A 66,564-nucleotide genomic window follows, 5' to 3' on the forward strand; every position below is an offset into this window, starting at 1 on the left:
GCAAACTATTGTTGAACTAGTTCTTCATTGATCCAATTTAAAATGATGTGAATAATTATTATGAAATAAAAGGGGCAACTTGTCGGACACTTCTCGTTTCAAGTCAATTATCCCTATGGCAACTTTTCGGGCACTTCACGTTTCAAGTCAGTTATCCCTTTGGTAACTTTGCGGATATATAATAAATTATTACTGAAATTTTGTTTAAAAATTTATGTAAACATATGATCTTTCTATCTTTTGACATGACCGACTTTATTTACATTCTATTCCATAGCAAATATTACTAAAACGTCCTTCTGAGAACTGATCCATAGTGTTATGCCATCTTTCGGTGCAATATTATAGAGCAACATGTGGTAACACCAAAATATTGGTAACACTGTGGTGCCCCATTGGCAACACTGTTTCCACCATAGAGGAGCAAGGAGCAGTTCATGAGGCTCAATTTAACCATTATAGCAAACACTTCCATTTTATTGAAAATTCTGTCTGATTGTTTATAAATATAATTTATGAAAATGTGTACGCAAGTCTTTTATTTATTCTGAATTTATCATTTTCTGCAAAATAGCACAACACAAATGGTGGCAGCGATGGGATTCGAACCCACGCCTCCGAGGAGACTGGTGTCTCAAATGAAACACAAACTGATTGTTCAAAACAAACGACCAATCAGCTAGAATTGAAAATGTGTAGGCTAACATTCATTATTTTACAATAAATAAATACTTATTTGACCAGTAATCAGTGATATCCTTAGTGTAGAATAAGCTGTTGGATCAATATTTTTTTCAATACAATGCGAGTATCATTTATGCCATTTTCAACCTAATATTAAAATCGCAAGAGTGCTGGATAATAAAGCATTAAATTTAGCTTGTTTTTTCTCTTTTATATCATTGTCAAGTATATATTATCAAAATATGCAATAATCCCATATTCTCTTTTAGGTTTAGTAATAAGAAGTTATGTCTTTTGTGATTCATGTCCAATAGTTTCCTATTTGTGAAGACTACTTTCGATTTACACTTGTTTGAAATCCAAAATTAATAGTCTCTTCTGTTTGATCAGACTGTCCAACTTTGACACTGTCCTCATATTCGATACAGAATAATATTTTCTTCCGTAAGGCAAAGCTCATCGGTACAATTTCTGTATAATAGAACCATCCAGCTTTGATACTATCCTCATATTCGATTCAAAATAATATTTTCTTACTTAAGACCAAGCTTGCGAGAGTACAATTCATGTATAATAGAACTGTTCAACTTGGACACTGTTCTCATATTGGTTTCAAATTATTTTTTTCTTCCTTAAGACCAAGCTCATCGGTACAATTTCCGTTTGATAGACCTGTCCATCTTAGACACTGCCCTCATACTTGCTTCAGATTATTTTTTTCTTCTCTAAGACGAAGCTCAACGGTACAATTTCTGTTTAATAGACCTGTCCATCTTTAACACTATCCTCATTGCCGCTTCAAATTATTTTTTTCTTACCTAAGACGAAACTCATTGATACAATTCCTGTTTGATAGAACTGTCCAACTTTGATACTGTGCTCATATTCCTTCGCATAAAATATTCATCGATGGTTTGAATCCCCCCAAAGTATGTAGGGTGGTTTATATATTCTTATTTTTGAGGTCGAACAAACACTGTTAATAGTATACCACGATTCAATACAGTTCTCATATTGGATTTGACATTATATAACGTTTCCATTATTTATAGACTTAATATTTCAACGACTATCTTTTTCATGTTGTGTATTAAAGTCTGCATTCAGAATAATAATAACATTATGATAATACATATTATAAAAATGATTAATATTTGACCAATTTATTCTTATGTCTCGTTATTTATTGTTTATTATGTCTTCCAATTTTCCTAGACATACCTTCGTCCTTGTCTCTTAAGTCAATTTTCTATATTTGCTTTTCTCATCCTCCATCATCAGAATAAAAATTTGTGTTAATATATGAATTCATTGTAAATGAATATTATCTATTGAACTTGTAGAAGATCATATTAATCATTGGTTACTTCAGTGACCTAATCAAAGGATAACCATCATTAATAGCAATCGTCATTGAAAGTAACTAAATATCTGAAGCAATAAACGAACAAAATAATTACGTCACATACGAAGATATGAATTGAACTGATTTGATTGTTTTATAGCAGACTAATTTTTAAATCTATGGTTCTGTACAGTATTAAGATATTTCCACAATCTCATCCATCAACGTCAATAAATGTCATCGTAAAACCTCCACGAGGTGATTGCATACGTTAGAATTTATCAACAAAAATGTAATCAGGAAAATAATCAAGGAATTAGACACGTTTAAAAAAATCTTACAACAGGTGTTTGTGAGATATTCATTCACTAAATTTATCAAGATCAAGATTGAGCCGCTTTGTGTTCCAGTGTTGATGAGTACGTAAATAATCTGTATTACAAATTTTGCAAATAGATTCAAGTGGCTATAAGTGGCCTTATCTTGCTTGTGATAGCCAATTGAAGTCATGTTAGACGAGATTGTTTTATATGATGTGTGTATCTGTAATCTGGGCACGCGCTCTCATTGTTTCTAAGGCCAGATATAAAAAGAATTTATAATATTTTTCAATGTTATAGGCACTTTTTGAATAGGATCAGTAGTATAGTATAAATGATACAAAAATTGTATTGGAGAAATATTATTGATTCAATGTCAAACCCAAGATATTATCCCTTGCTGTGCCAAAAATATTACTTCCATTACCCTCTTTAAATCTCTTGGCGCGTAAAATCTTTCAACCATAATATATATATGTATATATATATATATATATATATATATATATATATATATCTAGCAGACCCAGCAAACATTGTTCTATCGCATAAACTATATCTAAGCAATATATTGAAACAAAGAAAAGCTAACTTATTGTAAGTGTTTTATATAAGTGAAAATGACATGGAGTATTGTGATCGATGATGAAATATAAAAATAACAAAATACTAATATTTTACTTTATTGTTAGCTTTATATGTTAAAGTATTTGTAGTATTCATAATAATATTAGAAAATAATTTTTAGTTTTGGCATCTTAACTTTGGCTCAGTAACATGTTAATCAAAATATTCTTTTATAAAAAAACACAATAATTGATAAGTTAAATTACTCAAATTACTATTCATAAATGAGGTTTAGTAATAGAATAAATTTTCCATATTATAAAAAAATCAAATATATACCAAAGAGGAAGAGTCAATATACTGTGTGTAAAAAATCGACATAATATGAGATCAATATATTTAATAAATTGATATATAAGAATACTGAGTTGCTGTTGGATCTTATAATTTTAGAAACCACTTCAATTTATACAATTTTGTTCAAATCTGCTAACTCCCCTCGTTATTGAAAAATAGTTAAAAAACCATATATTATTGAATGAAAAACAAACGCTTAATACTGCACAATAAATGTTCTAAGATTTTAATTATGTTACGTACATATAAAATTTATTAAAACTTTCCTTTGATATTTCAGGTTATTGGTTTATAATTTAACCCTTGTAGCTGTGAGCTGTATTAAACACTGATTTGTTTGTATATTATGTATTTGTTGCAGTTCTAATTACAATCACTGATTTGTTACTAAGTTACAATGAAAGAAGATATAATTAATTTTATTATTTATTATACATGTTGTTTCGCGGACTTTACTTTTAGGAGGGGACAATTAGTTCTATTAAAACACTACCCTACCTCCTCAACCATTTCGTGTAAATCTTAATGCCATGAAGGTTGTCATCTTCATGGCCAATATAATAAAACGAAAATACGTCCGAACAAAGATCGTGGTCCATTATTCCGAACTTTATTGCAATTTATAATTTAACCACTTTTTCACAACTACTTCATATTTAAGATACAAATTATGTTTAGTATCTACGATTAGAAAATGAACCCTATTCATTGTACAAAGTTTTATTCAAATCGTAAATTATTTATTTGACAATTAATAATCTACAATAAACAAATCGCCACAATTCTCAATTAACTCATATTGACAAGTTTTGGAATCTTTATAAATGGTTTAACAAAATCATCGATAGGAAATTTTGTACTTATCTGCTAATTTCAAAAAAAAATCAGCGCTTATTCGAAATTTTGATTCACACTCAAAACTACCGTTTCCAATTTTTTTGTCAAACTATTCAAAATCGCTTTGCAAGACCGTGAAGTAAAATAAAATAAAATTAGCAAATCGGATTATCTAGCAAAAACATAAAATTCTATTTCGGGAAGTAAAAGAATTGTCCAAAGAATAAAAAAACATGGTAGCGCTGGACAAACTCTATAACTTAGGGGTATGAATAATAGATGTTAGTCGATTCTGTCTTACTGATATTTTTGGAGGAGAGTATCGACTAACATAGTGAAAAGAAAATTATATATATATATATATATATATATATATATATATATACATATTTTCTCAAGGCCACAGAATAGGGCATTGATCCAAGTCTTGAACACAAGATGATATTCTATTATAACTTATACACCATAATACCAGAATTGAGAAGAGATGCATGTAAAAAACAAGCTGTATGATCCAACAAAAAGGAAGAAATCATAAGACTCGTTTGAGTGAAGATGATTGATGTAGTGTTGTCAAAGTTATACGAAAATCGTACCAAAACTTATAAAAGGTAAAGGATAGATAATTATTTGTTAAATTCAATTTTATACAGAACTTTCATGAATAATGTCAAAACTTATTGGTAATAGTCTTGAAACTTTTTCATATGATCAATATATATATATATATATATATATATATATATATAATCTTTGCTCCGTATCTCCGAAACAGCTGGACTTGCCTTTGCCAAAACTAATCAGCACATCTCCCTATCAATAGAAATCGAATGTTTTTTGAACCATTCAAATCGGTTGATCCGTGCGCCCGAAAACGTGGACAAAAATGATATCCATACATACATGCATATACACACACATCCATTTTTTTGAGGTATGCCAAAATGTTCAGAAACCTTCAAAACGTGAAGAAATGTAAAAATTTTCAATTTCGATTTTTGGACGATTACAATAACTTACCACGGGAAGTTAATAAATGTTAAATAAATGCAAAAATAAATTTTCGATTATAAATATACATTTAGGTGTTAATAAGCTTAAATTTCAAACCAATTGGAAAACTTTGTATCTTAAATTTAAACCATTTATTTTAGATTTGCAATTTATTCATCTCACTCATGTTTTTGTGCAAATATTCTATTATATAAGTTTTGCACTTGTCATATTTAACCAGATATTCCGAGTATTTATAATGTTTAATATAGCCATTATAATAAATCTATTTCTCTATTTTGCAGTTCAAAACTCATCAAACTGAAAGTTTAAAGTCATTTGATTTCAATAGAAAGCTTTGACGCCATAAAAGGTATATTTCTGTGAATGCAATATGTACAAAAGTGTAATTATATTTCTATCAAAATAGAATCGAACCGTTTCATATCTGGCCTTGTAACTTTTGTTCTGCTGGAAATGTGATATTATTGAATGAACTTAATTTAGCATGAACTATATTTAAATTGTGTCATATTTCTAGGAAAATATAGTTGTTGTAGTTTTATATAGGAGTATTGTTGAATATTAGCTTCGTTTGAGAGATATAATACTCGTTTTGTTAGCTTTGTGAAGTAATAATAATACTCCGATTGAATAAATTTAGATTGTTACTAAGTAATACTAATTTGGAAGACGCAAATATATTATTCACTGTTAATCCAATTTTAAAACCATTGACTCTGAAATGGTATCAATGTTATATATTTATTTAATATTTTCATGATTATTGATCCATAGGGTTTTGAGCTTTTCGCTTTTAAAGTTTAAAAATTAGCCAAGGTTACTATTTTTGTGTAGGGAGTATAGAGGGTTAAAAATTTATTCATTGTGCTTTTTGTAATAATGAATAATACTGTCAATGTTCTTAACTTTAACCTTTTTAAAATACTGAAAAGTTACCTACTGCAGTCAAGAATAATTTATCCACCAAATGCAATTGCAATAATTTCATCATCTATTCCGCAGTGAATGAATAATTTTCAATTATTAACTAAAGAGAGAACAATACGCAATTAAAAGTTACATAACAAAAACAATTCAGTCATGATTTAGCGTTTGTTTACTAACGCTAAATTGATTTTGGAATAATTAACTTACCGCGTTGTTCGGAGCATTTATAACATTTTATTGCTGTTATTTACACATAAAGTTATATAATATCTCGTGTTGGAACTGGATTTAAAGACATTCGTCAACGATCTATAGTAAATCATACATTCAAATTACACTGAAACGTGTTGTTAATTACTCGTGCGTAATAACTAAACATGTTTTAAGATAAAAAACTACTGCGTTTTCATAATAATTTTACAACTTGCACATTTTTTAAGAATATGAATTTCAATTAAGTAAATTGTATTTTTATACACAGGCACAGATAAACCATCATTTAAGACTAATCAACATGTACAAAGAAGCAACAATGTAAGATTTTTAGCAGACTGATAATTCATTTCACAGATTTACATAATTATCGATCGAACCAATATTATCTTTGCGATAATCGAAATATAAGCTTAAAGTATGAGATAAATTTAAATTCTATAAAAGATTTTATAAAGTAAAATTCCTAAACTGTTTTCGAGGTATCTAATGTCTTACCCCCATACAAACTGGTACCTAATAGAATTGATAAATAATTTTACTTGAAAATATGGATCTAAATATGCTTTCAAGTGAAAATTGCTCTCGGATTGCTGCATTATATCATATCACAATTAGAAGTAAAAATTTCATCACACTGAGAAAGCACAACAATTCATTAGTCTTTTACGAAAGCTCGTGAAAAATATATTGCAAAAGCTCACAGAACACAGTTCAGTTCCGATTGCTGTGAAAATATTAAAAAAATAATTTAAAAAGCCGTAAAATACTCAATAATTATATGGTACTAATAAGATTTATCTTATGTAAAATTTAATTTTTTTTTCTTTTATTAAAAATGTTTCATTACCTTAAATCATGAGATGTTGATGGTTAATAAATATTCATAAATTATGGTCTATATATACTGATTTGTTAAGACATACATTTGGTGTGATTTTTTAATATTACGAACCTAGATTTTTTATCTTTACTTAATTCATTCATCATGGAAATATTTTCATATTGTTAAACTACGAAAATCTTATTGTAGTTCTTCTTAGACATCGCTCTCAAATATTGTCAATTTAGCTCATAGGAGTCATGTATTTCTGATTATGTATTATTACAATTAAACGTGGTGGTAAACTTTTTTCTTAGCAACGGCGCATTTTTAGAAGACAAACCAACGGTTGGTCTAATTATATTCAATATAGTTGTGTTATCACATTTTCTATTACACTTATAATACATTTTTAATTCTATGTAGCAGTGCAGAAAACGGGCTATTTTCATTTGGAAATTTCACTGTTTGGTCTCAGGCTGGCCGAGTGGTTGCAATCAACCTGGATCAATGTGGTTGCAAGGCCAAATATTTTGGCATGGATAGACAATTCATAATATAATTATTAAATGATTAGTCTAGCCAGTCATTTTCATTACCATCAAATCAAACAATACAGTCGACGTATTTAAATGATAGTACATAATTCAATCGCATTGGGTAAATAAAATATCATGACAAAATAGATGAACTAGTTTAGTCATACAATTGAATTGCCTACATCTCTCAAAGCCTTTGTCCGATTGATCATTATAGCGAATGTGAATTGTAAACATGAGTCAACAAACATTGCATCGATTAGTCGCATTGTTATAGAGAAATACGTGCTATTTCACACACTAGCGAATCTGAATATTTTGTTTTGTAATTTAAAAGGTATTAAGATGTTAATGAATTGAAAAATGTAATAAGCATCACAAATATTGTATGACTTTCAGTTCTCAACTATTCAAATATTGGACGAGTTTCAGCTTGAAATCTACAAACAATGTGAGAATTACAAAAACTTGAAGATTTTCAATGTTTCGAAAGTAATATAAAAGTTATAAAAAATCCCATTTAGTTATAGATTTCAAAAACGGTTGGATACAGTAAATCTTCGAAAAGCTAAATAAAAACATAGTTTTTTAGCCACACTTAAAGATGCATTTTGCTTCTCTATATTATCACTACTTAAAGCATTTCTATATCACATACGTCATTTTTATCATTTTATCATTTATAGTAAAATATGGAAATTGACTAGAGTTCCAAATCATAATACAAAACCAAATTATGATCAAAAGGCTTTTTTGATCTAATAATGATTCCTCCTCTAAAGAAGCCTCGGGCAAAATAATGCAGCAATTGTAGAGCAGTCTGTCTAACTTCGTATACTAGACATGTTTTAGTTCAAAACCTAACTCCATGACTTGAATGCAAAATTGCATGATACATGAGAGAAGATCGATTCGAGTTTAATACTAAAGAAGGATAAAGATGTTTTGCGAATACAGTATGTGCATTTAGTATTTGTTTTAAAATTTTGTTTTGAAATCTCTGGATTATGGGGATATTGGACTTGCATGCCGTGCCCTAAAGTTGAAGTCTTTATGTTCATATGAATTTTAACATCGCTTTTATATCAGCAGTTTATTCCGAGTACTCAAGCGTGATCTTCCATTCAGCATCCAATGCAATTTCCTTCTAATTGTTTCTAACTGTTGACTTTTTTGCATACTATCAAGGTGCAGCTCTCGTGCAGGTTTTGACGGACAAGAATTTTTCCTGATGGTAATTGTGATATGTATTGTAATTGAACTGTTTACTTCAAATCTCTAGAGTTTATGCCAATGTATTTTATCTTATAATACGCCACAATTAAATATATTAACAATGAAAATAACGCAATTTTCCATCAATAAAGATTGTAATACTCCATTTATTTATAACTTGTCTCTTCAATTATTAAATTTAAGCTGAGTACACATATAATCAACACATACTTACTTACGACCAAGCACTACATATTTTAATTATTGCTAATTCGAAAAAAAACATTTATAAATGTATAATCTAAAACATTCAATTTCAAACTTGCGACCATGAGTAGAACTACTAGAATTTATTGGAGTAGTCTAGGTATCTTACAAAAATTTGAGATTTTATAATATATATATATATATATATATATATATATATATATATTAGCAAAATCCCTTGTTTTTCCAGCTATATGGTCGTTTTAATTGCTTTTCTACTCGCTTCTATTTCTAGCATAGAGTAATTGCGAAATAAAGTTTTATGAATTTTACGATCAATTTGAATTTTTAATATGTATAGTGTCACTGACGTATATAACCAATTGGCGAACTAATTGCCGTCCAATTTGGCAACCAGTTTGGCGACCTATTGGCGAGCTAGATCCACCAGTAATTGCTTGTGTAAATATAAATATTGTAATGTATTTTTAGAACAATAACATTATAATAATAATAATAATAGCACCTGACTGCATAGCAAATGCAGAGTATTTTATCAGTTTTTACTAAAAGTTTATATGAAGAAAGGACAGTAACATACCGTTGCTATAACAACGCTATGTTACGATCTGTTTTATCGCAGAATTGGCCCCATAATCTGCTTCATATTGTAAGTCTGCCATCTTCATATTCGGTACTATAATTCAGAATTATAAAGATAGTATGTACATTAGGGTGGTCCTTAAAATGGTCATTTTCGAATTTCCTTGCTCTCAGGGGCTCAAATGGTTCCAAATTGATAAAAAACAATTCTCTGAAAGTTTTAGCTCTTAATATTAACGTTTAGATAGAGCGCAATTCAATCAAACTTCGTTTGCAAAGAGCATGGAAAAAATTTTGAAAATTAAAAAAAAGGTTTCAGGTATAACTTAGCGACAAATGAATAAGTTTTATTCATTCATTTGTTCGTTAAATTACACCTAAAAACATTTTTAAAATTTTTGAAACTTTTTCCATGCTATTTCCATACAAAACTTTGATTGAATTGCGCTCTATTTAAACGTTAATATTAAGAGCTAAAACTTTCAGAGAATTGTTTTTTATCTATTTGGAACCATTTGAGCCCCTGGGAGCAAGGAAATTCGAAAGTGACCATTTTAAGGACCATCCTATTGTACATACATGACTCGAACCGAAAACCTCTAGCATACGAGTCGGGCCTATTACCACTCTAGCTATGCCTGTCACGAGTGTTTTCTTATATTACTGCTTCTCCAAATTGCATAATATATGATGTGTTTACCGATCGCGTTCTACTAGAAAAACAAATTTCCTAGAGTGCAGAAAACGCATGATGCACTCATCATCTGACATTATGTCCAATGAACCTTGGACCGTGCATCGTAGTGAACTATCGTATGCGTCATATTCCAGGTTCTTTCAGTACGCACGAGGCACGACCTGTTTCCCTGTGTACTACGCATTCGACTTTATACCAGTTTCAACACAGAGCAGCAGAGAAACCATACAATAATAATAACTTCAGTGTTTCTTAACACATGTGCGTTAAGAAGCCTGTCAATAACCTCTGCCATGGGATTTAAAATGTGGTGTACACGTAAGTCAATTCTTGGCAATGTTTTATGAAAATTATGGTAATTGTATCTTATTAGTTTGAATACGTGGGTATGAATTTATCGCACGGGTCTTTGTTCTTTGTAAAGAAGAAACTGCCATTTTTGTGTGTTCTATATTACTAACAAGTATTCACCAACAAATTGATTACATCAATTTGTTGTAGAAAAGATAAAAGATTCAACAAATAGTATAAATCTTACTTACTGTTTAAAACTGCGTATAAAGCCTGCAACATCTTACACCTATCTTTCAGCAACCTATATATCCACTTATCCACATCCCGTATATCGATTCTCCTTGTTTCCAGTCTTATTATCATCATAGTATTATTATTCATGTTATACTTCTAGTAGTCCTCTCAAAGAATAATATTTCAGGCGAGATTTTATGTCCTATTTGGGCAGATCTGCGAGCAATAAGATGCATTAGGCAGTTGCTAACAAAGAGATTGTCGCAGGTCCCAGAATCTGAAAAGAAAATGATAAAAGAATATTAAAAGCCTTTAAAGTAATTTCTCATTATTTTTAATCATTTTATTTAAAAATTCAAGTCATCTAAAAGAAAAATTTTAGTATTATATCCAAATGAGTTTAACAATACCAGCAAGAACATACATGTTACTTTTATATTTGGGGCGCGAGTTGACACCATATGATGATAATCTTTGACGTGAATTTTACAAGTATTTTGGGTATGATCATATGCTTGTACGGAACCAAAATGCTTGGCATACAAAATGGCTATTTAAATTACTACTTAAATTTTGGTCGGGCTATTTTTCAGTACTTTCCAGTCCAAGGTTGCTTTCTGTTTTTCAATGATTTCCAGTGCTTTTGATAATACACATGCACTACAACTGTACATTTTAAAAACAAAATGCTTGGCAAACAAAATGGTTGTTTAAAGTTGAAAAATGGCAGCACTGACTTTGAACAACAGTTGAACTAATAAATCGTCTTCGTCTAGTAATGTTTTGATAAGAGATACTCGCGGAAAGGTGACAAAATAAGAGATCTTATGAAAATGAATACATAAATTTTGGCCAGGCTATTTTTCAGTGCAAGGTTGCTTTCTGTTTTCCAATAATTTCCAGTGCATTTGATAGTGCACATGCACTACAACTGTACATTTTAAAAGGTAAAATAGTAATTGTCCGTGGTATTCGATAAATATTGTTCACATTTTATTGCCAGTTATGAGTATTCACCATTGTTAACTTTTTATTGCCGTCGAGTTGTCACAGGGTATGTTGGTATTGGACAAAGTCGTGTCTAATTCAAATTTGTGCATTTTATCCAAATAATCTATATTCATAATAGACGAACAGTTCCAAAGATTCTTATATAATCTTTGGCTTTAAAAGATATCTGTAAGGATACGCGATTAGCACAAAATATAAAGAAAAACTTCCGGAGCAGCTGTGTAGCTTGGTACACACATTTTCTGTCATATTAGGTATATACATATAATTTTAAGTATAGCGTAGACATATACAAAAACAAACAATAATATCAACTAGTTATTATTATATATAATAATTATATGTGACATGATCCTTGTTGAAGTTTTAATCATTAATGACTTATTTGATTGCTTATTACAGTGATCTTTCTACTGTAAAACATAGTTTTTAAAAATATTTCGTAACATATAAAATATCTAATATAATATTTGAATAAACCGAAAATTATTTGTCGGTTTATTCGCTAAATAATAGTTTGCCTCACTTATTTTTCTTTTATATTAATTAATGAGATGATACAAAGAAGTTTTATCTATAAATTCGTATCGAAGAATCTACCAACGCTCCAAAAAATAACTATTTTCTATAAACCAGTTTTTTATTTCAGTTGCATTATTTAAATTACAAATATTTATTGTAAACTAAAATACACAAAAGCGAGAATTGTTAAACGCAATACTACTCATAACGCAAATACACCGTTCGTTGAATTAAATAAATATACATTTTGCAGTTAATGTTAAACTTGAAATAATATTTGGCTTTATTCTATAAAAACAAATTTGTACTATTAAACAAATCAGGTCATTATCATCCTAGGTAATTCAATTATGACGCTGAATTTATATTGATATAACCTTTACATTTTTTAAATTCATCACAGAATTTTTCTAAAATTGTGGAATTTATAGTATGTACTTAGTACATAAGTATCCACTTCAACGTGACCTACTTAGAAATTATCACAAGTGGTTCAATTACTATTAATATGGGCCTACTATATTATTTATATTTACTGTAATATATTACGTAAATATAAATTCATATAATATTTTATTTTCAAATAGTTTGTAGTATTATTATAGCTGATAAATATTTTCAAAATAAGGTATACAAATAACTTCATTTATGTATATGGCTTAAAGTTTATCAGAGGTCAATAAAATTATAAAAAAGAGAGAAAAATGAGTAATCAATAATTGCATATAAATTATTAAAAAAATCTAGGATTATTAAAGAACAAAATAAAAGTAAAAAACAAAAATAATTCCAAGTTCAGAAATTTTGTGACGAGTTTGCATTCTTTCTATATCTGATCACACATTCCTTCTAATTATAACTTTTTCAAGGTTTTGATAAATTGTTTTGGAAGTTGTCTTATGTGAAAATGTACATATTTATGCCCTAAATACTTTAGTAAGGTTTTCTTATCAAAGTTTAAGTATGATATTGACGTTTCAAATATTTGGTATACATATACTCACACACACAAAAGTTAACGCAATATCGCAATTTATATCTGTTATGTACTATGAAGTACATCTGCACTCTAAATCTATATATTTAAAATAAATAAATGGTAGTTTGCACGAAGGCAGGTCCACAAATCAATGATTTCTCGTCCCTTATTTATTATTCCCAGCACTATTTTATTACCATTAATCACGTTTTTTTACTTCTATACATATTTTTCTCTCCAAAAGTCTGCTTCCATGCTTCCTGATCCTGTACTTTGATTTTCAGTTTCCTGTCGTCAATCATCTGCATTCTTCTTCTCACCAATCCTTTAAGTCCAATTATACCTTCGACGGCAATGAGTAGGAGGTACTCTATTTGCATAATGGTTTCGATCCTTTTCCTCCCTTTTTCAAGATCATGATCAGTAGAGTTTTTATTTTGCCCACTCTTTTCAACACTTCTTTATGAGTGATCTAGTCTGTCCACTTTATCTTCTCCATTCGCCTTCAGCACCATATTTGAAAACCAGATAGTTTTTGTCAACATTTCTTAGAGTCCATGTTTTTGATCCCTCATTATACCAAATATTTTTTTATGTATTAATACATAATTGTTTCGGTTTATGGTATTTTTAGAGTCCATAGTTCTGATCCCTTATTATATTGTTATTATATTAAATATTTTTATGTTATAATTTTCATTACCTAATTGTTTCTATTCACGGTAATTAGAATTTCAATATAAAAATTGATTTTCTGAATGATGACACATGTCAAGTGTCGAAACGTTTAGATAAACAAGTATAAATATTATTCATTTTTTTTTTAATTTGATTACTAACAGTTGTAAACATTGAACAAAAAACACTACAAAGATAAATTATCCACCATGAGTCAACTACAAAAATAATAGTATCAATTACAATAACAAATAAATGCTATCGCAAAAACTAGTTGAGAAACACAGCAAGAGTACGCTCCTAGTGCACGAGCACCGGAATCAAACCAGCTGTTCGCTGAGTGCACGCGCACTCGCGTATGAACCGGTCGAACCTTGATCACTGATGTTCAACATCACGATGTGTTAGGTCAATATATAGTGACGTTGATTTTTTTGTCTTATGCTAATTCATTTGTTATCGATTGACTCTTTAAGACTTGGGCGATAAGTTCAAGTTCTTTGTATATGGTATCAGTTTTTATGATGATTCGACACGTACGCGAAAAGCTCGCTTTGGTAATTCAAAGGTGAAGTGAACAATGATGTCGATTGGCGTGTTTTGTTATGTAGATTTTGGTTTTATGTAAATATTGTTAAGTGATAACAATGGGTCATGAGTAAGTTACGAAAGGAATTTTGGTAACTAATGCATAGAATTATTCAAGGACCATTTCAAATTTTATTAATACATCCTTAGAAGTATTCTCTTCACTTTTTGTAGTTCAATGTTTTGAATTTCTTGTAAGTTAATCCTGAAAACTGAGGGTGTAAATATGCAGTATGTGAAGTTTTGTATAATTTTACAGATATTATGAATCATAAATTAAAAATTATATATATTTTACTTGCATTTTATATTTTGACGCTATGAATTTAATTTGCTGTATCGATTTGCCAAATTGAAACTAAATTAACCCTTTACACTTGCTAATTCCGAGATTTATATGAATTTTGATGCCGGAGCAGCGACATTCGAGTGAAAAGGGTTAAATTAAATCAGATATAGTTAAATAGGCTCCTATAAATAGATGAACATAAAATACTTTAATGTATTTAAAGACTAATTTAAATGAATTTGAATGTAGATAGCATTCAATTAAGAAATATAGAAAAAGAAATATAAATTAATGAAATTGAAAATCTTCAATATCTTGATAAAGTATATTATGCAGTAAAATATACAGGCAGAATACTGCCTGATTAAAAAAAAATCAGTAGGAATCATACTAATAAATTGAAATTTCCTGGAATTTTATCATAAATGTAAAGAAATACAATTATCGTCCCAAATACAATGATGACTTTGTATCATTGGTCTACATTACACTTCCTTATTTAAGTAAGTTAAACATTACTTTTTAGCAGACAAATATTTATAATCCGATAGTAATGAATTCTGTAATCGATTTCAACTGCGTCATAGGTCATAACTATAAAATATTTTTGTGTTTTCGGTTCCTTGGCGGAAACCTAACACATTGGTGCAAATTTTATAAATATTACGCTAACAATTTTATTATACTTCGATCAAAAATAAGATAACAAAATAATAAAAGATGCTAATTTATTTAATAATAAATAATTTATTACACTCATGCATCAAAATGATGTAAGTTCATAAAAACTTGATAGTGATGAATTGCTATATTATCATGACATTGCATGATGTTAAATGCAAAATCGATCATATATTAATAACTGGTTTGTACATTTTTTACTAAATTTAGAATAGTTTCTAGCATATAATGAAAATATTTGTTGATTAGTCATCAGTAATAATTAATCCAATAGAAGCTTACATAGTGTCTTGATTTTTTCGGAAAATATTCGATAATAATATTCTTGTGCTTTTGGTCTATATGGACGATGATTTTGAGTTCAATATTCTTAACATCAAATAAATTTTAATGAATCATCTCAACTTCTTGCTCGGCTCATTATTAAACATGCCTCTTACTGCATTATTTCCACGAAGGTTCAATTTTTGCCAATTAATTTTTTGAGTAATTCGTGCATAGAAGTTTGTTCTACAACAAAATTGACATTGTAATAATTTCGCATTACAAACTCAAATTTATCATATTAACGAGTGGATCTCAATTTCAGTCTCAGTACTATATAAGCCACCACTCTCAGAAACAGGAAAAATCCAAATAAAGCAACAGCGTCAATCCAGAAAACTGCATCTTCCATAGCCATTTCTTCCAGAAAGTCTTCAGGATTTGTAAAATGGCAATTATTATCTTCTGAGCACTTCAATTCTTCTCTATCAAATCCATATACCGATAACATAGCACCTTCGAAACCATATCTAACATAACTAATATAAGTCAGCCAACTCAAATATCCAGGTATAGCATTAAAATTTACAAAAAATCCGGAGAACAACACAATTGGTATTGTGGTAATTGGCCCTAAATATACACCTGTTTCTATACTCATAGCTGCTCCAATGAGCAAACCCAAACTTTGGGAAACTAGAGATGTCAGAATGCAAATTGAGACAAACATGAGCACTCTATCTAATTCTAGAGGTTGTGAAGTCATATAATACACTACTAAAACGTAACCACTTGTGAATACAACCTATAAGTAAAATTTTCTAATTAGAAATCGTCCGAATATTTCACACAAATTGTGAATTATTAATGATTTTTATGTTTAGGCTTACTAGACAATTTATAGATTTTTTAAATTACGCTCGATTAAGAATTAGTTGTTTTGGATTACATAATTATTGTATTAAATTTTTAATTGAGATGTGTTGGTTTTACGATTTACTTATCCTAAACACTTATAATTAGAAAATAGGAAGATAAAATTAGAAACAGAGATTTGAAGTACTTAATAATACGGTAATAAGGACTTCATTGATTTTTGAAAAAAAATTGATTAATTTTAGTTAAATTTTTTTTTCTAACTTACCTGGAATGGCAGATCTGCTACTGTTTTTGCAAAATAAAATGATTTCAGTGAATACCAATAGTTCAAATGTTCACGTTTGAAGGCAGCCATTTCTGTTGGGACTGTAATGATATAAATTAATTTAATGCAATAAATCAAAAAACAATATGGTATCAAATATTATTATCTTACATGTTAAAATAGTAGGCATCATCGCTGTGAACATAGTAAACATAATTGTAAAAAACAAGCATCCTGCATTGCTCATCACTTTTGATCCCTCATCTCCTATATCGTAGTATATCAATCCAATTAAAACTCCAACTATCACATGAGAAAGTAGACGTAAATGTGTCAAAGTTTGATCTCTAAATATTGTAAGGAAAGTTCGTTTCAGAAGAATCCAAAATTGTTGAAATCCAGAAGTTGGAAATCCAGTTGCATTTGGCACCGTTGTAATACTTTCGTTGGAAGATTGAAGTATCATTATAGAACTGTCGGTTAGCGATTTTTGACTAGCGGAATTAAATAAATTATTGGCAATCATCACATTGTGTATTTTTGAATCATCGTTTGCTATCAACGGTGGTGTGCAGTTATTTTTTAAATTATTTAGAGTTAAGGTCGACGGGATTAAAGTTTTGTCATCAGCTATCTTGGATTTTGTTTCTTTAACTTTTATTACTAAATTTTGTATACATTCACCATACTCGCCAGATGCTACTTCCATTACTGAAACAGATATAAATATATCTTATTGTTAATACTTGAAGTATTTGAAGAGTCAATTTTACTAAGAAAGTATTTTTTTTATTGGGAAAAGGATTTATTTACGTTGTTTTAACCCACTTCATATTTAAGCCGATTAATTATAATACGCTTCAATTGATTTCTCTAAATAAATGCCTCTAAATTAGCAATATATCCAAAATAAATTACAAGTGTTGATGTTGCATACATGTACATGCAAATTATATCAAAATTGTACTTTGTTCCAAAAGGTCATTTGAACTAAACAAATTCATTAATTAATGACTTGCGATGACAACATACAAAATGAACAAGGCGATAAGTTTATAAACTGTTTATGATCTGATTATTTTGACATTCTTATATCCAATTATCTTAAAAAAATCAAATTTTAACAATTTCAATAATTTTTATCTTTATCAATATCACTCACCAAAATCCGCAGGATTATGATAACTCGGGCACTCGAATCCAAAGGACAACAAAAATGGCAATAGATCTCCAACTGCACCATTATATATATTCTGCCCATCGGCTAATAAATAAAGATGATCAAACATTTCAAATAGTCTCGCAGAAGGTTGATGTATAGTGCAAATTATTGTCCTGCCACCCCGAGCTAAAGATTTCAATAAACAAATCAATTGGAAACAAGTCGATGAATCTAATCCTGAGGTAGGCTCATCAAAGAACATGACAGGTGGATTGTTCACTAACTCTAGTGCAATAGATAGTCTTTTTCTTTGTCCGCCTGATAGATGTAAGGTTTTTGTATTTTTACATTCTACTAATCCTAACGTCTCGATGATTTCGTCAACAATTAAGCGTTTTGCAGAATAAGATATATCTTTGTCTAGTTTTAAATTTGCTGATATCAGCATAGCTTCACGTACAGTTATATATGGTAGTAGATCATCATCTTGCATTATGTAACAAGATAGTTTTCGGAAACTTCTTAGATTTCTTTCCTTGCCATTGATAAGAACAGAGCCAATCATATGTGATGTCCTGAAATTTAAAGTCAGAGTATTGTAAAAAATTACTGAACATTTCAGCGATATATTGCATATTTAAAAACTTACTTATAACCAGCCAAGACATTCATAAGTGTACTTTTTCCTGCTCCTGAAGGGCCCATAATGGCAGTCAATTTTCCAGAGTGGAAGGTTCCACTCACATTTTGTAATATTGTTTTATGTGCACAATGTCTTCCATGTGGTACTGAATATGAAATATCTATAAATTCCACATCTACTGGCGGTCGTCTCGGTAAATTCGATAAAGTTGCTGATTTTGGGCTATGAGTAGGACTATTGTTATGGACATTTACAGGTTCAGAGGTAAAACTATCAATAAGAAAATTAAATGAGATATAATATTTTTATTGTTTCAATCTACCACTTAACTCACCTCAAGTGATTCGGTCTTTGCTTATGGTCAGGGCTCATTTTTTCTGTACTATTCATTTTAATTTAATTTTTTATTTTGTAATTAGTTTATGTTGTTTGTTTTGTTATGTTTTGTTATCATATGTTCGAAAATTAATACTGTATAAACCATATCCCTATTTCAATCTACCTATATAGGCTTTTGTTATCTCTGAAGAGATTATGCAAGATAGCGCAATTGTAAACATTTAATTAATTAGTGATGCATATAGGATTTAAAATGCATTTTGTTAAATTTGAATCGCTTGTATTAAATCGAATAATAAATCTAATTCAAGAGCTAAAAACTATTACATTTTATAAGACGATAATAACAATAATTCTCTACTTAGTGTTTTTATTTCTTCATTTGCAATTTATTCTAATTTTACTTAATTTAACTACACATTTTGCTGCAATTTTATTTATTTTATCAACAGCGAAAATGCTTACTTTTGAGTAACCCTAGTAATTTCAAGGTACGTTGTTCGGTATTTATTTACATTTTTCTTCCAAATCAGTGGTTTCAAATTAAAAAAAAAGTTGCACTCAAACTTTTCAAACAATCTAATATCATAAATACTCTAATACCATAAATACTAAAAAACAGCATTGAGCCCTACCTAGGGAGCGCGCTGCATAGTTTGGAAATAAAATAAATAATATTGAAAATAAAATAAATAAATGAAACTTTGATATGGCATTGTAAATTATTTCTGTATTTTACATTTGATATTGATTTCCCTTGAATTACACGTATAAAATATAAACTATTGATATTTCGATTTCAGAATATTAAAAGAAGAAACAATGAGGAAACATTGGATCAATTAGGTATAAAATGCATAATTATTATTATCCACTATGCATGCATAATTAATATTTTCAATAATTAAATTATGAATTCAATGATAAATGTATCAGTATCGGTTGCATTTTGTCTATAAATATGTAACGTAAATGAGTTTAGAAAGATATTACTCAACTAGAGTCGTATTTAATAAATTTGTTTATAAAAAACTAACGCATTTTAAAGAATATCGTGCAGATATTTGATCATTACTACATTTCAAAAATATTAAAAAGAAATTGGCAAGCTTTCGCAGAGTCAAAGCACATTAATATTATCAATGATAAAAGGGGAACATAAATGGTATCAATAAATAATTAAAATCATTATAAAAATTGCTCAAGATCTCTCCAAATTTTAATATAAAGAGTTCATTATTATGCATTTTGCATCACCGTGTCGCAACACTAAAATAATCAGATAACAATTAAGACCATATATTTTTTCTTCTATAATTAAATAATCAGACATATATTCTCGTTCAGAAGTACTGATACAAAAGTACTTGCCATTATCAAATTAAATTTACGTTTACTGAATTGCGACTTACTAGATGTCATTTGCACTCAATACTTGATAAATCATCTGAGATTCTAAACATATGTGAAAAACAATTTTTTAAGCTATTCATCCGCAAGTGAATATATTTTTAATTTAAATATTATCGGACTAAATTATGTATGTTTTATTTAAGCATGTACATGATGTATTACATCACTTATTTTATATTTTATAAAATATGTTAAATGAAAAAGTTTAGATTGAATAATTGATTTAATAATTTGCAATTCATGAATAGCTAATACAAGTAAATACATTCTGTGATTTTAATATAAGAAAAATCTTGATCCAAGTATTCTACGCAATGCTTGCAAGAAATTCAACTTTGTATAAAAAGCTCCGCAAGGTCAGAAGGAATTATACTAATAACATTACGAATAAAGATTTTAAAAGCATCGGTTTATAAAGGTATCTAAAGAAAATTTAAGAAGATTATTTTACATAAGAATGATCAAGTAAAGTGCCTGTTTGAAATATAAAGCATGCGGTAATTGGAAGCTTTTATACGCCGCTTTTATGGAAGAGACGGTTTCAAGATAATAGGTGACAGAAGCTTGAGAATTTATACCATTGAAGTATAAAAAATGGTTTTATAAAAGACTTAAAAGCAATATATAGAGGAGTACAAGATGCAAGAGCTCTGGCATTTTAACCCAAGGTTCCGATTTCAAATCCTGCGTTGCGTGCAACCCCTTACCAATTTAACTGGTAGTATCCATATTGAACTTGAAAATGTTGATTATAGATAAAGTATAGATAAAGTCGGGAAATGGTGAAAAATATTAAAATACCATCGTAATTAGATAAGGACAATTAATGGGTTGCCCTCCATAAGCCATTAGTAAAAATTGATCTTCAAAAAACAATAACCGTCACAAGAGCATATGAATTTCCAATTTTTGAAAGTTATATTAGATTATGACCCTTATCGCCATTTAAATTTGGTTGAAAATGTAAAAATAATTTAACATTTAATTACAAAGAAACGGCCTGACCAAACTTTACCAAAAACTAACTAGCATCATTGCCAAATGATATCTTCAAAACTGTTTAAATTCTCAAAATCGCTTCAGATTTTTTGGCTAAAACGTTATTCACAAGTTTCGCACTTTTTTTTAATAATAAAGAAGATTATGCAAAATACTGTGTAATCATGCAAAAAAATATTTTAAAATATTCTGCTATGAGTAATTAATCACGATTAACTATATTAAACCTGACAAATCATTTTTAAAAGCGTAATTATCCCAGTTGATAGTTTATCAAGTTTTTTAAATGATCAAAAATTGATTATCATTGCTTCTATAATTGTAACATGTTAGCAAATTGAAGAACTAGTCATCTGACTTGTGACTAATGATTCAAATGCACGCAAATCGTCAACTTTGTACTCTAGATCAAGGATGGTCAACGAGTTGATTTCTTAGTAATCATTGGGTCGATTTTTGACAATGGTCAGAAAATTTTGTATTCTTAAATCCTAAAATTTTTCTTTTGTTCTCAAAATATCTGTAAAATTTATTGTATAAAAAATCAACAAAAAACTGAATCTACAATATTGCTGCTCTATCAGTGTTTTAAGGCAGTGATGATATAGCAGTGCCTTGAAACAAATTGCAACAACTTGTAGAATTATAAACGAATATTAGATAAATATAGGATTTTTGGAATAAAAGTGAAAATTTTTGATCAATGTTTTTAAATTTCGAAAATGTTGAACACAAACTTAGAATATTCCAAAAAAAAAATGTTTTCCAGTATTTATAAGAATTATTCGATTTATTTATTATTTTCAAACCGAACATCATTTACTACTGATACTGATCGTAATCAGATGGGAAAGCTATTAAAAAATTATGGACCAAACTTTATTAACTTACATTTAACAGATTTGATGGTTCAAAGCCCTGGGCAGTATAAAAAAATTAATTATTATCTATAAAATCTACGTAAAACTAATTGAACAACATTTAATTATATATGTTTATCTATTAGATATGAATAAATTATAATATTTATATTTAGTTCTGTTTGTAATTACGTAAACATATTTTCCAATAGATTATTAAGTTCAAAAGATTTATTAATGATTCATATAATTGCATTTACATTTTCCTATTGCGGATTTTTGATACGGAATATTAATATGGAATTTTCTATACGGCGATTATAAGACGACTTATATTATACGAATTTTTTTATATATTAACTGATTGCAATTATTATTATTCAAATTTCACAAAATATATTAAACCAATTAACCTTAATAAATATATTCGAAAAAAATAGAGAACTTAAGCCAGAAATCTCATGCAATATAGTACCATTCATAAAGAATATTTTTAGCTGAAACATAGAAAAGTCTTTATGATGTCTTGATACAAAATTTATTAATATGCACCCTTGAAGTTTTAGGTTTCAACTGTTTTAAGAAACTGAAAAAAAACTGAAGTTATAGCATATTAACTGAGAAATTGAGTTAAACATGCATTTGTATAATAGAATCAAGAAAGCTTTCCTATTCCATCCAAATACTTATTTTCATTAAAATAGGGCATGACACCAAAGAGGGTATAACACATTTATAAATGCCACTTGGTTATTAGTTATTGTGCTTTTTCAAAACTTAAATTTAATAATTTCATTTATTTTTTGATTAATGTAAGTTAAAAAAAACATTATTCTCAATAGTATTGAAATGTTGATTCTAAGATTAAAACCGGTGGATTTCAATAAAATCCGCTGCAAAGCGTGGCCGGGTACGATAGTATGTATATATATATATATATATATATATATATATATACACATATGTCTTGACCACCTCTGCTGTAGATCGTGCCCACAAATCATGCAATTGGACTTAATTGTCCTACAGAATTAATCACTAGTGTTCGCAAAATGCTTATTCATGTCCTGTCAATGTTTTCCGACCTGCAAAGGACACTCGTGAGAAATATTCATATCAAATGATATAACTTCCGTTTTTGATTTGTTTTCAATTTTTTATCTAATCACTGAAATTGCGCTTTGTAATTAAAAATATTTTTGAATCCAGATACGGATGCCGCTTTAGAAACAGAGCGCATAAAAATAAATAATTGAAAATATTATTCCTGAAAGGCTTATGTCTAAGATTTGAAACCTTCAAAATAGTATGCGAAAAAATCGTTTAAATATTTTAAAACTCAAAAAATTTAATTGCTTTAAATAATTTCATTTTGAAAATTGGATTTTATTCCCTTTTGATTCAAAAATTACTCCTAACTCGTGCAAAAGTATCAAATATAATAATTTAAAAACATATGCGTCACGATTGCTATTCATCCGAGTTCCAATTTCCAAGATAACCAATTTAATTTAATTCAATTTCAGCATAAATGTGCTATGAATCATTTCATGTTCATGACGGCGTGCAAATTGCATATATAGTGAAAGTCCATATTATTCTAGTTAGAAATTCAATGACGACGCAGTTACGTTTCTACGGCTTGCCAATTGCTACTGAATTATTGCCAATAAAATCCAGTAAAGGTGATATTTTTACAAAATAATTGAATAAATACTGAATTTACTTAAGAACGTAATTTTTCTTTCCGGCAAAACATTTAATCATTAATTGTAACCTGATTATGCAGCTGTTATATCAAGGCGTAAATTCTTCGAGCCAAAAAAATTATGGAACCAGTTGTCCAACGCATTGTTACGGTTCAATCTTCATATAAGTTGGTAGTAAAAACTGTCAAAATGATATGTATTTACTGTGGAGTCAGGCATTTCAGATTTAATACCTAACCTAAAAGAGGGAAAAATATAAAAAAACAATGTTATAATAACTGCATTTTTCTGACATGTCATTGATAACATATGTGTGAAGTTAGGTTTTATGCGTACAACGCTTGCAGTCAGGCGTTTTAGATATAAACCCTGACCTAAAAACGGACAAACATAAAAAATGTTATGATAATTGCATCTTTCTGATCTGTTATTGATAACACATACATGAGTAGGGTTTATGTGTTTTTAGACAGTTTTTAGTATCATTTTGTATGAAGCAAATGGCGTAACATTGCTATAACTACGGATTATTTTACTGTAGAATGGAGACCCAGAAATTGGTAAAATATATATTTTATCTTCATTATTTAGTACGAATGTTGTGTTCAATCAAAACATATATTAAAAAATATTAATACTAAACAAGTAAGACCATCTTTATGATTATTAGTATTAGTATTTCATCAATATGCTTATTTTCCTATTTCTTCAAATTCACTGATGATGGCAAAAAATTATATGTAAAAACGTATTTAAAATAAAGATTTTGCTAATTTTTTCAATGTATGCTTTATACTTACATATACTTGTATTTATATATAGGTCAAAACGTAATTATTAATAAAAAGCGTCTTTATTACAACTATGAACAAGTAAACGTATTAAAATAATTATTTACTGGATTTTAATAGCCTTATTAAAGAGATGTAAATATTATTGCAAGTATATGAAAATAAACTGAAAGAAAAACAAATTATTTTATTTATGTAATTAACTAAAAAAATAAAAAGAAATCAACGCAATTGTCTATTGTGATGTTAATATTCATTATAATTTATGTATCATATCAACATGTAGTTATGGATAGTAAAAAAAAACTTCATTTTATAATGCATCAAATATTAACTGAAATTCCAAAAGAATTATTACTAGATCAAGAGTTTAAGTAACACAAACATTTTAATTATTCAGGAAATTCTTTTTAATTTAATAATTATTGTAAAGCAAATTGATATTTGTCTTGTGACTTGATGGTCGCAATTAGCTTCATTAGAATTATTAATTGATTTGGAATTACTCATTCTTATCACATATGAATTGCATTTTTTCCGTGATCAATTTAAATATGATAATAGTATATAATATGAAACAAATATCAATACGTTTCTTATGTAACGTATATTATATAATATATTATTACATTATACAATACTTAATGTTTTATCAATTATATAAGGCATTTACGTATATCAAAAAATATATTATTTTAGTAAATATAATAAGTAAAACTAAAATTCAAAATAACTTACAACTTAAAATATCCTTGACACATTTTAAAATTATACAATCTTTAGAAACGTTCTCACACATACCGTTAAAAAATTATATAAGTAAAGCATGACTAATAATTCTAATTCGAACGATTTAGATTAACTATAATAAAATAATCGTATAAACACGTGCAAAAATCTATTTCAATATATAAAACAAGTCAATGTTTTTGCTAAAATTTATTTTGCTCCGTCAATGATTTGATTGTGGGTTAAAATTTTTATATAACTACGGACAACATAAAATATTAATATTAATATTAATTCTACTTAATTTTAATTTATAAAAGTGTTATAATGATAATGAGAATCAATATAGAAAAATAATATTTCGCATTTAAGACGATTAATATATTTATTGAGAGCACAATAAATTTACTTTTAAAACAAGTTTTATCGACTCACTCATATAGTATAATAATACAATATGCGGAATTTCAGATCAAAAATGTTAATTTTGCAAAAAATGTCTTCTAAATAAACCATCAAAAATATCACAAAGATATATTGTTAAAAAGTGGAAGGGATATAAAGAAAGCCTTGGATAGATCCTAATTTGTGAACATCATGCATCCAATAATATATTTGAGTAAGTAGGATTGCTCAAATCGTACTCGATAATATAATGCCTACCTATATAAAATATTCAAATATAATACCTGTAAGCTATTTTGAAAACTAGAGCATCTATCTATTGAAGAACAATTGCATAGAGTTACGCTCGAATAAAAATTTAATGAATAATATTGATAATACTTGTTAAGAAAACCCAATTTGTTTGAAGTTTTGAAAGTACAATATCTTCTAAAAGAACAAACATCAAAAAGAAGGAAGCTGTTGATTCATACAAATGATATATCTTGCAGATTGTATCAGATCTTTTCGTATTTTGATATCATGTACGAGTATTTTGTTTTTTAAGGGGACTGCTGGACATCATATAATGGTATATCAAAAATAATATTTAATCTATTCTCAACTGTGAGATACTACTTATATTATACTTAAATTACACAAAGCTACATAAAAAATGAAGTAAAACCGTCGATAAATCAATGTGCGGTCAGGTCCATGCAATCTCGCTAAATTAAGGGCGAATGTAACAATATATCAAGGGCTTTTGCTTAAATCCTCCATAAATCGTTTAAGCAGTTAACTCTAAAAGAGTTATTTTTAGCAAAAACAACATAGAAATGTATTAGATAAAGTTCATCCAAGTTGAAAATCAATATCCATTCATAAGCAAGCCGTAATCAAAACTTTATGATGCCATCCGAGACCCATGTCAAAATTGTTCATAACAACTAAAATTTTTCTACAATAATTATATTCCGGCCTCTGGATATAATACATAGTACGATTTGAGCATCCTTATTTATTTTACCAGTTACACAAAACATCACAATAAAATCAATAAAAATCAAGTAAAAATAAAAACAAACAAAAATAAAATAAGAGTATTCCATATAAGAGTTTGATCCAAGACATGGCAGACCAGTAAATCCATAATTGCATGCTTGCTCTAACCCAAAAATAATTAAAATTATAACTTAACTTTATTATTTATATTAAGCTTTGGTTTCTGGTTGCTTCTCCTCTTCAGAAGGATCATCTGGCCTGATGCATTTCCTTCGGGCGTATATTAGAACGGCTATGGACACTGCACATACCAGAAGGGCAGCAGCAACGCCTATTGTAACTGCTCTTATTCTGGTGTAAGGAGGTACACGAACTTCCACTTTATGACTGGCTGCTTGGTAGTCTGTCGTGGACATTGCTAATACTTGGAAAGTGTATAATTCATCTTCTTCGAGATCGGTCACTGAAAAATTGGTCACAAAATCAATTGATAGAAAATAAAACTATAATCTAAGTTAGGTTGTAAAATCCAACTCAAATTTTCATATTTAACAAAATTTCAATAACATAATACACCAAAATATAAAAAATATAAATACTATTCAATCATTAATATTTAAGTCTGCTCAAGGCAAAATTACACATATCAGTTCTCACCTAGATATTGTGTATCTTGAGTCTCGGCAGAGCCGCATTTAAATTCGTATTCGCTGCGGGTCCAGCGGACAATATATCTTCTCAAAGATTCAGCTCCATGTTCTGGTGCTCTCCATGTCACTAAATGACCATCTTTAACAGGCACCACTTGTACAAATGTCGGTGCACTGATTTGGAGAAAGGCGTCCAAAGGTGCCCGAAACTCTGATGGTCCCGTATATAATTGAGATGCTAAAAGGAATAAAAGATACAATAGAATAAAATGTGATGATTGCACAATTTTTAAGGTAGGGAAGAATTAAGTTATATTAGAAGTGTTATCACTTAAATATTATTTAAAAAAATTGATATGTGTATAATTATGAAAATGCAAAAAGTCAACGATACGTGGTGTTCCCAAGCGGTCTCCCATCTAAGTACTACCCACGCCCGATGTTGCTTAACTTCGGTGATCGGACGAGAACCGGTGTATTCAACATGGTATGATCGTTGACGACGATATAACTTTGAACCATGCTTTTATTCTTATTCCAAAATGATTTTTGTTAAATAAATTTATTAATATTATTTATTATATAATTTTCATAATTCACTTCTTTGTTCACGATTTGGTCTGTGCGCATTGTATGAAAAAAATCAAGTGCTGATTTTTTCATAATGTTTTTCTTTTATTTTGCCTCAAATTGATACCAGTTTTGTATCGTAGCTAATAGCTATTGTGTAAAACCAACAAGTAAATTTTCTTATTGATACATGTACAAATCAATAATAGCATTTGAATTGATAACAATAATAAAAAACTGCATTTATATAGTTGTATGTTTTAAAACCAATTTGCATGGACAAACATTTCAATTATCATATGAACTCTAAATATTTTATACTTCAGCATGATTCCTCGTAAATTATTTATATACGCTATCAAATGTTTACAATTAAATAAGCGAGTTTCTCGAAATTAATTAATTACTGTATGTAAAATGCAATGAATGGAAACATTAATATAATAAAATTACGTCATATATATTTGTATAAAACCATAAATATTTTTATAAGATGTAACAAAAAGCGTCCATTAATCACGTGAGCAGGTTCTTAACATTTTTTACCATCCCTTCCCCTTGGTGATACATGGTGATATTCAAAATCATGCCCCCCCCCTCCCTCAACAATATCACGTGTATTTTAGTTACGTGAAAAAACTGTAAAATTTTTGATTTTTTTTAAGGTTTGAACTTTTTTATAAAATTAGTTAAAAAATAAATACACGTGATATCTTACTATACCCCTCCCTCCCCCACATGATATTCCGTGATTTTTGTCAATCCGCCCCTCCCCCTAAAAATCTCACGTGATTAATGGACGCCCTTAAACAAGAAATATGCAAAACTGTTGTTTTGGTAAAATCCAGAACTGTGCACATAATTAGAAATATGTGCTTAAAGCTTGAATTAAAATTACCGTACACAGAAAATGTTTTTGATACATTATTTTATTATTATTTTGAACAGCAATCTCAACTTAAGGGTCGTGTTATCAGTTATGCTAATTTGACTCAATACTATACTTAATTCTAGTTGGTTCCAAAACTCCAACAGTTGTTATATCTTTGTGTGATGAATTCTTATCACAATTTCTGTTATAGGGCGAATATATATTGATGAAGAAATGCCGTATCAGGGATATTTTCATTTGGAAACATATTGGTATTTACATTTCCAAGTAAAAACTGTTGTCTGACTGCTTGACAACAGACTGCTCGCAGTGGAATCAATCCGAGGCTACTCTACTTACTTACCAACGAGCGAGCCCTTTTTTGATACATAATAATTTTTTGGAATGTATACATTTAGAAGGTAACTATATTACGATTTAGTTAAAAGTTTATTTAAACCAAATTTTTGTTTGTCTATTCCGGAAATAAGCAAGTACAGTAAACCCTAGGTTAACACGGCACTTTGGGTGCACGGTTCCCATACTACGTGGAGCTAAAAATCCGACATCCCTCCTCTGACTACACGGACTTCCTATTACACGGTTTTTGTTCAACAATTCATAAGTTCCTTGCGCAACCTATGAGTGATTATAGAAACTTGATATCAAAAAGGTATTAATGTAAGTTTTCTTATCGACTTTTATCTTGTAGACATGCCTGATCATATAATAGCTGCCTAAGAACACGTTTGAGCTCACTGCTGCGATGCGCGAATTTTTGAATAAGGTGTCAATGTCATACATGTCATTTCATCCGTGTTACTCCTACTTCAAGTGGTATTTCTTGATCTCCATTTAGCACGCTAAAAATGGTGCGATTTGTACTAACTCTGAGTCTTTCATGGCGCGGTTTCCATACTGCACTATATAAGATTCCATAGAACGCACTACGAATTAGCCTGAATTGTATGTGGAATAAGAGTTTTTTATAGCACGGTGCCCATACTGCACTGGACGCACTTACCGCGTTAACCGAGGGTTGCCTGTACTGATAAATGTGGCCAAAAAATGGCTACAATTACAACATAACAAAGGATAAACTACGGCTCTATCATTACTTTTTCCGCCAACATCTGGTTGGTAATGCTCCAAATTAATTTCTCGAGGAACAATATTGGCAAACTTACGTTTCGTATAAACTTTGATCGCTTTGCTGAACATTCCGTCGCCGTTGGCGTCCTCGCTCATGATCATGATCTCGTACTCCTGGGAAGGCATCAGGTTCGTTATGTTGGCTTCGGTGTCCAAACTATTGGAAACCCTCATTGTTCGCCACTCGCTCACGTCGACCGCTCGGTACCATACTTTGTATACCAATCTGGGCCTTCTATAACCTAATGAAATTTAATCTTAATACTTGAAAATATAACCAAATATAAAATGTATTAAAATAAAATTAGAAAGATTCATTTTCAAAATACTTGAATAACTATGATAAATTATAAAGTTGAATTAATTCTGAATGTTGAAGCTAATTTTGTTAGATCATATTGAGAAAATGAATTTAGTATTTTATAAATTTCAATAAATGTTATTGCTAGTAATATTTCAACAAAAATTATTGATATTTTGAAATATTGTTAATAATTTTCCCAATTATAACATCAGGCACAAACTTATTCAGGCGCAGACATATAAACTAGCTCTTTCAATATGATCGATAGTTAAGTATTCAACTTATGAATAAATTTTCTCTCAGTATCTGAAACTTAGACAACAAAAAATTCAATGCTACTTCAGTTAAACTTCTTAAAGAATTAGCCTTTTATGATATTGCCCTTTAGCACGTATAGTGCATATTATGTGTATAGAACAAGTAACATTTATTACAAGCATATAATATGATATAGAAAAACCATATTTTATGAGCCATTACATTTTTTATGAAATATGTTCGGTTTTAATGTATAAACCTAATTATTTTTCTAACGGGAAAATGTCAGATATGTTATTAAGACTTCAAAACACTGTAATGTCAGGATCAATAATGATACCAAAGGTGGTACTAAATCATATCATGTTTCATATATAAATGTCGAATGTCAGATATGCGCAATTTTAACAATTAATTAATAAATATATATTAGATGCATGGGAAGTGCACAATACATAGTTAATAATTAATTGCTTATATGACATATTGTAAGTATTTTTATTTTTTGAGATGAGGTTAACATATAAAAATTTGAGATATACAATTTTATTGAATGAAACATTATATTTTTCATAAACATTCCCAAATTTTCTGACTGATTTAATTAAACAATATCAAAACTATACTTTATGCTCTAGAAACATATATGAAATGAATTTTACAGTTTTATATGCTTATTGGCCATAAGGCTGAATGCTAGTAATATGTATAAAAAAAATATTTCAATTAGAGTAACCAGAGTGGACCATCCAACAAATTTGGGCAGTGTTAGGATATGATCAGTTTTTCACTAAATAATGTATTTACATGTGTCGTTAAATGGCAGCAAAAAATCTGCTCTGGCTCTGAAGTCATTTCACGTTTTACAAAAACTCAGAGTGAAAAAATCTTCATGTTCTATTTTATTTTTATATTGAAAAAAAAAACGCTGGCAATATAATCTCATTCTTTGAGCAGCCAACTTCAAAGATTTATAGAAACAAGTAATAATATAAAAATTATTTCAATAAACTTACGTTTTGCACACGGCACAAATGTTTTATTTGTTTTATTATTTTCATTATAATTATTTACGGGGGACAGTGGAAATATTCTTCTAGTTCAGGATTTTTTTTATTAAATCAAGATTAGTACTACGATGTAACCTCAAAACTGATGACATTCCAATTTCCTTCTTGTATCCTTACGGTTGTATACGTACGCATACAACGACAAATCTCTTTTCACACGACACGACGACTAATCACAATCGGCGCGTATACAAATGATTTCATCAAGAGCGAATGACAAACTGTTCGGGCGTAACTCTATTTCCGTTGCATTTGTACAGCTTTACTCCGTAGTCGCGCCTAAAGAAGTTTAACTTCAAAAACTATGATGAAGTATATTTGAAATACTCCACTCTCGTGGACCACCAACTATTCAAATATATAGAACTTTATGTTTGTTAGCACAGAAATGTATTGGTGTATGCGATAAACTGCATTATAGTGTATAACAGAATATAAAATTCAGCATTACTGCCTTCTTTCATACAGTTTCACAATGATTATTATTATTATAGAATCTTTATTTCTTGTTTTACCTTCGGCCCAAGTGACGAATATGGAGTTCGACGTGCTGTTTGCGGTGACATTGTACGGCGCCCGTGGAGGCAGTGTCTCTATCATGAGTTCCGTATCCGCAGTCACGGTGGCTGCGTCGTTACTGGCACTGCATTGATACATGCCTCGGTCCTCCTTTTGGATATTTTCGATGGTCAAGTTACCTCCATCAAGAGAATATCTACCTCTTGGCAACTCGGATCCATCTTTCTGTAATAAATATATACATTTTGAACAAAATATTACAATATTTTGAGAATTTTTATTTAAAGCCATTGTTAATACGTGATAGGAATATCAAAACGAGATGAGCCCCTAAGGATTACGGTAGACAATCGATAATTGGAAAATGTCGATCACTCCAAGTACTTGGGAAGCATTCTGACCGGATAGATAGACTAAGTACTTAGGAAGCATTCTGACCGGATAGATGATGGACTTCAAGTACTTGGGAAGCACTCTGACCGGATAGATGATGGACTTCAAGTACTTGGGAAGCACTCTGAACGGATAGATGGACTTCAAGTACTTGGGAAGCATTCTGACCGGAAAGATGGATACTGCACGAGAAAGATCAGGACGAGGATGGCCAGCGCCAAGGCGACGTCCACGACAAATAGAAAGCTACTGATGAGCAAACTAAGTCACGACTGGCGGAAAAGACTAATGAAGTATTATGCCTGGAGCAAAATTCTGTACAAATCAGACACGTGGACTTTGAGAAAGACCAGCAAAAACTATCAGGAGAATTTTAATATGTGGTCAAATGGATAAGGTAAAGAGGACAGATAAGACATAAAATGAAGATTTTTAGGAAAAAGTGACGAAAAAAAACTCTACGGAGCACGATCCAAAAAACGAAAGGGAACTGGATATGAGATAACTCATTCTGCAGAAGGTTGCTATATGTATGTAATTATATGTTCCACGAATACTGCTCATTTTATAAACGCGAATTTATAATTCAAACAAATTAATTAATTTAATTTAATTAAATAAAATCTCACTTAAATCACATATTATAATTATTTCACTGGTGCATGTTACGCAACCGTACGTATTAACAGTTGACACTCATATTCAATCATATCAATTCCTAGTTTCATGGAAAATTTATATTTACGGAAATCATGATGCTAATCTTTTAGATTAAACAATTAGATAATCATACAATTATGATACACGTGTTGCTACAAATGAAACCGTAATATTGGAATGTACAAGGTCAATGTTAAAAATCAATACAAAAAATTAAATGGGTATGATGGAACATAAAGTAAAACATACAAAATTGGTTATATAAAAGAAATCAACTATTAGTGCCTTTTTTAAATTACATATAATGAGATATAAAAGTGATTATTAAAAACATGTGAATTGATGTCTTTTAAACTTAACATTTCCCAACAAAAATCTATACAAACCAAAATCTGATACAAATTTATTGAATTAAGAATACGATTACGTTTTGAGCTAAAATGAACTTTCATTGTTTCAAAAACTGTTACTTTGAGAATATTCTCGATAGGATTATTGGCAAACATTTTATAGTATTCATAATCTATTATATTAATAATAATATTAACAATTAATAATAATATTTACATCAGTTAGATGTAAATTGTTAATTATTTGAGAGGACCAATTTAATATTGCTAGGCTATAATTTATGCAATTATAATTTAGTATTACTTATATATTTATATATTTCTCCTACATCACCGATATTAAATTGAGTAGGTAAACTGTGATTTTATATTGTAGATATAAGATATAAAATATATGATCTTCACAGTACATAACAATGAAAATAATCCACAAGACAAATATCTCAACGTGTTATTGTCATCGCAGCACTTGTTTTTATTTTAATAAAAATAACTTTAGGTTAATAAACTCGACTCGCAATTTACTGAATTTATACTAATTTTGGTAATGGTTTATTTTATTAAGAGTTCAGACGAAACAAATAACGTGAATTTAATTTCAGGTTAAATTAAATTTGGTAAATGCTAGACTAATTTTGAGAAAATTACAATTATATGGCATAAACCGTCTGCAATTGTCAAGTATCACAAAATATATTGTTTTATATAATCAAATTTACAATAATTTTAATTAAAAATTCTTTTAGAGTAAGAATACATTTACCACATTTCCATACAAATATTATAACTTTCGTGAGTTTGTACATTCGCCCATATATATCGTTTTTTATTTTTAGGAAATACTAGGTACGGTTGTGGTACTTTTTTTGCTCAGCAATTTCTTTGTTAATTTACCAGTTAGCCGGAAGACATTCCATTTGAGATTCTACATCTATTTTATATTATTGTTATTTCAGATAGTTTAATTCAGTGCATTCTAATGCAATTCCCTCACATATCAAGTATAATTTAAGTTGTATCACATTTATTTCTAATTTGAGCGAGGTCTCTTACATTAGCTTTCGGTCAGAGAAATTTCTTAATGAATGGAACGCAAGCTAGAAATAAAGGTCGTAAATTTAATACCAGGTTTTGTTATTTTTTGGCTATGAGAGTCTATTGCGTAATATATTTTATGTATGCAGATGCCCTATATAATGTTGAAATATTGAGTGCAACAGCACTATGCGTCCTACATTGAACTCGTCGGAGCTTTGACCTAGATTAAGCTTCGTTGGGGCAACGGAGCAACTACACTGCAGATAAATGTCTAAAGTTTTCAAATTATATATTCATTACTTCTGTCAGGAATATAAAAGTATGAAAAATATACTCTCTTCACGACGTCTGTCGGCTAACGTAAGTAGTATAATGCAAGTTGTCATCTGCAAAATTTATAGGGACATAGGATGAACTATTATATATAGAATATAAATAGAATTATCTGCTGGTGAGTCATTTTTATACTAGAACATAAAATAGAACTTTCACATAGATTTTTGTTTTCATATTACTTCAAGTTATGTTTTTTGCACTCATCACACATACAAATATAATTTCAGAAAACTATATTTTTACGCATCATTTTCAGACTAATATTATAACTTTTCTTTTTCCGATATACAAGAACTTTTCTTTGCACGCTATTTATCATGTCAAAAAAATGTGTATCTCAACTCTAATATTTCAACTTTGTCTAATTTTTTTTTTTAAATCTTTTATATGAGCCTAAAAAACAATAAATATTTGACACGTTTCTATAGAATATTAATAAATTGTATTTATTAAAATGATAAATACTACTTTTTTCAAACTACATGTATGGTTTGAAAATATCGCGATTCTACTGATTATAATAAACCATTCTTCGATTGGTTTAGGTTGAAGCGAAGCATTTAAGAGAAATAAAGCATTATAAATTTTGAATTACCTTTTCTACATACATGAAACTTTTGTAAGAAATTAGTGTTCCACTAATTATATTTAATATTTACATTTATTTAACTAATATTAATTTATTTAAAATAATTTTAAGCGTTCTTTTTCTAATAATTGCTAGATCGTTATGAATTACTTCAATAACATTAACAAAATTCCGATCATTGTATAAATGGCACTTATGTCATTTAGCTGAAAATTTTAATAATTCTTCATATTTTGCATATTTTATGAAAAAATATACGTATCATATATTTCAATTTAATAATTTCAATATAGAAATTTGAACTACAAGAAAAACCTTAAAATCGGCCAATTTTTGCGAGAAATAATATCAGCGCTTTTTTAGAAGCAGATGCGCAATTCCGACATTGAATAAAGTCTTGATTAACAAAAATAAATCATAACAAAAAAAAAGTTTTATTATATATATCCGAGATTCGAGTTATTGAGTTTTTTCTTATTTCCACAACTTAAAAGTGGTTTAGGTTTTTATCCAAAATAAAAAAGTACGTTGGGTATAATACGATTCTTCTCAAACACTATAACTATACTAAGCATAGAAATTGGTTTACCTTTACATAATTTATCATAAAAAGTATCATGATCATTTATGATCGACTAGGATTTGAAACTAAGTAGTACCTCGATTATCCGGACCTCAGGTATACGGATTCGCGATCATCCGGACTTCCAAATGCGACAGAGTTATATGTATGTACAATACCTACAATTCGAATTTTTGCACGATTTATGGGCAGTTTTAGTATTTGTATGTAATATAATTATGAAAATATATATGTGCATACATAAGGAAATTTTAATTTCTTTTAAACATTGATTTTCGTTGATATCTATGTATGTATTTGTTATTTTGATAAATACACATCATTATTCTTCATACATTGGATTATCCGGATTTTCGATCATCCGGATGCCTATCGACAACAATAGTCCGGTTAATCGAAGTTCTAACTATATTACTTGTAAATTAACAATCATGTATACTTTTCTCCCAAATCGGGCAATTAACAAGTATAGCCCACTAAATAAACTACGTATAACTAAATCTTGGACGTTTACTTAAAATAAATATTGCTGCTTCAATTACATTTAGTTCAATTATTGTTTTCATCTATTGCTTGAAAGCATTAGATAAAACGAGCAAAGAAACAAAGTGATTTCGCATTTCCCGCGAAGTAGTAACGATCCAACGAGAGAAGCGTGCCGCCGTAGCAGGCACGTGCAGCGCCCCTAATATACAAGGAGACCACGTACATTTCAAGAAAATAAGCGTGAATCTCGCAATAACAACGGATAAAGTGAGAATTAGATATTTTTATAAAATATTTTGATACTAGATCAATTTGTTTCCTTATGATGGAAAATTATTTATGGTTTTAATAGTAGCTAAAATATATTGATGAAGAAAATAAGAAATATTAAAGTGAACTTATTATTATTACCGTACCATTTTATTTCATGAATTTATTGATTGTTACATCTTAATTTATTTGTACATAACTAGCGTGATTACCACCGTTTAATATTTACCAATTTTTTATATTAAACATTTAATATATAAAGTTATGTGCGTGAATATTTAACCTGGTCTTATTTGGCAAATAAGTTGGTATCTAGAACTGCCATTGACTTCACCAAAAATTGAATAATAAACGAGTTAAATAATATGGAAAGCAAATTTAACTCTTGTAATATGAATTGTCAGAAAATTTAATCCCTTAATTATATACAGAGAAACGTATTTACATTATGTATCAACGTACTATTATTACTCTACAATTTCAAATAATTGATTATTGATATTGGATCTTAATTGATTTCTACTTTTACATAACTAGCATGATTAGACTAGCTTAATTTCCAGCTTATTGTACACTAATAATATGTTAAATGTTAAATATAATATATAAAAAATGTATGTAAAAATTTGGCACACTGAACTAGGCATTTAAGTTTTAGCATTAAGAATCTATCTACAATTCCTTCGCTGAGCGGATTTCGAAAAAATTAATTAAAGTATAAGTAATAAGTATATCAAAAATATAGAAAGCAAACTTAGGCTGAGGAAAAGTAAAATACCGCATTGATTCAGAAAGTGATTTTGTCATGAAGAGAGTTTTGAAATATGATATTAATGAAAGTGTCATAATGAATAAATGGTTCTTTTACAATATGGTGCTGTCTATCATGAGTATCCTAATGTAATTCTTATTGTTTGAATTCTATATTTTAAAAATCTTCATAATGCTACATATAATAAACACTAACAAATTAACTGCTGTTGTTTTATTATTAAATTTTAAATATTTTTTTAATATTTCAATTTAAGTCCAAATATCGTTGTTCTTAATATCCTTTCGTAAATTTTGTATGATATTCGAGCATAGCATAATTTAATATTTTATATTAAAGTACAGAGAATTTCTAAATAAGATACTTTAGTGACACCAGGGAAATTACTATGATTACTTTTATTTTTTTTCTAAATCTAAAATTTAGTAAAATTTCAAGTAAATAAACCCTCTATGGGCCAAATTTTTGTTTTATTTAAAAAATAGAATAACTAAAAATCAAAGTAATTCTAAGCCTGTATATGCAAATGAAAAACAAGAAAATCTGCAAAAACAACTTTCTTGGTATTATAAGATTGAAAAGCTTAGCACGGGTGTTAAATATTGATAATTTTTGTCTATTTATAGAATTGAGATTTATGGGTCAGGAAACTTATGGGTTTCAAAGTCAAGGAAAAATTTGGGATTTGAACCGAAAGTTACGTAGACTCACAGAGGGTTGAAATAGCAATTCTGAATAAGAATTTGAGATTTGAAATTAATGAGATTTGGAATAGTAATTCTGAATAAGAACATCCAATGCATCCAAGGCAATTACTATGACCACTTTAAGGCTAAAAGTCATAAAACAATGATGAATAAAATTCATGTTGCAGCTTATGATATGAAATAAGAGTGATGTACATGTAATAAGAGCTCTCATCACATCACGGTATGTTACAAAACATTATATAAGACTATGGTTTTATGATGAAGCTCTATAAAAAAACTATGAAGTAAGTATGATGTACATAAAATAAGTACATGAAATGAGAGCTCTTATCAAATCACGATATATTACAAAACATTATATACCTTTGGATTTTCTGAGCACGGTCAGAAAACCTTCCTTAACCTAATTCTATCCCTACTTTAATCATTTTTTCACATTTGTCTGTATCAATGAAATGACTTCCCGCATTCGGGACCAGAGCGTGCGTTGTGCCCTGATACTTGGCTCCGCCGTTTTTAGCATACACTGAATGCAACCGCGCAGACTGAGACAACTCGGCCACATGAGATACACGATACACGTATGATTTTGATAACCGACAGTATCTCTGAAGAGACAACACAGACTCATCTTATAGGTGGATTTCGTGTATAGGTTCAGGTTTACAACACATACTGATCTTTCCAATGCAAAGATGGAATGTACAGGTGAGAGATATACATAGAAGTTAGATGTTACAGTAAATCAATTCAACCGAAATGTATTGGTGTTTGAATCACCGAAAGCAAGGGTATAAAATATTTTAACAACAAAGGAAATAGTACATGCAAAAGTATATGCAAAGTTAATGTGTCTGGACGCGTGAAAAGGTTATTTCTTTAAGTGTCAACAGGTAGAATATAGATCCAAAAGCTTCAGCTTGTATTACACTTGAATATTTTTATTCATTATTTATATATTTAATACCAAGACAGAAAGATGCATTAAAAATTCATTTATTCAATTTGAATATCACACACGCAGATTGAAAAAAAAATGGTCATACGACCTTAAATAAAAGTCAAAAATTAAAAAATAAAAGTGAGATATCTCATAGGAGATAATCTCTTATTATGCATTAACACCAACATCACATTGTCTTAAAAAATGTATTTGATTTTGATTGACAAAAAAAGTATGCAAAAAAAATCAATTCATTTATTTAGAATATATGTTCTTGAAAATATCAATAGGTCCTACAATTAGTATCAATCTACGCACCCATCTATACAGAATCTGTAACTGATTCTTTCGTACTCGCATAAATTTTCCAAAAGCTATTCATAATGAATATGATGTACATAATTTTTGAGATTGTATGTACATTGTGGTTAGTTTAAATTGTTGACTAGTTTTGCGGTTGGATAGAAGTTCATTGCAAAATAACAAAAAAAAAACGAAATATGTGGTCCGTGAGTAACCAAAAAATGATTTGAAGATACACTGTAAATGCCGTCTATTTTTTATATATTCACTTGTTAATGAGTTTATGCAAAATATTAAATTTTTTTATTTTCCAATGATAAATTAAATTTTATTTTCTAATTTTCAGTCTAAAATTAATTAAAAAACGGATTTTTAACCTATTTTTTGATATTTCATTTTAATAAGTTGAGACTTTCGGTTTTAAAACATTTTTTTTATTTTATACTTTTTTTCATTAATATTTTTCGAATTATTTTTGACAATGGTAACCGATTGCGCCGTAAGAAGGATTGATGGGTTAAAGAATTATATAGTGTAAATGAAAATGTCTTTTCATTGCGAAATACCGAAGGTGATTTATCATTTTCTTACTAATTCTCATCAATCATTGTTTACAAGCGTCACAAATGCGAAAGTGCTCGACAACTTTCTCCACATAATTGAATTTGTATAGATCCTCACTATGAAATAATTAACACTACAATTTATTAGAAGTAGCCACCTCGAGGGCAAAACTGTTAAAAAAGTGAGAAAGAGGTAAACTCCAAATAGCATAATTGAAATATCAAATGATTAAATATTTGAATGTCCGTATGCCGAAAGCCAATTGTAGCAATTTCCAAATGAAGAAATATTTAGATGTCGGGAATCAAGCAGTCAAGAGGCAAAAGTCAATATAATTAAACATAAAATCATCTTAAAGTCGTATCATAACATATACGCGCATATCGAATAAACAAATATAAAAAAAAACTATAGCACTAAAATATTGAATTTCTGGAAACGCTTCAAAACAAAATGTCTAAATATCCAAATTTCAGTCTACAATATAATATTGGATAACCTACAATAGAATATGTAGTAGATTGAAATATTACGAGACCGAATATGTAAATATCATATGAATATCATATTATAAAACATCAAAATATAGCAAAATCTTGAATCAGCAAAATAATATATGTAGCAGAAGCGACTATAAATAGCAGAATATTAAAATATATTGGTGGTAGAAGTTGAAAAAAATAATAACATATATCCTAAAAATCTATAGTAAACTATTATTAATTATAAATAAGAAACATAATTAATAATATCCTAAATACAAAATATTAGACTTTTCAGAACAATGTATTAGGGGGCGTCCATTAATCACGTGAACGACTTTTTGAGGATTTTTGGACCACCCGTCTTGGTGATACATGGTGATATTCAAAATTATACCCCCTCCCCCATCCAAACATCACGTGTATTTTTAGTTACGTGAAAAAACTAAAATTTTTGAATTTTTTTGAAAATGTTTGAATTCTTTTTAAAAAATCAGTTAAAAAATGAATACACTTGATATCTTACTATACTCCTCCCTCCCCCATGTAATATTTTCTGATTTTTTATCAAACCCTTCCCCTCCCCCTAAAAATCTCTTCAAGTATTTCCAATTGAAAATTAACAATCAAAATATTGCAGGTGAAATGCAAAATATAAAGAACTAAAGAATGATAAAACTCTTACATGCAAATTAATGGGTAAATTTTGCCGTGAAATCGATCAATGTTATGGCAAGGCTATGTTACGCTGCCTTTTTTCATATAAAATTGTACTAAATGCTGTCAAAATGCTATGTGGTTGCTGTGCAGACTGTTGTTTTATACTCGTATATAAAACCTAACCTAGAAACCGCAAAAATCTCAAAATATAAATCTTATTATAAATGCATCTTTGTTATGTGAAATAATAACATATAAGTGAAGTTATATTTTATGTGTATAACTCCTGATCGCACAGCAAATACATAGCATTTTGACAATTTTTAATACCATTTTATGTGTTAATTAATCTACTTTACGACAGAATTGGTCCATAAATTCAAATATAAATAAAATTACATAACGTTGTTCACAAGTATCACTTGTATCATATTTATGTGTACTTTTGGCATCAAAAGTTTCAAACCGAATTTGCGGCAGATTAAAAGAATAAGCGTTCTTCATATTAGGGGGCGTCCATTAAACACGTGAGCTAGTTTTTAAAGATTTTTGGATCCCCCTCCGCCTTGGTGATACTTGGTGATATTCAAAATTACCCCCCTCCCCCCACCAAACATCACGTGTATTTTTAGTTGCGTGATAAAACTGTAAAATTATGATTTTTTTGAAAATGTTTGAATTTTTTCTAAAACAACAGTTAATAAATACACGTGATATCTTACTATACCCCTCCCTCCCCCACATGATGTTTCGTGATTTTTTGCCCAAACACCTACCCTTCCCCTAAAAACCTCACATGATTAATAGACGCTCCCTTATATACTGATATGTTTATGTAATTTTTGTTTATAAATCATGGTCATGCATAGTAGTTGATTTATCCAGAATCTTCACTCGAAAAACAAACAAACAAGTAAAGACGAACAGCGCAACGCCGCGCGCATGATTGCTCGCACGGGGACCAGGCGCTCTACCGCATATTCGGAAGGCCGAAAAAGCGTCTACTGTCCTGTTACAACGAACTCTTTGATTATGTGGGGTCCGTCGATTTTTACTTATCGGTATTGTATTAACAAGTGATAAAAAACCTAAATAATAGATATGATGGTTCTACACACGCAAGCCGAAGCATAACACTAGGTCGGTTGGGATATATTTGACATTTTTCACGCAGCACGTGGGATGCTTTACTAAAATCCAGCTATTTTTAGAAGTCATTTAGAATTTATTGATATTTTCCATGTAATTAATAGGGGTTTAATTATAGGGGTTAAATCGCTGCTAATGTTTACATATGCTACGCCACTAGTAGGTTACATTTGCGCAACTACGATTGATCAATCACTTTTCCATAAATATATTAATTATTCATTAAAAAATAAAAATTCTTCTTATAAACGTTGTAATTTAAATGAAAGGCATTAAATAATATTTCTAAAAAACCAAAGCAAATATAAGCATTAACGTACAGATCGACTGCATTAAGAAATCTATAAATTTTGTCATTTTATAGTAATATTTGGACTTTCTGCATAATTGTTATAATATTAATCAGCTGAAACGATATATTTGAATTTTATGATAACTTTCAAAGTTCCATCCTCTACGGTTTTTTCAATGATATTATTTTTTAATATATTTTATAATTTTTATTATTATTTTAAAATCTTTCAGTAATTGTAAAGCAACTGTATGTGAATATATATGAAATGTTGCTGAAGCTATTTTTTGAAAATAATGGAATAGATAAATTTATAGGAACAGAATTTTATGTATTAATTTTTCCAATATGTAATAGGTAATAAAGTGTTAAATTAAAAAACAGACATTGCAGTATTAAAAATGAGGTATTAAAGATTCCGCATTTCACTATAATTTATCCGTTTGATTCGAATTTCAAGTATAAGTTCTAGTCGAAATATATTAATTTAATACACGAATATTATTATTATTTTAATTGCTATATTATTATTATATTAATTATATTAAGAACTACAATTGGACGACGTGTGAACCTATGATATGAAAAAATAAGATCGTATTACTCTCGAAAATTACCACATTTTGCCTAAATAGGGCTAAATTTGCACGGTTAATCCTAAAATTTAAATTAATTAGTAAATTTATAGGGAATAAAATTTGATGCTTTGATTTTTCCAATATATAATAGGCAATAAAGTGTTAAATTAAAAACTAGACATTAAAGTATTATAAATGAGGTATTAAAGCTACCGCATTTTACTATAATTTATCCGTTTGAAATTGAAATTTTAATCACAAGTTCTAGTGGTAATGTATTAATTCAATACACGAATATTATCATTTTAATTGTTATATTGTTATTGTAATAATTATGTTAAGAGCTGCAATTGAACGACGTATGGACATAGGCATGATATAAAATACAATATCGTATTACTCTCAAAATTAGATTATTAATTATATCGAAGTGCAAAATTTGCACTGCAAATGCTGCAACTTTATTGAGTAAAAAATATAAGACAAGTGTATTATTTTTCTAAGAAAATCTCTTAAAATATTAATTTGGATTATTAAATTCAACTTTGTTGTTTTAAAAGATTTTATTAATCTAAAGACATTGAAATATTGCAAAGCACTTTTCTGCAGCTTAACTATAACTATAAGCTCGCTGAAGAGTAATTGTTTTTCGATATCTAAACTATATATAAAAATATGTATAATATATCGTTATATTCAACGCAGCCTTATATTGCAAAATACCTGTTAAATATTGACATCACTTAATTATGCAGAATAATTATGAGAATCGCAATTTAATATGATAATAATTATCACTACTCGTATATGCCTCATATTTTTGTATTTTTTTTTAAATATTTGCACCTAAACAGCAAATCTTTGGAAGTAACTTTAGTAGTCTAATTCGAATGCCAATCCACTGATTCGATGTCCGGGCATGTAAACAATAAAATACTTTTGAATACATTTGAGAAAAATGAAGCAGAATTGATCATTATTCATAAAAATTAGCAGTTTACAGACCTTTTTATCAAATTCTGATAAAATTTCAACATTTTTAGTACATCTCGATTGAATTTTCGTTATCGATTAGTATTAATTTTCGTTAGAATTATTTAGATATGTCGTTTGGTTATAGTTATAATTTTTAAAGTTTACTGAATCAGTTCTTGGTTTGTCACATGCTTTAAGGTCATGCAGAACTTAATAATAATTTAATTTGCACTTAAGAACAATAAAAAAGACATTCATTACATGCAAGATAGTGCTTACAGGGTTTTCAACTGACTTCTTATGCCTTTCATACAAGAAAAAATCAAATCCAACTATATAATTTGTAGTTGTAGTATAAAATTACGTGCGCATATTATTTGTCATTACTGTTCGTTTCTTCCATGTAATCGACGATATTCTTTGATGCAGCAGAAATTATTTTGCCGGCGCATACAAAAAATATGAATACATCAATTACGGAACTTCTTCAATTTATTTAAAGTTTCTTGCAACTCGATATGCAATTATTGCGAGAAACGCTGGAAGATCATCTAACGATCAGGTTATTACTTTCGTTTGTGCATAGATAAATTGATAGACCTTTTGTGTTTATTCCTGAAAAACTGAGATATGTTGATTTAAAAATTTTAAATTTATTTTTTTTTTAATTTTATCATTTGATTTTTTGTCAAATTACCAAATTTTTTTACGCCTTCTGAATCAACTCAATAATCAATAAGAAATAGACACAAAGACACAAAAAAGCTAGCTAGTAAACTAGTCTACGTCAACTCTACTGTTATCAAATATAATTATGAATATATTAAGCTCAAGTTAATGCACATTATATTAAAATATTATTGTACAAAATAATACAATATTTTATTTATAAGATATCTCACCAATTTAGTGTTAATAAAGTTAAAGATCCGACGTTTTGAATATATGTTTTTCATAGATATTTACATTTTTGAAAATTTTTAGACGGTATTTCTGAGTTTCATATATTTTATGCAAGATTATGAATATTTTTACACAGTCAAGTGAATGAAACGAGAAATTTAATAAATCTTATTAAGGGCATAAGCCATATACACATTTTCGAATACGATAAGCTCATGTTTTAATAAATTACAAAATTTATTAAAAATTTCTAATTATTCACCCCAATTTTTGATATTATTTTTATTATAATTATTATTATCAAATTTATTTTTCAATATTAATATTTATAATTTTGATTATTTATTACACATTTGTTTTATCGTTTATGTTTATTGTTTGTTTTTGTGCCACCGTTTTGTTCTGTAAAATGACGTTTTTATTGAATATATATTTGCATCTTGACATGTAGTCCCAATTAAAATTTTCCCAATTAAAATTAATTACTGCAATTTCCCAAGAAAATAGCGACTGTTTATTTTCATAAATTCTGGCGCTCTCTATATCAGTATGATAGAATAATATGGTAAGCAACCACGCTAAAGAATTCAAAATCATCAGATATACAAAATAAATAATTCAGTGCAAACTTTTCTTGATGTGCCTAGGATTATATTTTTGAGAGCCCACATCAAAATTACTTTAAATCTTTTCAATAAAAAATCTACGTATCAACAAATAACTATTAAATGAAACTTTGAATATTAATAGACTACGAACATTTAAACCAAAATTGGCAAGATAAATAATATTAGTGTAATATTTTGGACTATTTAAAAAATAGTATCTATTTCTAGGAAGCAGATTTCTTTAATGAATGCAGAGTATTCGGTATTATTTAGTTTATTAGGAAAGAAAAACCATTAGTTCAATAGACAGACAAAGTAGTTCATACTCTTGTCAATCACATAATATGACTATTAATAATTTTAATTGGTATTAGTCTTTCATAAATTGAATATTTTGTAATAAAATACAAATCGATTTCGTCTTAATAATTGTACTAATTTGTCAATGGAGTATTTGTTAACCCCATTGACATCCCTAGTTTGATCGATTATAGAAGTTATAAATGATGAACTTTCAACAAGCAATTATTTATATATTATAGAATAATAATTCCATTATAAATAAATGCATAATTTTAAAATGAAATGCGTAAATGGGCATGCTGAGGTAGTGTAAATATTATTGCATAAAGTCAAAACTAAGCAATTCGATTTCTAGCTTATTGTTAACTAATCATGCAATTTTCTAATTTATTGTAACACATATCATGCAAGTAATGGAAAATTGTGTTAGGTGTGTGAATGTTTCCTCAAATATAGACGAAGATTTTTCATGTCAATCAAGAGAGAGGCACAAGAAAATTTATGACGAATATTTCTATGATATAATACTCCTTATATATACACCTATATAAACAACATCAAATAGTTTTATCATCCCAAGATAATGATTTAAAAAAAAGTATAATATACATATACTGTCGCACGTAATATTAATAAACCATGACTCAATTTTTATATTAGAACAAAAATAATAGGTTAAATTTTTATTACCTAACGATTCATTCTCGCTATTCATAGTTATACTCTTGTCTATTCGCAGAGATTGGTTATATCATTGATATAGTAGTAAAACTTCTGTAAGTTAAGGTCCTACCATTAAAAGAAAAAAATATGTTGATATCACGAGAACGAAACAGATTACCTAAAAATTATTTTTTAGCCCCCGAGTATATTTAGAGCATATAAACGAAAATTTACGGAAATATCAGTAGTTCCTTTACTCATGTTTTGATTAAATTAAAAACTTTACTTGAAATTAGGGTAAGATTTAGAAGTAAAAAAGTAACCATTCTCTTGTTTGATTTGAAAAATCTCTGCACTCATGAGTGTGTTATAAACAGTGTCATACTAATAGTGTCTGGTGTGTGGTGGTTGTGAACACATCCTCAGTATCCCCATTGCATTTCGGGAGTGTCACCTTGATCCAAACGATGGTCGGTCTATGAGTTCCATCTCCGTCTCTGGCATCACAGGGTAATTCCAAAGTGTCTCCGATCTTCTTCAAGTAGAAGCCGACAGGAGTCACCGTGAAGCTAGGAGGTGTCTGCACGATCACGTGGATCATTGGAGATGGTCCTTCAGTACCTGGAATAAGGTAATTGTTGATCACATTGCAATTTATGTAAGTCATGTTTATATATTACTTTTGTGTAAAAGCAAACATCTCTGATGTCGTCAATACCTTTTCACTAAAGGCAACACCGATTTTTAATATTTAAAAGTGGGTCGATAAATTTTAGTAATTATTCACGTTATTAATTTTACGTGGTGATCAGTTATATCGTTTCTTTGCAATTAACGTATAAACAAAATAAATTTCACCTAACTTTTATCAAACCCAGGTTTTTATTTGAAAATACAAAACTTTTCAAATTAAAATAAAATTCAAGTCTATTAGTCTTTGGATAGATAGGTCGTGAATGTTTGTAAACTATTTGAAAACAATCTGAAGTAAGTGTATCTAATGTACCTAATTCATTATATGGCGTGCAGGTGTAATGTCCAGCGTGTTGCTCTTCTACTTTGCTGAAAAACAAACTTCCGTTTCTTCTATAGAAAACTCCTGGAACATTGTAAGGATCAAATAAGAATCCATCCTTCTCCCATCGCAGATTAGTCAAAGGCGGGTTCGACCTGAAGTGACAATCTAAAACAGCTGGTTTTCCTAGAGGCAAGTAGGCTTCCCTTGGTGCATATACAACCTTGGCCTTATCTGTCAAAATAGAAATAATTTTGTATTAAAATTCAAATTTATAAATGAATAAATATTCAATCAATTACTAATCTAGCAAATTACATGGATACCTGCTATAGCTATACGACATGTGTTCTAGAAGTGCGTATTCGCATACGATTCAAATACATCAACCGTGTAATTGGATTATTACTTATCTTATATATAAAAATGGAGCTCTCTTACAAATGTCTAAGTAAAACTCGAAACGGCTAAACGGATTTGGCCAGTCTTAGTCTTGAACTAGCTGTAAGTGGAATTCTGTCTTAAGGCAATTAAGGCATCGTGCCTTAAGGCAAATTGCTGAAACTTCCCGTACCAAAAATTATTTTTTTTTAAAAACGATTAACATTTTTGAAAAAAATTTACTTCGAAAAAATAAGATTTTTGAGAAACTATAAATTGGACAAAAAATTACTTTTTTTTGAAAAAAATTTTTTTTAAAAAAAAAAAAAATTTAAATTTCTTTTTTTTTTGAAAAAAAAAATGTTTTCTTTATTTTGACATATTTTGGAAGATCTGACCTTTTTTCAAAGCAATCGTACTGCTTTACCTGCATAAAGACGAAATATCAAAGCGCGTAAGCGCCGCGTCGCCGTCTAACGCGTAAACATTGGTACGGAACCCATAGGAATGTAAACAAAATTCATACTTATTGTTAAAATCTCTATAAAATATCTGATAATTTGATGTGCATATGTCTAATGATCATTTTTGACCGCCAAATGGCATTTTTTTTTACTTTTTTCATTAGATCTCCGAAACCGCTAGACCTGCCTTTATGAAAATTTGGTCAATTCTTCATCTTGTCAATACAAGTAAAACGTTTTTTGACTTATTCAAATTGGACACTCCGTTCTCTTAAAAACTGAGTTACCGTTTTCGGCACTTTTTGCCCCGTATCTTTGGAACAGCTAGACCTGTCTTTGCCAAAAACTAATCAGCACGTCTCCTTATCAATACGAATCGAATGTTTTTTGAATTATTCAAATCGGTTGATCCGTGTTCCCGAAATCGTCGACGAAAATTTGTATCCGCACATACATACACACACGCACATACATACATACACACACACACACACACACACACACACATACATCCATTTTTTCTAAGGTATGCCAAAATGTTCAGAAACCTCTGAAACGCAAAGATATATAAAAATTTTCATTTTCGATTTTTTTGCGATTACTATAACTATCCCTACGGGAAGTTAAAAATTCGTGCCAATCCAGAGAAAGTCCAAAAAGTGAGATATTATTCCAAAATCGCGTAGAAACTTTACATTTTTAATTTGAAAATTTTTGTAGAAGCGAAATTTAAATAAAACAATAGACGGTGGCTATTACGTGAAATGTCAAACGTTCTTGACAGATAGTGTTCAATTACTTTTAATAGAAAGTTTTACGTGAATATTTACGACAATATAAGCCGAAAAACCAAAAAAAAAAACTTGGATTGGATTATACCATGTTTACTATAGAAAGTATATAAAACTTCCAGTTTGATTGTATTGACAAAATATCGGTAATCTTTGAAAATCCATAATAAAAGTATTTTCTTCCGTTGGTAGTTTTTTAGCATTAGTTAAAAATGTAATTACAAAAATTTTTGTAAAATACCTTTAAATTAAAATAAACGTGTTTGCCACCTGGCCGTTCAAAGTTACCCCGCCTGTAGGGTAAAAAAGTGTAGATAACGAATTTTTGAAAGACATCAAAAAAATACATTTCTACAATGATGAAGTAGCTGGCAATTTTACTGAACGTAGTCAGATAATTATTCGTTAATTCATCGAATGTTACTTGAAACTTCGTAACTTGAAAATTTCAAGAAAGTAAAATTTGAAAAAAAAAATTAAAACAATTTTTTTTCCAAAAGCAATTATTTTGTTAAAACAAGCAGAAAGTTCTTTGAATCATTCAAATCGGTCACTTAGTTCTCTCAAAAACTGCCATTTTTTATACATTTAGCTCTTTCGGAATATCGGAGTATCTGAATATCTGAATATCTGAATATCTGAATATCTGAATATCTGAATATCTGAATATCTGAATATCTGAATATCTGAATATCTGAATATCTGAATATCTGAATATCTGAATATCTGAATATCTGAATATCTGAATATCTGAATATCTGAATATCTGAATATCTTAATATCTTAATATCTTAATATCTTAATATCCTAATATCCTAATATCCTAATATCCTAATATCTGAATATCTGAATATCTGAATATCTGAATATCTGAATATCTGAATATCTGAATATCTGAATATCTGAATATCTGAATATCTGAATATCTGAATATCTGAATATCTGAATATCTGAATATCTGAATATCTGAATACCTGAATACCTGAATACCTGAATACCTGAATACCTGAATACCTGAATACCTGAATACCTGAATACCTGAATACCTGAATACCTGAATATCTGAATATCTGAATATCTGAATACCTGAATACCTGAATACCTGAATACCTGAATATCTGAATATCTGAATATCTGAATATCTGAATATCTGAATATCTGAATATCTGAATATCTGAATATCTGAATATCTGAATATCTGAATATCTGAATATCTGAATATCTGAATATCTGAATATCTGAATATCTGAATATCTGAATATCTGAATATCTGAATCTCGGAATATCTCTAGAAATTGATTAGAATATACATTACTTAGCAAAACAACGTTTACCGGGTCAGCTAGTATATGAATAAATATATGCAATCAGCTAGAATCTAGATTCTAGATCAATCGCAAACATGCATCCAAAACATTTCTACATAACCTGGAGTTTACCGTTAATAACAATATTGATTCATTAGAATGATATCATTGGAGATTAATGAGCTGATTAAGTATTTGTTGTAAATCGTAGTATGTATGAGGAACAATACTTCGCATAATTGGAAACAGTAAATATTTTCAAGAACATTCCACTCATGCAACTAATAAGTAAACGATGATGGGAAAAGAAGTAACCATAGTAATTAAGATTAGCGACGCATGATATCATTGCTTATGATCAATATATTTAAATATGAAGTATTTTTGAAAAATTTCAAGCGATGATAGTTTTCATCAGAAGTATTAAACTAGCATGCTTTCTTCTGACTACACTAACACGTTAATCGTCATGTCAGTCATTTATGCAGGACCACCATATCACACATATATGTATGACATAAAAGATAGTGATTTAGCAGAAAATTTTGCCAACAATGCTAGTTGATGCGGTTAAGTTTTCTTGATATATTTTTTAACTTAATTATATAATGAAACTACAAAGGCCAATGTGATTGTTTTTATAATATCGTAGCGATTAACGTGTTAGATATATTTTTCAAAGAAATTATATTACATATTATATAATATAACTTTTATCGACGTTTGCTCAAAAACGCCTGAACCGATTTCAGAAATTGAAAAAGCATCTGATGTATCTCGAAGAGGATTATTGTTTCTCAGTTTTGGGCGACGATCGGCCGAGCCGTTTCATTGTAATTTGGAAAAGTGTTAAACTTTTCGTTCACATTTAAGCTCATACTACCGAACCGATTTTTAAAAATAAAAAACTGTTCGAAAGATATTAGTTGGGAATAATACTGATTAGTTTTAGATGAAAATCTACCAACCCGTTTAACTGTTGAACAATAAATTTAAGCCGATTTTCATGGAACTCTTTTTGGCGATATATTATATATCATGGTCTTATACAACTTACTGAAATATTACGGCCTTACGACAAGTAGTTTAATTTTAAAAATTCATCAAAGTTTGAGAAAAAAAGTAGTTTTTTTGACGTTTGTTGAAAATAAAATTAGATGATTTAGTTGGTATAACGATAGAGTACTTGGTCTTGAATATAGTAAACCATTAAGTCCTACGGACAATATCTAGTTCAATTAAAAAAAATATTGATTTTTGAAAATTTACTTTCAGAAAATAGTCCGAGTTAACGTGTTCGTTCGTTTGCAATGATGTGTAATAAATCCACTCGGAATACTTATAATGGCTCATAAATTAATTTATTTTTTATTGATTTATTCGATTATTTACACATTTCGGGAAGTTCATGTAACTTGCCTCACGGCAAAATACCAATACCAACTAGTTCTATATATAATATGTATAATATGAGGTTGATCTTAATCATATCTTACATTGAACATTTAAATATGCTCTTGCAGTCTGTCTGTCTCCATGGGCATTTGTAACAGCACATACATATTCTCCCAAATCGCCCATCATAACTGGTCCAACTGTAAGTCCACCCTGGGGCCCGTATCGAACACGATGCCTCAAGTCTACGAGTTCACTGAGAGGAACACCATCTTTGTACCATTCGACAACGCTGTCGGGATCTTTGCTTGTGCAGGCGAAATGTGCTCGCTCGCCTTCTAGTGTTGTCTGATTTACTGGAGGTATGGCCAGTAATGCACCACCTAGAAAAAAAAATAGATAAATTAAAATAAGTAATAAATTCTATAATTTATGAATTTTTCATATAATTGAGTTAAATATACAACGCTTGCGCTCATACCCTTTCAAAGAGCAATGATTCCACCTTTTTCCAGGAAAATTGTCCTTGTATATATCACATAACGATCAAATAATTTTCAATAAAACTAACCATAGTAATACATGAGTTTTTCCGCTCGTCAATTTACGCTCAATATACTATAATTGCATATTATAGAAAAAATCAATTTTTTGAAAATTTTATATGGACTTCCCCCCTTAAGTGAATTGTATCATTCAGTTGCTGTACTTTTTGTCTTTCAACACTTTATAAATAATTAAATATTATTATTATAAAATAACTAAATATTGAACTTTGAATATTAATATTAAATTTTACATGGTAACTATAGATAATCTCCTAATATTAATAATTAGTGGTTTGGTCCTGATACATGAAATCAATTATCATTTACAGAATCTTTACCATCAACTTCCAAGTGGAACCACGTTCCATTATTTCTTGAGCTTGGGCTTCGGTTCGGAAAAATGATTCGGCACTCATACCATCCAGAATCAGATTCTCGAATTGCCGTGAGATTGATGGACCCGCGACCAAAACCATGGACCTGATGGTCATCGAGAAGAGTAATGCGGCCTCTATATACAGGTGCTGCTACCAAGTCACCATCGTACCAGGAGAATATTTCTTCGCCCTGAAAATCAAGAATAATAATACTTTATTTACGACAATTTTATGGCTGATGAAATCGCTAAATTTTGTAACAAGAGAATATGTAAATATGTTTACGTTTTTATGTGTTTAAATATAATAATATATATTGTGTTTAAATATAATAATTATAACGTGTAATTTCGAGCAAAATCATCAATAGAATGCTCCAGTGAAAAAATGGCGACGCCAAGAAATTAAAATGACCAGAAATAGTAATGACAAGAAATAGAAATGAAAAGAAATAGAAATGACCAGACTAGAAACCAGTGTTACCAGAAACCAGTGTTACCAGAAACAAGTGTCGAAACAGAAAACAGATGACCAGAAACATGGATGACCAGAAACATGGATGACCAGAAACATGGATGACCAGAAACATGGATGACCAGAAACATGGATGACCAGAAACATGGGTGACCAGAAACATGGGTGACCAGAAACATGGGTGACCAGAAACATAGGTGACCAAAAACGTGGATGACCAGAAACAACGATGATAAGAAACAACGATGATCAGAAACAACGATGATCAGAAACAACGATGATCAGAAACATGGATAACCAGAAACAGAGATGACCAGAAACAGAGATGACCAGAAACATGGATGACTAGAAACAGAAATGATAAAAAACACGGATGACTAGAAATATGTATGACCAGAAACAGAAATGACCAGAAGCATGAATGTCTAAAGCTAAAAATGACCAGAGGTAGGAATGATCAGAAATAGGAATGACCAGGAGTAGAAGTTTTTGATATATATGTCAGAAAACTGAAATGTTTGTAAATATAAAAATTTAGTATAATTTAGCTTAATTAACTATATTGTATTACACGTGATTCAATTTATTAAACCATAGTATATAAAAACAGTGAAACCATTTTTGATTCTAATGATGTTATATTCTATATGTATTTCACAATGGTAATTTTTTTTTGTTAAACCTGTGTTTAATGTTCGCATATTTTCATAAAGATATAACATCATTACGATGTTAAACTGAATTAAAATATTATTTCTATATAATCTGTTCCAATGGGTACTCACGCACCGTAACCAAACATTCGCACATTTTGTTCCGCAGGAAACATTAAACCATCATTACATAACTTGGAAATACAGATCGCCTATCATATATCGCGGGAATTAAGATAAATGAATGATGTACAATCAATTATGCTTTAAATTAAATATATCAAGGGAATTTGATCATAAGGCATTCTACGAAATTCAAATGATCTATCTATATAATCCATTTTGGCATAAAAATAATCAAATGATACGGCACTCCTCGCTTGGTCTTATTGTGTTAATTTAATTAATTCTGATAGTTAGTCAGATAGAGAGCGCCCATATCCTATACGTCTAACTATTCTAGGTCATTTTTGATTAAATCCAATTGTGCTTTCTGGTTTAAATACAAAGTACCATTAAGTAGTTGCCCGATAGACATTGCAAAAGTGAGTGATGGGTGACGACTGACGAACTACTCGTAATAACTTGAGACTCTTGGAGCGGTAACATGAAGGCGGCTTTTATTAAGTTGTAGATTAAATATCAATCACTTTATATCATTCAATTATTCAATATTACTGAATTATTTGAGATATCTTTATTAAAAGTAAGACACTATTAAAAATCAATTCAAAAGTCATTGGAAAGTAATAACAGTAGATAAAAAGAGCCAATAAAAATCTTATACACAGTTTCTTAGATTATGTTAAGTTGCTGATAATCAATGTTATATTTGAACATAGCTCTGAAAAATATTTTTTTGCTAAAATTTAGCAAAATTTTATATGAAAATTTTAGTTCTATTTTGGAACAGAAAAGCACGATTAGATAGATTTGATTGGGACTTTCACATTTCGAAAACTTTCTGAAAAATTGAATTAGTATTTTTCATATGACACGCATTTGATAAATACATCATTTGTGTACTTAATTGATCTCCATTCAACGATTGCCTTCTAAGATGATTAACGTAAAAACATCCAAACAAGTCATTTCATTTAAAGCAAACATAGTCTGAATATACACAATACTTTTTAATTATAGTAATAATATTACAGTAATTTTGTAACATTGTAATATCTACAGGCTAAAAATAATTTAGACATTTGAATTTCCAAAAATAAAAATATACAATGTTATAAAAATAGATCATCTTCATAAAGATTTATTTGCTGTAGTTATTAACATGTCGTACAAAGTTATTAACATAATTGTTTAAACAAATAATTTTAAATATAATTATTAAACAGTACAATGTTTCAGTTAAAATTATGCTAAGTGAATGGTAATTTCGAGTTCATAAAATTTAATAAAAGATGCTGTCATAATTGAAGCATGTATAATAAAAGAATTTTTTTTATAAGGTACAAAATTGAAATAAAATATTTAAGTGAATCTGCTACCACCAGCAGAAGCGTCATTTTAACAAAAAAAAAAACCATTATTATTTAATAACCATAATAATTTGAACCATTATTCTGATATCCTAGATTGCAATGCTAAAGCTCTTATCACTGATCTACCACTGATTTTAATATACATAGAAGCTTGCTTTCTCCTTTTGGGTTTTATAAGTAGTAACCTTATTTCAAAGATTTGTTTTGATATTATTAACAATTTGGAAAGCTTGCAGTTTGAATTGGGCTATTCCTTTCAATAATTTGCCTATAACCAAGAGCCTAAATTACTCTAAAATGTACCTACAGATTTAGTATTTAGATTTAATTATATTTGATCACAAAATAGTACTTAAGTTGAAATTATTACAAAAAATTTAGTTTCTCAATAGTCAATTACAATCTGTTTTTAAAATACAAAAAAAACATTTAGTAATTATGAATGACAATATGTAAAGTTAAGACCAAAGTTATTTGTAATCTAGGTAACTTTAAGAAGCTTTACTAATAGTTGAGCATTTTAAATAAAAAAGAAAATAAAAGAAGATTAAATTAAATCGTTGATTCAAATGTATGTTTAACGAATCCACAAAGAGAAAGTTAATAGAGAAGCTGCAATTCAGTTTGTAGAATATATCCTGAATGAATGTTTCGGACCGAAAATTCATCAAATGATCCAACGACCTCACACCATTTATATGCAAATATCGCAGGAACACGCGAGTGACCAAGCCAATTCAAACAAATTCATAATAGAGCAATGGTACAGGAACTGTCAGAAGTAGAACTACAGTTGACAAAGTTATTTATAACCCGAGACTGCATTACATTCAAGCCGAATTGTTTGGCTACTGTACCGTGAATATGAAATTTCGTGTTTATGACGATGTTAAAATAATTGATTGTAATCAACATTGGAATCTGTCAGAGTAAAATTAGATACGAGCTGGATAAGTTTTCGAATCCGCAAAAAGTTATGAGTTCAACCCCTATTTGGCACACTATACAAAAATGAATGCATGTTTTCGTATACTGAGTACTTTAAGATCTACCATGATTTCTCAAGAACGCCTGAAACGATTTGAAAAGTTGAAGAGATTTTTTCTCTTTGAAAATTAAAAGAGATTTTTACATTTTTTTGTTTAATATAAGGGTAATTGAATAGTAGCTTTAGTTTTAGTTTAATTCAATAGAAGAATGTTAAAAAATCATGATAAAAGTCATTGTAGCCACAATTAAATAGCCCATTTCAATTAATTATGTAATGACCTATGCACATAGATAGTTTTAAAAATTATTTAAACTGATGAATTTATGAATGAGTCAGGAGTTTTGAAAACAACTGTATGTGTCGAATTAAGCGTGCAAGACTTAATTAAATTTTAATTGAGGTACACGGCTATGCAGTCCATTGAGTTCGGGGCCAAACTAAATGACATACATTTTACGTAATCGTTTTAACGAATCATGCACTTATAATTCGTAACAATATTAGGAAAACATTGCAAAATTAATTTTATTTTTAATTGTAGTATGTGTCAACTGCTTGAGATACCGCATTCCAGGAGATTCAAGCGAAAATAACTAATGGATTATCCAATTAAGATTATCCTAGATTAATCCTAATCTAGCTAATTGTTTAATGAAACAATTTTTATATTTTTTAGAAAATCATCAAAATATGATAGTTAATTTAATGTAATCATTTTTTGTATTATTATTATATTATTTTATTATTTATTATTATTATCAATTATTAATATTATTAAGTACTATTTTTATGTTTTTATCTTTATTTATTCTTATTTATTTTATTTTTTGTTTTAGTTTATATATTTTGGCATAAAAGCTCATAGAATTTACATTACTATTCTGATTGTTGTATAATAATAAATGAATAAAAAATGGTATGAGTGATCAAATTCTGTTGCTGTGTATATTTTCATTTGTTGATTCCTTTTATATTTAATCGTTGTTGCCAAAATGCAAATACACAAAAATTTTGTTCAAACTAATTTTTTGGTTCTAATAAATACATGTACCTTTTAAGTAACAGTGGCCTATGAAATTTGCACTATTATAGAATTAAGATTTAAGTGTCATTCCACAAAAAAAATTTTTTTGGTGAAATATGGAGAAAATTGAAATTTGACTTGGAAGTTACGCGGGCTTATAGAAGTTTGAATCTCTTCTGTAAACCACAAATTTCATTAGAAACCATCTCACCAACTATGCAAATATGCATTTCTCATCATGCTTAATTCTATTTTCATATTAATAAAATAATATTGCGTTTTATATTATCATTTCAATATTTTATCAAACTTTACTGAATATTCACATTTAAAACACTAGTCATAAAATTTTAAGATATAATTGGCGAACATAATTTCTATTAAAATATCGTACAAAGTTTGTTCAGCATTTTTGCCGAAAACGAAAATAGTTCACATTAGCACTAATTTGCTCATTAAGAAGAAATTTATCGGCCGGTCGTGGGACTAACTAGAGATTACTTAGCCCTTATTGAGTTTAATAAAATAGCTTAAATTTTTAAAATCGATGCATACTTTTTTCAAAAAAATGCCGATGATATTTAATATTCAGCTCACATACACGCATACTATTATCTAATATTGGTGTCAAACAATTCAGAATGACTTGAAACCACTAAAAAATATGCAAAACGGATAGATGAGGCGAAGATATAATTTTCTTCTTCGAAAAGTTAGAAGTATAATAAACTAAGAATCAATATTTTATTGCATAAATGAATCTGTTTTCCTAATTTAATTTCTTTTATAATCCAGTTTTCCTATCTCTTTGTTGCATATTTATTACTAATTAGATGATGATAATGAGTAGTACTGCCCTAGGGCAGAACTGTGAGCTGAGTTAAATTCCAGCTCGATTCAGGGAAGAATAGTGTGAGAGATTTCTCTTTGCCAATTCACATCGCAGTGCCCAAAATGAGCTATTTATAAATTGAAACAAATTTTTGATCAAAGTGAAAATGGATATCCCTTTTGCACGATATCAGAATGTTCATATTATTTATAAAATTAAATATTCTACTTACATCTTTACTCCACCTCAGTTCGTACGGAATCTCTAAATCATTTGGAAATTCGATTTCGCAGTTGAAGGCGATGTGAGATCCGACGGTCGCATAGAGATTCGTGCTCGTCTCCTCGTCCTCTTCAGATGAGGATGCATTGATTATCTCGGAACGAAGTACAAGAAAGCATATGAGTGCACCGAAGAAACACTTCTTGGAGTACATGATTGATTTCTTCACTTCGTAACTAGAATTGATATAAAAAATACACAGGTCAGAAAAAAACTTAACTGGGTGCCAGTAGCATTAAACTTAAAAACAAGTTGCTTAACCCCTTAACTCACAATTTAGATTCGAAAATGTCGGCCCAATGTTGTTCAAGCTGGTGCAGCGTTGTGACTATTTTCCTACATAGTGTACGGTTTATCACAAAAATAAAAATAATTTTGTGTTTTATAGTTTCGTATGAATAAATATTTTATAATACTTGCATTCACCATATCAGGCCATGCCCCGAAATGCGTAATATTTGCTTCTGGCCCGAATATCGTACGCGGGCTATGGCCGTTATATTCACTTTTGGCCTAGCAATCGCACGCGGGCTCTGCTCGTCATTTTAAGTTAAGGGGTTAAACTTCTCAGTATTAATCAATCATTATTAATTTATAAATGTTTCAGAAGTATACCGAATGACTTAGGTTCTTATAACGTTGAAAACTATTGCGGATGATCACTTTTGTTTAAATTTTGCATATATGTTAGTTATATTGGACAAATAGTATAAATATTGTACAATATTGAACCAAATTGTAAAGCACTATTTTTTTTGTGGTCAATTCTAAAAAAATATATTTAAAAAATATTATCTCTTTTCGATGTACTAGTACTGGGCCCGTAGTATTTTCCTCTATGAGCTAGTTGGTAAAATAAACAAAAAAAGACAAATAAATAAATTAGTGTAGTTTTTTTTTTAATTAGTGTCATGATTCAATAATTTAATTAGAGTTGTCATAACTTATTTGATTTGGTAAACATTGAAATTAAAAGTACAATAAATAAGTAGTCTGTTTTATGTTTTTTGCTAGTAATATATTTTCCACTAGATATTTGAATTGTGCAATTCATCTGTTCTAACGTTAATTAAATAATAATTACAATCAACAATATTGTTTATAAATACAAATAATACTAATAAGTGTGAGTTAGAGATATTAAAATTGCAATATTTTAAAAATCTAAATAATACACAGAATCATTCCTTAGCAAGCATAATCAAAATACTAATTTTGAATAACTCATTTGAATTCTAAATTGCATTATTAATCAATTATTGCTTTAAAATTAAGTTCGAATCTTACCGAAAAATCTTCACAATAATTTTTTAAAACAATAACATTGAATAAAAATTACCAAGAACCATCCACTACAAATATTTTCCTGATACTAAAATAATACTCGAATTTTCAACTATTACTGCACTTGACCATGTCATCCTCCCCATTAATTTACAATTGATTAATTGAATTTCAATTTGTTTCAAACTTCGACATGTCAAGTTGTTATGACAATATTAATTATTTCATTATAGCTTCAGCGGTAATCTTTGATAAAGAATTTTTGCATTGAATGAGTCTTGGTTAATAGTTGATTAATGCCTTCAATAAATGCAAACGCAAAACCTTGAGATATCTCATCTGTGGCAGAAGATTGCACACAATTGACTTCCATCGTATGATTTTAATCTATGATAAAATATTCTTAATAGAATATTATATTCAATTCAATGTTTTAAATTAGCGTTATTTATATTTAAATCCACTTAAACAAGAATTTTGCATCTGGAATAAATAGTATTTTATTTAGAAAAACGTCATGGAAAATAATACATTGTTGCCTTTGAAATGTATATGCATTAGAAGAATATACTGTGGGGAAAATTTGCTCAGATTGTTTTTTTTTGAAAGATAATATAAAAAAAAAATTTTTTATTAATATTATTATTATTATTAATATCTGCATCTATAACATGCAGAATATCAGTTAATTTTTGGTAGTACATTTTTGGTGAACTTAGAATGTTTAAATCGAAAGCCAATCCAGTGATTTAACTTCAGGATGTGATAGTATACAATCAAGTTTATGGGAAGAAGATAGTATATAAAGCTTAAATATAATACATTGAACAGAATATAATTTTCTATATTGCACTTCTTCACAAAGTTTACCTAAGCTCACGGAATTACTTTGGAAACATTATCCAATAATATGAATTATATATATATACGGAAAGTTATACATAATGAAAAAACATTTAAAAAAACACTCATCTAAGCTTAATTCTTTATCATTTGTTGTTTGTCAATAATTCAACAAAATAAATCCATAATTTCTATTAGATGTAGCAGAAGTACCATCACTAGATAGGCAATCAATGTAGACATTTTTAAATACCACCAAAAATTTGCTGATGTTTCATAATGGTATAGATGCAGCTATTAAAAAAATGTATAGCAGAATATAAAGGATCAGCAGATTCACAAATATGGATGATAATAACAATAATGTTTCAATTATAAGTATGGGCAATTTCTATCATGAGGCAGGTTCTTGAAAAGCGAGGAAATAGTGTAATTTAATACCAATTTGCCTAAATGTACATCATTTGATCCAAAGACATATTTGCATTAATATATTGAAATAAAAAATGAAAGTCAATTTAATACTATCAAATAATATATCTTAAAAATGTAGTAAAAATCATTAGTTTTATACAGGTATTGACAATAAACTAGCAATTTATGCATTTTGAATGCTTAAAATTTATAAATAACAAAGGGTTTGATGGTTTTAAATTTTAACCAATATACTTTCTAGATTTTAGCTAGGAATAGTATCCAAATTAGGCAGAAAAAGGTTGCCCACACAACCATAACTATATATTATATTTTGTATGTAACATTATTAACTTCCCGTAGGGTAAGTTATTGTAATTGTCCAAAAATCGAAATTGAAATTTTTTTGCATTTCTCGACGTTTTGAAGGTTTCTGAACATTTTGGCATACCTCAGAAAAAATGGATGTGTATATGTATGGATACAATTTTTCGTCCACGTTTTCGTGGTTGGTTGTTCAAAAAACATTCGATTCCTATTGATAGGGAGATGTGCTGATTAGTTTTTGGCAAAGGCAGGTCCAGCCGTTTTGGAAATACGGCGCAAGTATGCAGAAAAAATAGAAATTTGTTTTTGAGAGATCGGAGCATCGAATTTGAATGATCCAAAAACATTCAATTGGTGATGAGGGGGGAGAAGTGGAGATTAGTTTTTGGCAAAGGCAAGTCCAGCGGTTTCGGGGATACAGAGTTAAATGTGCAAAAAAATGGCAGTTTTGATGAGAGAACTAAGTGTAAAATAATTCAGTTTAATTGTTATTCTGACTTAAGCAATTCGGCTTATATAATTCTTATAAATATTAGACAATGTTAGAGTATTTATTTATAATAAACTATTTGAAAACATTTAACATTCCCGAACATTTCGTTACGATACGGGAAGTTCTAGCAATTACCCTTAAGGCACGATGCCATACACACCACTAGTTTGATATTTTAAGACTAAACAATAAGGTAAGGTGTATTTGATTCGTCATGATAAACATATAGAAAAATGTTATGCAATTGCTTAAAGCAACTCATGCTGGCAGTATACGCAGTATAGTAAACATTAACACATACCTTTTATAGTTTCATAAAACCATCATATAATTTATATAGTATTAATATTAAATTAATTCTATATAACTGGAAAAACTGCAGTCTTATTATTTTTAACTAATCACATTTCACAACAATAACAAACAAAAATCATCACTGGCTGGTACTGACTTTTAAGTACTTTGCATATCACTGATTCCGGCAAGTGTGAGACAATGTCCTTACGAGTCGGATAATGAACTTATGAAATATTTTGCTAGTTATTCAAAAAGGCACATTAGTCGGCCACTATGCAAAAGATTCCACTGGACCCTATCAGCAAACGTAATAAAGTTAACTTTGGATAATGACGGCGCGTAGGATTATGGAGTGCGACTGCCGGTCAAACCAAAACAGAGGAGTGGGAGGCTAGATTTGCATGCATTCTATATGGAAAGAAATGCCAAAATTTGGAAGATTTGTACTTTATTTGTAGATACTTTGATGCCAAGAAAAGATGTTTTTTCAAACGCGCACTTTTCTAGAATTATGTAAAATGGGAAACAACGATCTTGAGACGATAGTCATATGGTTTATATATATATATTATATATATATATATATATATATATATTTATATATATAATATAAAACTTTTTTATAAATTACAACGTGTCGAAATAGAAAGACATTGAGTAATTAGTTTAACAAATAATATTTTAAAAAAAAAAACCCCAGTGGTTCACCTTTTATTGATGTACTAAATTATACATTAATTAAATTTTGGTATTATAACGAGAGAAAAATAAACTCATATATATATACATACAATTATAAACAAAGTACATTACACAGACTACATTTACACATACATACACACACCTATCATATATAATATGGTAGAACAACTTATTAGGTTAAAGTGTTAGGTCTAATAATTGCATTCTTTTTAGTCTTATATTATACGAGTACTCGTATGTGGTGTTGTCAAGACTTGCTATCAGTTCGTTTGGATGATGGTCAATTTTACTCTTGAAGATAAGGGCACTATTTTTAATTTCTTCACTGATTGTGAGTGTATCGGTGTCCTGATGAATTAACCATGTCGGCAAATACCTTGGCGCGGAATTTTATATTTGATAGTACGAAATAGGATAAAAAAAATTATTCATTCCACAATTTATCTGTAAAACCCACCGATACTAAAATCTTGACGGTTTGACTTTAGTATCGGTAGATTTTACAGATAAATTGGGAATGGATTATTTTTTTTAGTTAAGATCACTCCAATATATAAATATATTAAAATATTATTGAACTCCTCTAACAGAATTTTATAACCTAATATTATTTTATAACCCCTTATTTCTTCTATAACTAATAATAGTTGTATATATCTATGCATAATCCATTATAGAACGTTGTCAAATATTTATCAAAATGTTTGCATTTTTATTGTGATGCAGAGTGACATGAATGCTATAGCATCCAAATTTAAAAGTGAATGAATTTCAATTTAATTGATATGATCTCACGTTTTTGTAATTATTACACCTCCCAAGGTAATGACTAATTGATCTTTAGTTATTTTATATTATATTATCTTTTTCCGTAGGCACTAATTAGCTCGGGCAAGCACAATGCGTAATACTTGACGTGGATGCTATAGCATTCATAATATAAACGATTTAAAAATATGATATCTGACTACCCTTGTAGTAGTAATCAATCAAATTCGAATGTCACAGCCAATTTCAAAATAAATTGAATATCAATTTGTGTACCTTGCCGAAACTTTCATTATCGGGAAATATGTTAATTTCTACTATAAACCATCAAAATTAAACTTTTGTATACAAATATAAATTCTGCAAAAATAGTTTTAGTAGACACGTATATTAAAAAAAATATAAGTTAAGAAAAATAAATAGAAAAACAGCAATTACAAGTGGAACTGTAATATTTTTCTATATATATATATATTCTTCGGAATATTTAGTGTGCAAAAAACTACTTATTCAAGTGCTAAAGGAAGAGATTTATGAGTAAAAGGGACATGGGGCTCACGAAGTAATTTTGTAAATATTTATTTAATCTAGAATAAATGTCTTTTATTATTAAATGTAAAATTGTATTGCATTGCATTAGTATTGCATTGCATTAGCAAATTTTTTTTTCAAAAATAATAAATAAGGAGTGGGATAATTGTGTAAATAATTAATTTATCAAAATTGGCCAAATAAGTAATTTAATAATCATTTCACAAAAATTTATTTTATGTAAGTAATGAATTATCATGTATAATATCCGAGGCTTCAGTGAAATCAAAGTTTGCTTAGAAAATATTGTCTTCATTCACAATAATTAAGATTTTTTCGAATGAGTTGCGATGTTTATTCTTACACCATGGATTAAAATATTATCTAAATTGGGATAATTGGATACTATCAAACCTAATTTTATATGATTAATTATCAATTAAAACTATTTCTCCATACAAACTATAAATATTTATGTCTAGTTGAATTTAAAATTAATTTCAATTTGAAAAAAAGATTAGGTAATTATGATTGATAACCTATTTTTCTATAATTGAATCTAGTACATATTAAATATTATTGTACCGTTTATCCTTAACCTTGTAAATAATTTAAACTTGTTGAAATTCAGATATTTACATCTTTGTTAATTTATACACTAATTGAAACTAAATAAAAACAAACACAAAAGAAATTTAACAAAGTTTGACATAGCGACTGGCCCTGAAAATCATTACACACCGTAGTTAAATATCAATAAAAATGATTTTTTATGTAAAAAATTATATACGTTAGAAATATACTCTCGGCGAAGTATTGCCCTCGGGCAGGTCGTGTACTGAGTTAAACCCCACATATATTCAAGAAAGTATATTGTTGAAAACTTTCTCTCATTGCCATCTAATATTGCCCGAAATGGACTATTTGCAATCGCAAACACATTTTTAAACTTGACTCGATGTCAGCGCAATGTAACAATGTTATATAATTCTTGTTGAATTACCTTGCACGAGAATAAAATAAATAGATAACCACATACAAGATATACATAAACATAAATGAACACAGGCACTAGAGTTGGTTAATATTTTGTAAAAAGATGATTTAAATTAAATTTTAAGATATCCAATTTAAAAATTATTAAATTTTCCGAAATTTTCCAATCACTTCATAATAAACATTAGCCTCTAGTAAATTGTAAGCATTAATAAAATATTCACAGCTAGGAGCAAAATTAGGAATAAATATTGGCATGACAGATTGACCTAACGTCTAAGCAAAATGCATTATCTTATCACCTGTATCTTATGATCCATCTGATATAATATTTGGCTCCACAACCCCATCAAAGTACTGATTAAAATTGAATGTATACAAATACATTAGGCACTGAAACATTATAGCAATCGTGTCACCATGTCCTAGTAATCGACTTAATATACGGAAAATCTAAAATCGAACTGAACCCATAGACGTCAATGTTAACATTTGTATTTTACGGTACTCATTAGCATTTTACACAAAATATGAGTTTTGACGCATACGTTTAGTAACTTAATTAACAGATTTTCGCGATACATTTTCAATGTAAAAAAAATTACGTAAACGGGGATGTAACGAATTAAAAAAGATTAATACTGAAGGCGTGGATATTTTGACAAATAATAATTTGATCTTGCTATGGTAACATCATAGACTTGATTTCTGGATTGATATCTATATTTTTCAATTTTTTTGTTCATTTTACAAATAAGCGTATGAATCGAACTGTGTCTTGATTGCCATCTATGAAAATTAATAAA

The 66,564-nt window shown here is 28.9% G+C and overlaps 2 protein-coding genes and 1 non-coding gene across 4 annotated transcripts; all 3 read right to left on the reverse strand.

The window, feature by feature from the left end:
• Positions 1-11,071: 11,071 nt before the first annotated feature.
• On the reverse strand, positions 11,072-19,381 carry LOC113387047 (ATP-binding cassette sub-family G member 4-like). Of its 2 annotated transcripts, none has more exons than XM_026624803.1 (6): positions 19,175-19,379; positions 18,847-19,110; positions 18,198-18,772; positions 17,207-17,746; positions 17,036-17,136; positions 11,072-11,156 (listed from the first exon to the last, which is right to left on the reverse strand). In XM_026624803.1, exons 1-6 carry the CDS (start codon positions 19,228-19,230, stop codon positions 11,115-11,117), a joined length of 1,578 nt encoding a protein of 525 aa, XP_026480588.1. In that variant the 5' UTR covers positions 19,231-19,379; the 3' UTR covers positions 11,072-11,114. The 2 variants fall into 2 exon arrangements, with proteins under 2 accessions (XP_026480588.1, XP_026480587.1); XM_026624802.1 differs by lacking the exon at positions 11,072-11,156 and adding an exon at positions 15,921-16,696 and having other exon boundaries at positions 19,175-19,381.
• A 7,196-nt stretch (positions 19,382-26,577) lies between these two features.
• LOC113384821 (protein borderless-like) lies at positions 26,578-59,279 on the reverse strand (the record flags this gene model as incomplete). Its single annotated transcript, XM_026622583.1, is given in 9 exon segments — positions 26,578-27,532; positions 27,727-27,957; positions 30,348-30,554; positions 32,460-32,688; positions 47,528-47,694; positions 48,080-48,322; positions 52,528-52,809; positions 53,313-53,541; positions 59,054-59,279. Coding segments are annotated over 9 exon segments (2,046 nt in total). The 3' UTR covers positions 26,578-27,278.
• On the reverse strand, positions 28,102-28,220 carry LOC113387165. Its single transcript, XR_003368118.1, has one exon. It is a non-coding gene; the product is annotated as a 5S ribosomal RNA (ribosomal RNA).
• Positions 59,280-66,564: the final 7,285 nt, after the last annotated feature.

This window comes from Ctenocephalides felis, unplaced genomic scaffold (assembly GCF_003426905.1).
Source record: "Ctenocephalides felis isolate EL2017-DRISC unplaced genomic scaffold, ASM342690v1 CF-g0.4_SCAFFOLD_03571, whole genome shotgun sequence".
NCBI lineage: Eukaryota > Metazoa > Arthropoda > Insecta > Siphonaptera > Pulicidae > Ctenocephalides > Ctenocephalides felis.

Coding starts and splice junctions, on each gene's coding strand:
- LOC113387047 (XM_026624802.1), bottom strand. CDS start 19,230: ATGAATAGTACAGAAAAAATGAGCCCTGACCATAAGCAAAGACCGAAT. Junction 18,773..18,846: donor AATGTCTTGGCTGGTTATAA/GTAAGTTTTTAA, acceptor TTTAAATTTCAG/GACATCACATATGATTGGCT. Junction 16,697..17,035: donor TAGCAGATCTGCCATTCCAG/GTAAGTTAGAAA, acceptor TTTTACTTATAG/GTTGTATTCACAAGTGGTTA.